General features: G+C 40.4%; 3 protein-coding genes and 3 pseudogenes across 3 annotated transcripts; 2 read left to right on the forward strand and 4 right to left on the reverse strand.

Annotated features, from left to right (window-relative positions):
- Positions 1–2,218: 2,218 nt before the first annotated feature.
- Positions 2,219–23,203, reverse strand: LOC121778940 (annotated as a pseudogene).
- A 15,327-nt stretch (positions 23,204–38,530) lies between these two features.
- Positions 38,531–43,342, forward strand: LOC121778941 (protein LPA3-like). Its single transcript, XM_042176322.1, has 13 exons — positions 38,531–38,618; positions 39,046–39,451; positions 39,892–39,922; positions 40,115–40,207; positions 40,318–40,380; positions 40,947–41,058; positions 41,681–41,766; positions 42,192–42,250; positions 42,348–42,450; positions 42,545–42,605; positions 42,690–42,772; positions 42,852–42,932; positions 43,005–43,342. The coding sequence occupies exons 1-13, from the start codon at positions 38,531–38,533 to the stop codon at positions 43,062–43,064; spliced, it is 1,326 nt and encodes a 441-aa protein (XP_042032256.1). The 3' UTR covers positions 43,065–43,342.
- Positions 43,343–44,643: 1,301 nt separating this feature from the next.
- On the reverse strand, positions 44,644–47,202 carry LOC121779424 (annotated as a pseudogene).
- Positions 47,203–49,039: 1,837 nt separating this feature from the next.
- LOC121780207 (chaperone protein dnaJ 8, chloroplastic-like) lies at positions 49,040–50,688 on the reverse strand. The gene is made up of 3 exons (XM_042177738.1): positions 50,293–50,688; positions 49,741–49,809; positions 49,040–49,421 (listed from the first exon to the last, which is right to left on the reverse strand). Exons 1-3 carry the CDS (start codon positions 50,500–50,502, stop codon positions 49,260–49,262), a joined length of 441 nt encoding a protein of 146 aa, XP_042033672.1. The 5' UTR covers positions 50,503–50,688; the 3' UTR covers positions 49,040–49,259.
- A 2,012-nt stretch (positions 50,689–52,700) lies between these two features.
- On the forward strand, positions 52,701–54,679 carry LOC121778942. Its single transcript, XM_042176323.1, has 4 exons — positions 52,701–52,772; positions 52,844–53,188; positions 53,486–53,587; positions 54,137–54,679. Exons 1-4 carry the CDS (start codon positions 52,701–52,703, stop codon positions 54,677–54,679), a joined length of 1,062 nt encoding a protein of 353 aa, XP_042032257.1.
- A 16,023-nt stretch (positions 54,680–70,702) lies between these two features.
- LOC121778944 lies at positions 70,703–71,582 on the reverse strand (annotated as a pseudogene).
- Between the last annotated feature and the right edge of the window lie 507 nt (positions 71,583–72,089).

Here is a 72,089-nt window from a genome sequence, read left to right on the forward strand (position 1 = left end):
TTTACAGTTTTGTCGCGCCGCCAAAAAATAGATGATGATAGTAGCTGGGCTTCAATTAATATTCTAGTGGGCCTTAAGCTTTAGTATTTATTTAGCTAGTATTTTCTATTGAATTTTAATACTATAAGAAAATAACTTCAAGATTAAATAATTAAACCCCACATGCCAAGCAGCCGATGAGAAAAAAAATTTCTAACAATTTTGCTCTCTTCTTTTCATTTATTTTTTTACTTCCCTATTTATTTTCAATTTTTAAGCAAGGTGGACACTTGTCGACGTACTATCAAATTTTAATTCTTAGAAGAGTATAAAGTTTGCACAAACTCAAATTTTAATCTCCTCACCTTAATATTTCATAGAAAAATTTCAAGTATAACACTATAATTAGTTTGCAAATTGCATACATTCTTCATCGATCTAATCATCAATTATACAAATTTTATAATTTAAGTTATTTTTTATTAAATTAAAGAAATAAAATCAAATTAAAAGATAAATAATTAAATTCCAACAAATAAATTAGTTTTGATTCTTAATGCACGATTGATAAAATAAGATAAATTAATCAAAATTGTGTTTAGTGAATATGTGAATATTTCTCTATACCCATGATCATTTACATTTGGATTTCAAATAAAATATTGGTTCTTCTAAATTTGATTGCATGCTTTTCCTTTTTAGTTCGGTTTGATTTAGGGTTTATGGTTTGATTTTTAAAATTTGAATAAAACAGTGAATTGAATTATATATTTATAAATTATATTATTAATATTATTTTAAATATATTAATAATATTATTTATTATATACTCCCTCCGCCACGAAAAATAGGGCTATTCTATTTTTATCTCTCATTTTAGAAAAATGATAATAAATTTATATTATTAATATTATTTTAAATATATTAATAATATTATTTATTATATACTCCCTCCGTCTACGAAAAATAGGACTATTCCATTTTTATCCCTCGTTTTGGAAAAATGATAATAAATTTATATTATTAATATTATTTTAAATATAGTAATAATATTGTTTATTATATACTCCCTCCGTCCATGACAAATAGGGCTATTCCATTTTTATCCCTCATTTTGGAAAAATGATAATAAATAGTTAAAGTGGAGAGAAAGAAAAGTAAGAGAGAGAATCATATAGACAATAGACTTCTCTATATTATTCTTTCTCCTACTTTTCTTTCTATCCGCTTTAACTATTTATTATTATTTTTTTAAAACGAGGGATAAAAATGGAATAGCCCTATTTTTCGTGGACGGAGGGAGTATGAAATTTCAGAGCTAATTTGTTTTTCTAGTTCCGTCCCTGTAGTTAATTATTCTTATAGTTTCATACATTAGATTATTGGATATCAATTCAAATATACTTACATTCAAATAGTTGAGAATAAGTACTTGTTTGATCGTGATCAAACAAAATTTTTAAAAAATCAATGTGTTAACATCTGCTTGGCGCAAGTGCTGATTTAGAAACTTTTTATTCCAAACTCCAAATCTGCAATAATCCAGTCAAATAAATGGTGAACATACTATTTTTAATTGTAAATTGTTAGAAAAAATTATGAAATTTAGTTCAATTTTTCCTAATTTTAAAAATCAGCTAAACAATGTGAAATTTGGATTTGTTTTGTAACTATGCTATGACATTTTTTGGTCAAACTGAATCAGTAGTGAAGATCATATTTTGATCTATGTGAGTTAACTTAGATGTTCTATTCATACAAAGAACAATGCTGTTTGTTTAAATTCGTCAACAATAATTATTCATATGCCACCAAAAAAATTTCATAGTGACATAAATTGCTTAACTAATTTAAACTTAACAAAATGATTTTTGATTGATTTTTAAAATTTTGGAACCTGGTAAAGTAAGACCAAACAACATGTTTTTTCTGGCAAATTTGCATCAGGTATGGTTTATGCTGGATCCTTAATTTGTTTAAACATCATCATTAGGTCAAATGGCACAAAAAATTATGAAATTTGGTTGAATTTTAGTCTATCCCAAGTGGAAATCAAACACTTAAAATAAGGCATCCGATATTATTAAAGTGGTATACAACTGCAGATCATCACTTAATTCACTTGACTTGTTTTAGCAGAATAAAAAGATTGATGTTCTGAAACTTGTTCATCTTTTATACTCCATTTACCTAATCAGTACTTAATCTTACAATCCTAACATTATCTATAGACATCCAATCAAAATATAACCGTAAAAAGTACACCAAGCCGTTCAGTTACCTGGAAATTCAAGAAAAACGCTTTATAATGCTAACCTAAACTGCTTCAAAAACAAAATTGCTAAACTAATACCCTATATCACCAAGTTCGACAGCAACATAGAAAGATTAAGAAAAAACAAGGAGAAAAAGGAAATAAGATATTTCTAGAGAACAACTAACAGTTTCAGATTGTTAAATTCTAATAGCTGCAGAACAAATTCATCTAGCTTAGTCTCAACTTGTTATGAAATATCCTTCACTTCTATCACGGTAAAACTTTGTCAAACTTACAGATTTGATGAAATCAGTGGTACTGAAACAATAGAAGCTATCACATAATAGCCTTTTAGACGAAAAACTTCTCTAACAGTATTTGTGATATGCGAAGAAACATGAAAGTAGACGCTAGCCAAAACATCAGGTTAGCTTCTTTTTCACCATGTATAATCCAAGATATTTATTTTTTAACTTTGCCAAATATTTGAATAGCATATAAGCAAACGGTAATACATTGAAGATTTACCTCACCAATAATCGCAACCATGAAACCCTTAGGGACATGAAGATTTACATTTTCCAGAACCAGATCAAATTCCTTCTCATCATAGCTTGACCATGTACAAGATGCCTCATCAACAGCAACAGCCACCTCTTTTGAAACAAATTTCTCATCACAGAAGGTAGGGGATGATTTATTCAGTCTGGTATCACTTTCTTTACAAGAGAGATACTTGTTCAATCGTCTAAGTGATATAGCTGCCTGTGAAAATCATAAATAACTCATATACTTTGACACATGAATGAATATAGTGTCGAAAAAGAAACTTACGTCCATCAGACCATTGATGACCCATGGGAACGAATTTAGAGGAGAGATCAAATTATTAAACAGAGCTAGGCAGGTGAAAACCTGAAAAGTTAACACAAGTGCAAGTAAGGAATTTAGAATTATCAACATATTTTCTTCACAAAGTGTTTAAATAGTTGCAATACCGTTGCAGCATCAAGCTGGTGACCCATCAGAGAGTAGAGTCCAAAAGTAAACAAAGAGAAAAGAGTGGGTGTCGTCGCCCAAACGAACACACACCATGCATCCAAATATTTCCTAGTCTAAGACATGAAATTCCATATCAGATGAAGAATAGGTAGCCTTTTTGAAGTCTGCATTATTACCAACAAATGTTGGACTTAAGAGGATCTTGTCTTCATCAACCAGCTCGCGAACAGAAGCTCCCAACCATACATTTTTAATGTCCGTATATATGTTAGTAACTCCGCCGTCTTTCTAATCCTGGAAAATGGGACATATCGTATTTTTGATATTCTATACATATATAACTCGTGCAACAGAGTCTCATAATGTCAGACCATCCACATGGTAGACTCAATAGCATTCCTTGACATCTCATGCTTGTAGTATACATACTATCATATCATTTTAGAAACTTATTGAGTTTAACCTTATTTGAGAATATATCTTGTTATGTTTGTCTTCCTAAGCTTTTGGAATTTCCTGAATAAAGACTGGATCTGATAATTCTAAGGAAAGCAGAAATATAAAAAATATTAAAGATCCTGAAGATGACGATTATGTATATGCATATGTTGTTCACGCATGTATCTGTGCAGGAGAGCACACACAAAAGCTTTGGGGGCCAATGCCCTCAGCCATTTCATGGCTTTTAAAACCTCTGAAGTCAACCAAGTACATGATGAAATAGAATTAGGATTTTTTGTCGTCATATGATGATGGAGCAACTATAGTAATTTCAGTATGAAAATAAGATAATCTTAAAATCTTTTGAAACATTAGTACAAAAAATTCTATGAATGACCAGTAGACTCTCAAATGGAAGGAATAGATACCTTTCATCCTTCTGCTCCATCATATTTTGTGTTGCATGTGCAATCAGATTTGCAATCCATTTGTTAACTGTATAATTAATTATCATTACCCAATTAAAAACATATCAATGTAAAACCTTGCAACTGAAGTTATATAACATCTCCTGTTTTTGTTTAAAAGGCAATTTAGAACATGTGATTTGTTAGATAGATATTATAGTAACTAAGTTTGTGTGTAAGTAGTTCAGAAAATATCATAAAAGAATCAGTAATGACATTATGTTTCTTGCAACAAATTTCAGTTCGAGGTTGAGTAGGTCACTGTTACGGACGTTCTCCGTAACGGGGCCGGATGGCTAACTTCTCGGAGAGATAAGGTGATCAAACCTTCGACGTGCTCGAAGGAAAGCTCACGAATTGCTGATTTTCGGACGTTCTCCGATGAACAACAATTTGGAAACGAAATATGATATTCTTGTTACTCAAGACAAGTTGTGGAAAATAATATATTCATTGAATTATTGATTGATTAAAATGATAACAAGCTCTCCTATTTATAATACTAGAATCTACTACCCTAACTTAATGAACAAGAAACAAATATCTAAACAAATATGGGAAAGATATGGTGAATAAGGGAAAACTAAATAATTAGAAGATCCTAAGAGATATGATAAATATGATCGTATCAACTCCCCCACGGTTGAAATCCACCTTGTCCTCAAGGTGGGGACCACGAAGCAAAAATGAGAGTTGAAATCAGAAGCTTCGGCGAGGTATCTCCTCCTGGATCAAACACATACCGAATAGTTGGACATGTCACGTCACCTTCTCCATAAAAATTCATCAAGGTAGGATCAACACAGTCGTCAAAATTCAGCGCTAAAACGTGAAGCTTGTTAACATGTCCACGAACTCCCAAACACGCCGTGTAATTTCGCGGTGGGACCATCCGTGCATCGATGGCAAGCAATGTCGGTCGCTGAAACATTCTTGCAACATCACTATCATGCAACTCTCCCTTTTCACGCAAACAATTCTCAACAACATCTTGGGATGTCACTCGAACAACGACAGCCTTCTTCACTTCCTCAATTGAATCAACCTCCTCTACATCGTCTAATAATGCCTCTTCCTCCGTCTCTTTACTCATATCGGGGCTGCACGGTGGGTCAATTTCATCAAAAGATGGAACTTGTTGGTCTTCGAGTCTGCCATCTCCGTGATCTTCCTTCTCGGCGGAACCACGAGCAATTTCCACGACAAACTCGCGGCAATTGATCGAACCCCTGCTGATTTGGTGGACGTTCTTGAACTTGTTCGGCGCCTTGAGCTTGTCTCTCGGCCTCAAGGATCTCTTCGACACAATCAATTCTTCACTTCGGTCATTCACGCATTGCGTCGTGCTGCTCGGCTGCGTCGTGCTGCTCGGCTCCGGAAGCTCTGCGTCGAGCTGCTCGGCTGTTGTCGCCTCCAGCTCGGCACGCTGCTCGGCTGTTGTCGCCTCCAGCTCGGCATGCTGCTCGGTTGTTGTCGCCTCCAGCTCGGCATGCTGCTCTGCTGTTGCGTCTGGTGTCGGGGGTCTCGTATCAACCTCCAGCTCGGCATGCTGCTCGGCTGTTGTCGCCTCCAGCTCGGCATGCTGCTCGGTTGTTGTCGCCTCCAGCTCGGCATGCTGCTCTGCTGTTGCGTCTGGTGTCGGGGGTCTCGTATCAACCTCCAGCTCGGCATGCTGCTCGGTTGTTGTCGCCTCTCAATGAAAGCACCAGTTGTTACGGACGTTCTCCGTAACGGGGCCGGATGGCTAACTTCTCGGAGAGATAAGGTGATCAAACCTTCGACGTGCTCGAAGGAAAGCTCACGAATTGCTGATTTTCGGACGTTCTCCGATGAACAACAATTTGGAAACGAAATATGATATTCTTGTTACTCAAGACAAGTTGTGGAAAATAATATATTCATTGAATTATTGATTGATTAAAATGATAACAAGCTCTCCTATTTATAATACTAGAATCTACTACCCTAACTTAATGAACAAGAAACAAATATCTAAACAAATATGGGAAAGATATGGTGAATAAGGGAAAACTAAATAATTAGAAGATCCTAAGAGATATGATAAATATGATCGTATCAGTCACCAAATCTTACATACACATGGGAGACATCCCCTTGTTGAAATCATGGTTCATCAAAAATCATTTGGAGGAACACATGGGTGCATTAATACCTTGTCCACTTCACTACAAAGACATTTGAAACGAGGTGGAAGTTGCCTCAGTGTAGGAGTACGGATGTCTCAAAGCAGTTTTTACAAGCCTTACCAAGATAAAGCAGAACAAGTTGGATCTTTTTAAGTCAAATGGCAGTATGCTTGGTGTTTAGAAATGATTTTGTGGAACGGCTAGATAAGTTCGTGGTAGATGGAACCCAACATCTACCTCATATTGAAGAATTCTCTGCTGAAGTGAAAAAGGAGGAAATCAAGGACAAAATTATACTTGATCCCATAGGTTTGATCCTTGTAAAATCACTCATGAAGAAAACAGCAAGGCAGGTTTTCTTGACTAACTTTGGCTTGATTATTGTCCAAGGAAAATGCTAAAAAAAATAACACTAGAAAATTTCTAAGACTAAACCCAAAACTGTCATAGCAACAACAAAAAATCAAAGGCGACAACATATATCAAAAGGACATCTGTGTCTGCCAATATAATGCTCAAATAAGCCGAACAAAAGCAAGGTGAAGGTAGCATCAACCTCAGCAAAGAGCAGCTTGACTGCATAATGATGCGTAGAATGGTAAAACTTTAAATTAAAGTTCATGTTGCTTGCATGAAATTTCACGCTAACATATTTAGGAATGGCTTAATGTGAATGCATGACAATCAAACCTTACATACCTGGTATGAGCAAAATAGTTATAGCTATCCCAGAAACAAAGGCAAACTTCACTTGTATGTATAATAGGTACAGAGCGATTCCTATTTGCAAAGGCAAGCTGTCACAATTACACAAGAAAAAAGATTCGTGAATTTATTAGTATACGATGGATTGCTTGTCATAATCTTAAGCATATTTGTCCCATCATATGTTCCTAAGCTGATGGTAGAAAGATTGTTTTAAGAGGTTTTTTATGTCAAATTTTATAGTGCCAGTAGATGTGATATCACTAGAACTGCCAAACAACTAGTTTAAATGTTCTTTTATGAAAGAAGTTTCCATTCACTGTAATAATGAAATGAAACTGACACCAACGTATTCGATCTAGTACAGACAAATCACTTGATTCCAGCAATTTAAAAATGTTAAGAATTATAACCTCCACATATCATGAACACTGTTGCTCAGGTTTACAATTCGATCTGCATCCACCGACATGAATGTCTGAATTTCTCCTTCAGAAAATTTAGATCTCTCTGCTAAGCTAACATGAAGACACTGTGAAGGAGAGAGAGAGAGAGATTCCGTAAAATGTACAGCATGATCTCGTGTTTGAATCATATAGTTACAGAAGACTGCACATTATATGACAATAAAAATGGGTCCAAACTGCAGAAGGAGCAAATTTAACATACGATACAACTGACGACTGTACAAGGAAAGAAATCTCATGCATGCACACACCATCACACGAACGCTATGAATTACACTCTTAGTGCAGCTACTCTACGAAAAATACCTTCCGATAGATAATTGTCACAATACCAGATCTCAACTTCAGTCTGAGTTGTGCAAGACAAAATGAATATTGTGTGTCAAGAAATGATCTGCATCATTGAGGTATAATACTAAGAAATTCTTTACTCAAACAAAATGAATTAACATAAAATCACATACGAATCAATCAATCAAGTAATGGGGCACAATCGTGTAGAAGACAAGCACATGCACGTGTGCATGGTCCGCTGTCTAATACAAAGCCAGTGAATTGATAGTGATACATAAAAGGAAATAAAACGGAGAGGAGAAAGGATGTGGGCTGACATTTTGAATACACCAAGCTTGAGTTTAAACTCCTGACCAGTTAGACTACACCATCAAGATAATTCGATGTCATTTTATACACAAAATGTATATTTATCTGTGTGATGCTGTTTCATTGAAAAACGAGAAAATTTCCCAGTTATTGTTTTGACTTCATGTTTGCTCTCACTGACAACTCAATTAGAAATCATGGCTGTTGCCTATTTTCAACCAATCGTATCCTAGAAAAATCTGAATGGGACAAGTTACATTAGTATGTATTCCACTCGTAATAGAATATCCATGAATGACAGAGCCCTTCTTCTCTTTTTTCCTTTCATTTGTGTGGGTAGAGTTGATTTTAAAATCAACCAAAATTGTAAACGCCCTGGCCATAAGTTCTTCTAATGCTTTCTAATCGAAGAGGTTATGAAAGCAAAGAACATGCAAACAAATTGCCACAATCTCTTTCATCATATTAACCATCAATATTTTGACTTATGGTAGAAAACTACAATGGGCTTCAAAGTGAAAGACTGACAAATACAAATAGAAGTGTGAGGAATTTTGGTGTAGGAGGTAGAGAAGAATATACTTCATGGACATGCTTGAGAAGGAAAATTACTTTACAATCGATACCAAACCCAAGGATATTGCAAGAACATAACCATCAACATTTCTGGCACCTGTCAAATGAAACATAAATCTGTCAATATTTTGCACCTCATCAATCAAATCATTAGCAGTTCAAATGGATGAGAATCTTTAGAACTTTAGTTCCTAATTGATATAAACCTCTACAATATACTAAACTTTTATGCTCACAACTTGAGTTGCCTAATACTCTAAGAGTATCAGATAACATTTTACTTCATGAAAATTGTCTGTCTTTCTGGTTTACCCTACACGCATACCTTTCTGGAGAAAACGAATTAGCATATTAAGCAGTAGAGGTCCTGCAAAACCCAGACAGTCATTAAGCACCTGCAAGAAAGGTTGTAAGCAAGTTAATATGAATTTTAACAGTGATATTGTAATTCTGTATGTGCCTTCCCATTCCAATCTAAAAGGAATCAGTTGAGACCCAAAACTGAAGGAGTTTGCTGAACTGCCATTTTAATCCTCCATGGAGTAGTTCACTAGAACTGGATTTCATCAAATATGATCAAGTCAATCATTATAAGTAAATTATTCATTTCTCACCAATATTTATCGTTCTCACCCGATCATTTTCCTATATATACATACGTCAAGTATGTTGATACACCTCCAATAATCTATGAAGCTGAAGCAACCTTAGCAGAAATAGATAACAAGCAATAGATTCTACACTTTAAAGGCTAGTAGGAGCTACTAGACCAATCTCATTAAGCATTTAATAAGAAATTGGTTGGGATAGCTCGATTTGTTTAGCTCGTGACAATCACCACAGCAAACTAGTGTGCTTTATTTTCTCATATATAATGTTGATCATTGTTAATATAGTATATGAATTCTATCCCACATCGGTTATGTAACATAGCCTAGCTTAGTTTCTTGTACTATATATATGTGGCCTATGTTTACTAATGAGATATACAACTACTTTCTTCACTATGTCTCTATATTTTACTGTTCTACAATCATCATTCAATGTATGAAAAATCATCCCTTATTTGAAACATCTTTATCTAATTAGATGTATTTAATTTAAATTTTGTAATAATCACGACTGGAAGCACAACTCACAAACCTGTTGCAATACACCTATGCAGAAATACGGCCACCCATATGCTGAGCATATCGCCTTGAATAATGAAAGGTGTCTATGATTTTTTCTAAATTGAGCATCCCACATGTTGTATCACAGGATCAATTATTTTGAATGTTAGCAGATGCCAAGCTTTACATACAATTCCCTTCAATAATTCAAAACAGGTGTCAACTTATCTATATGTAAAAGTGAAGAAATGAAACAGTGAATAGGATGAACCGAAATAGTTTCATTATATTGACCCATATCACAAACCAACACATGTTAAGCCTTGTTAAACTCTCGGAAAAGATAAATGTGGAAATTGACAACAGCTCACTAAAGTTTTATACTCAACTAGATAAAGGTTTAACCAATAAGATAAAACTAATAACGAAGTTACCAATGCATGCATTGTGCACTTACCACATCCGTAAGAGGACCATCTTGGTAGGGGAGGAGCGGGTCGACCACTGAGCTACACAATTGCAGATAACTTTAGAAAGACAAATAAAAGAAACAAATGCCAAGTTACAAATTCTGTGATGTTTGGCTATTTTGACAAGTAGATTAAAGTAGAATAAATCCCAAAACTGCAATATGAAAAAATAAACCGAATAAGGAAAAAATTCAGAACGACTGCAAGAAAAATAAATGTAGTTTGCGTTACCTCTTTCTATAGGATTAATTAATGTTGCAAATGCGATATCGGGAATATCCCCAAAGAATTCCCTAAACCATCTTATAACCTGTGAGAAATGATAATGTGAACACAAGTAAGCACTGAATTGAGGACTAAAAAGACAAGACTCAAATCCGCTACTTTTACTCAAAACCTTAGTTTCCATATGCATCTTATTTTTACCAACCTCGTACATGTGAGATTAGCCATACAATGCATAATAGCTTGCATTTTATCAATTTTTATCCATTTCAAAAAACATAGGAAAGCAAGCAAAAAGGCAGACAACAATGAACTGATGGAAGAAAGGTGATGTTTATGAAAAGACCAACTTTTACTGATTACTATTTCAATCGCTCAAGCTGCCTTAACCTTTGCATCTGTACTCATATTTTAAAAAAAATTGGGATGCACAATATGTATATTTCTATATTTCCATATATTCTTAGGAGAGATCACCTGAAGTGAAGTAAAAACTATCTGTAGTCGTGGCATCAACAAGAGGAGTTTTATAATCCACCAAACACACAGGACTCCATGGCATAAGAAATCCATCCGAGTGTCATATCTTGACACAACCATAACAGCCATCTGAAAGTAAAACTTGAGAATTTCAAATATCACTGTAAAAACAAGAAGAAAGTTATGTTTTCCTAAAACCTGCAGGCTTACCCAAACCAAGAACTCTGAGCATGCATACAGCCATTCATGATACAGAACGGTTCGCGCACTCATGCTTGCCCACAAAAGCATAACCACATCAAACAATGCAAAACACAAACCCAAAGCAGCCAGAACAGGGAATGCATTGTATGCTGAAAGATGCACCTGAGCTCATTCATGAAGAATTAGAGTGATGAACAACAACTAATAACAGAAATACAGATTAATTATTTTCAAGAAAAAGTTGAATTTTCTTTTCTGAGACAGTACATCCAAGAAATGCATTCAACATAAAATCTTCTAGTTCTGAAAATCACTCAACAAAATATCGTTCAAGGAAGCAGTCAAAATGTTTTAAACCTTAAGCGATTCATAATTAGACCCCAAATCACCAAAACCTCGTGGAACATATATCGAGAATGACTGACCTCTACCTATGTCTCATCAGAATAACATGTTCTTAACAAGAACAGTTAAAAAATAAGTAGAACAAAAAAAATATATAAACTCCCAAGCAAGCATGGTTGATGGCGTACCCTCCCCAATTGCCTCCCACGCCTATTGATGATCCAAAGAACAAGAATCATAACCACAGTAAGCATGTTAGCTCCAAAGCCAAGTACTGTGAATAATGTTGGTTATAGATTGAATGTGATACAAAAATACACTAACCGGGCGTAATACAACCCAATGAAGAATGGAGAAATAAAACGGAAATAAACTGAATTGAAATTAAAGAATTTGAAACAATAAACCGTAAAGATGTAAGCCGAGTCGATGAGACCTCTTTCCGCAAGACGAGATATTCCCCGGTAGTGCTCTCGGTTTGGCGTTTCGTCCCCAAAGATAAAACGGCTTCGTCTCTAAAGTAGCAGCACCGCTAGAAGCAGAGCTCCGGCAAACGAGAGTAAGGCGGGGGCAGAGCTTCGACGGGAAGATTATGGAAAGAGGGAGAGAGCGTGTATGCAAGAATGCTTGTGTATGTTCTTGTGTAGAATGCAATGGATGCATGCCTATTTATAGGCCAAGTCCACCCGCAGGGGCATTGATGGAGTCAACAGCCATTATGTGTGTCATGATGGCTTGACTGTAACCGCCGGGGGTTATTCACTGGTGCACTAGCCATTGGGAGCTAAAGAGACACGACGCACCTGGACATGCTACACGACGGGATACACCATGGACCGTCGGGGTCCATCGGGGACCTTTTGTCTCCCGTTATGCGTCGAGATCCAGCGGGGTCCTTTTATCTCCCGTTATGTGTCGGGGTTCAGCGGGGACATGACGTGGACCAGGACCACCATGAGTCGGGGTCCGTCGGGGATAGCGTGGAGTTTGAGGTGGTCTAAAAAGAACAAACGGGACTTGAACCACGTTCAACGACCAGCTCTAAAGAGCAGCCCAAAGGCCACCCAAAGACCAATTGCCAAGATCCAAGGCACAAGCCACAAGGCACCCGGTGCACGGGGCACGGTGCGCTGCTCGCGGGCGGGCGGCGCCGTGCGCGCGTGTAGGCCCTGTCACCCATCTTATTCCATGATAATTATTACACATAATAATTCATCTTATTAAATACTTCATCAAAGAAGTTTATCATCCCCGAGATTAACACTCAGTTAATTAATCCCTTATTTTTTCTCATAGCTCATTTCTAGATTTATTGCGACCAACTTTAATATATTATTTCTCACTCACCGGGAATCGGATTTGAGAAAATAAATATACTACGGTCATCTACTCGGAACGTAGATCGACACTATTGTATTTAATCTCACAAAATTAAATGTCTTATAACATTTATTATTAGTCAAAGTCGTTTGACCAAGCACGATTCCAACAATCCCCCACATGAGTGGAAATTGCCAAATGCATATGTATGCAGACACAAGCTCAACCCTCAAGATGTATGTAAGCATAAGGATAGATAGTTTTTGGCTTTGAACCATCCATAGTCAACACCATCGGATACACAGGCGGACTAGTAGCACGATGCTTTGAACTATTCCTCCACGGCGTGCACCGAGACAATGATGTTAACACTTAAACACCTCAACCTCATCCGTTCTCATGTTTTGTGTCCATGTCAGGCCTTGGACACCACTTTGGATTCATAAGTGTATTGTTTGAAGCGGCTCCACTTCACACTTACATAGGTGATTCCTCGTTAAGTATCTTGCCATACTTAGTCTCCTTGAGAACTTCATCTCAACGAGATCCTTTAGGGATCATTAAAAGTCATAGACTTAACCTCACCACTAGGCAAGTTTTTCAACACTCTATTGCTCTCTAGGGAATAGATATAGATGAGTGCTTCACACGAACTCTCATAGCTTAGTTTTTCCATTGAACCAAGTTCTTGGGATCTCCAGTCATCATGGTTGGGTTACCACTACGACAATTCCTTAGTTTGTGGATTTTAAACCCATTCCCTCTAACAATTTATTCATTTGATCACGTTTTAACCATATGGTTAGCGGATCCGCTAGATTACCCAATGACTTCACATAGTCAAATGTAATCACCTCCATTGTGATCAAATGTCTCATGGTATTATGTCGTCGACGAGTATGTAGAGACTTACCATTGTAAAAGCCATTATTTGCTCTTCCTATAGCAGCGTAGCTATCACAATAAATCAACACTGGAGGCACCGGCTTAGACCACCATAGAATATCATCAAGGAATTTCTTAAGACACTCGACTTCCTCACTAGCTTTATCTAAAGCTATGAATTCCGATTCCATGGTTGATCGGGCTATACATGTCTGTTTCATGGATTTCCACGAGACAGTACCCCCCAATATTAAAGGCATATCCACTTGTTCAAAGTGAGTCTTTGTTATCGGATATCTAGTTCGCATCACAGTACCCTTCAAGTACCGGGGAGTATATCGAGAATTATAGCCCATGATTTTGAGTATATTTCAAGTACCTCAAAAATCTTACAAGAGCTTTCCAATGCTTCTTGCTTGAATTGCTCGTGTAACGACTCAACTTGTTCACTACGCAAACAATGTCAAGTCTAGTGCAATTAGTCAAATACATAATGCATCCAATGACATGTGCATAATCGTCTTGAGCTCTATAGGTGTCTCAGCCGACATGCCATCATAGGTGTTGAATCTCTTTAGTACTTTCTCAACATAATTAGATTGTGTCAAGATGATTCATTTGAATTAGAATTTTTCATTCCAAAAATCACATCGGCTAGACCCATATCCTTTATGTCAAAGTTTCTCTTTATCATGGTTTTCGTATAGTTAATCACTTTGGTGTTACTACCCATGATTAACATATCATCAACGTAGAGACACACTATATCGTATCCATTATCAGTGTTCTTAATGTAGACAGATTTGTCACATTCGTTGATTTTAAATTCATTTGATAACGTCACACTATCAAATTTCAAGCAACGACGCTCGTTTCAATTCATAGAAGGACTTAACCAGTTTGCAAACCTTTCTCTCTTGCCAGGTACTACAAAACCTTCAGGTTGTTCCATATAGATTTCATCTTAAGTCACCATTTATACTTATCAACTGTTCCAACGACCTTAAACTTGCTTTAAATGACTCATTTGCATCCTAAAGGTTTAGCACCTTCAGGTAGATCAACCAACACCTAAGTGTGGTTTAGCAAAATTGAATCAATTTCGCTTTGAACAGTTTCTCTTTATTTCAGCCCGTCTGGGCCAGCAAAGACTACTTTTATCGATGTTAGTTCTTCATCCAACATAAAAGCAATATAGTAAGAACCAACTGTTTTTGGTGCACTGACCCTACTACCACATCTTAGTATTGTATCGTTTGGATCGGGTTTTGTTCGCTAGTGCGATTTTGGCTCTTCATCCGCCGATTCAGAACTAGTGGTTTCATCCTCAATTCTCATCTCAGAATTAGATGCAACATTTTCCTTATCTTTGCGAGGAAATATATTTTTCAAGAAATACTACATTTCTTAACTCGATTGTTATTCCTACGGTCGCAGTCGGTATTTCAGACTTGTAGACAACAAATCGATAAGCACTCCTATTAAGTGCATACCCAATAAAGATGCAATCAACCGTGTTATGACCGATTGTAGCTTCTTTCGGCAGAGGAACCATCACCTTTGTCAAACACCCCCACAGTTTGAGGTATTTGTAGGATGACTTCCTTCTCTTCCACAATTCATAAGGAGTAACATCCTTACTTTTGAGTGAGATTTTGTTTAGGATGTAGTTGGCTGTCAAAACAGTTTCCCCCCACATGTTCTGGGGCATCCCTGAACTAATCAGTAATGCATTTATCATCTCTTTAAGAGTTCAGTTTCTTGCGTTCTGTAGCACCAATAGATTGTGGTGAATATGGTGCAAGCGTTTGAAGAATTATACCACTTGTGTTGCATAATTCCTCAAACGGGGCTACGTATTCGCCTCCTCTATCACTTTGAATCATTTTGATTTACAATCCAAGTTGATTCCCGACTTCGTTCTTATAATTTTTGAACACTTCAATTGCTTCATCTTTACTTCTTAAAAAATAAAGATAGCAACATCTTGTGCAATCATCTATGAACGTGATAAAGTATTTTATACCACTTCTAGTTTGCATGAATTTTAAATCACATACATCAATGTGAATTTTCAAGGGGTTTCATGTTTCGTTCAATAGAATGAAACGATAATCTAGTCATTTTCGCCTCAAGACAAGTCTCACGTTTGTTTTGGGTATTGACTTCTTTTATCTTTAGTAAATCCAAGTTTACTAAACTTTTATAGCATTATGATTCACATGTCCTAATCTATAATGCCACAAATAGGAGAAAGTATTTGCATTTTCATTATTAGCCAATGGCTTTCCAACGCGGCGAATAGCCGATACACTTAGTTTAAAAAGAACCATCGGTTACATAACATTTTCCGATGGGTTTTCCAAACTTATACACAAAGAACTTATCAGACTCAAATACAAGTTTAAACCCATATTTACAAGTATTGATCCAGAAACTATGTTCTTGCGTATGTCCGTGTCACGACCACATCTCCCTAGTCAAAGAAAGTGTAGCTATATCGCTACTAAATCTTACTGAAACTGTCTCAACTCATCATAAGATGCTTAATTCAAAGGAAACATTGTCTAAAATGTGTTGAGGGTACAAATCATACTGAATCAGAGTAGTTATGGGACAATTGTCTTTGCTAAAAACAAGTTCTAAATTTTGCGCAACGGAAGAGTACCAAGACAAATGTAATATGTATGAAGACATACTACATCAGCTATCTTCTTACTTATTCATTCTTCTGTCCCAACACCTCCTCGGCTTTGACAACGATCAACCTGCACATTAAGAAAAATAATATGCAGGGCTGAGTACTTGATGCACCCAGTGGGTTCATGCCGAAAACATTTTTTCTTTTAGTTGTCAGCCAACTTGAGTAAACACGGGGTTTTTCTGAAATAAGTCCCGGTCACTAAAACTGTTGATTCTTTCTGAAAATAGACTGCAGTCATTTAAACTTCTGATGATATACCATATCTAATCTGGTGAGCCGGGAATGTGGCCACATTCCAACGGTCACTGGACCGGCCAACGCTGGCGCTAGCTCACGGTCCCTATGTGTACACTAGTCCGAGTAGGGTTTTCGACCCTACTGGGACCCAAATTCGATTTAACTGGTTGGCATAGCCAACAGATAGACAATCATAAATCAAAACTGGGCATGACAACTCATTCAAAATATTCACATTTTCACATAAACATATTTCTGAAAGAAAAGAAGTCCACCTCGATTGCTTACACTCTTGGAAACGGTGCTTTCCTGTCCTGAGATTACGCGTCGAGCGACGACGTTCCTTTATAAAATATACTTAAATTAGGCTTTAAGTAATTATTCATCTTGCATGTATGCATGTCTAAGCTTGTGCTTTACTTTTTTATTTTAACTCCTTCTTTCTAAAAATTAGAAATCTAAATTCTTTAATTAAATTGCGGTTTACTTTATTCGGAAATCTGGCATAACTGTGCGAGTATACTAAATTTTCAGATTATCATAAGTATTTTAAAATACTTTCTGTGACTAATAAAGTCTGCTTTAATTATTTATCGAATACTATCTCAACAAGGCTTAAAAATTCTTTCCTTCCGTGTGTCGGCCTCTCCTCCTTTCTCCCAAATCCAATTACCTCCCCTCTTCTCTCTCTCTTCCCTCGGCGCCGATCGCCGCTCACCGGGTCACCGGAGCGCCGCCGCTCCAGCTCTCCTCGCCTTCCGTTGCCGGCGTCTCCTCCCGGCTGATGTTTTGCCGTTGCCATCTCCTGCAGCGAGCGGCTCCAAAGCGAGGATGGGAACAACGGCGTCCTCTCCGTCGCTGCTCGCAATTTCCCGTGCGTCAATCTCTATTTCCCGGCGCAAATTGTTCACTTTCGAGGGGGAAGGAGCCCTCGTACCGATTCCCCTTCATCCACGGTGCAAACCGCCGCTGTCTCTCATTCTCTCACGGTGGCTTAGCGTCATCGCCGTTCCAGCCTCGTCACTGCTGAGGTCTCGACGCGTCCGTCGTGGTGAAACCGTCGCTGCTGTCCAGCGATCGGCCGCGATTTCCAGCTTTCGTTGGGGCTTACTCGTCTTTGGGTTTCACCCCAGGGATCGGCCTCAAGCTAAGTCTTCGAACCCTTCGTTATCTAGTTCGTTTAATTAGGTGAATTTGGAGTGAAAATGTTGGCTATTGGGTTCCCTATGATTTCAACGCTACTAGCTTGTATAACTAAGCACATTGTCACTTGAGTATTCTGCTGTGAACACTACTTAGGGTATCCACTATAAGGCGGACACGCCCAATAGCCCCGCCCCAGTTTTTGTCCATAGCCCCAGTTTTGTTGTCCACAGCCCCAAAATTCTATTTCCGCCGCTATAGTGGACACCTCCAATAGCCCACAAATTTTGTAATTAAAATAATCGCAGTGTAAATAAATAGAAAACGAGGTAATTAAGGCCGAATAATCGTTGTATTGCAAACCGGTAAAATTATACAACGAATAATTAAAATAAAATACAACTAAAAACTCTGCCACCGTCTACTCGGTGTCGGAGTCGGCTTCCTCGTCTTCTTCTTCTTTTTCTTCTTCTTCTATTTCTCCTCCTCCTCCTCCTCCTCTCTCGCTGCTGCCGGCCGCGGTTTCCCGAGGAGTATTATCAACCAACCCCAGTCGACTCTCAATCCAAGTGATGAGCCGCTTGTAGACGTTCCTGACGTACGGGTCAGTTTCCCCTGTGTATTTGCTGCCATAGCCCGATTCCTGAGAGTCAGGTGATTCGTCGTCGCCTCGGTGCATTTTTAGAGAGTGGTTGTGTAGATAGTGAGTGGATGGATTTTGTGAAAATGGTGAAAAATAGGTGGTGGGGAGTGGTATTTATAGAGGTAAATAAAAAAAATACTCCCTCCGTCCCGGGCTACTCGCCACTTTCCTTTTCGGCACGGAGATTAAGGAATGAGTGTATAGGAAAGTCAAAAATGACGGCTGTAGGTGAAAATTTTTACTAAAAATGGAAAGAGTGCAAGTAACTTGGGACGCCCAAAAAAGAAATAAGTGCGAGTAGTGCGGGACGGATGGAGTAAAAAAAAATTTCGAAATTGAATCCGCCGCGCCGGTTGTCCGCCCCCTATGGGCGCCGCGCCTATTGGCGCCGCTAATTCTCCCCAGCCGCGGGCTCGCCCCAACCCCGCCTATCCCGCGTCCGCCACCCCTATTGCCCCCAAATGTTGTCCGCCCGCCCTCCGGACAACTTTCCCACTATAGCTGCCCGCCCTCCGCCCAACCCGCGGCTATAGCCGCGGGCTCCCCATAGTGGACACTCTTATGCTCTAGTGATCTTTACATGCTGTGATTTCTAGTGTGAGATGTGAAAAGGCTTAATTTCCTCTTATCTTAAGCATGTTACGTGTTGGCTAGAGGCCTATTATGCTGTGCTTAAGTTCTTATCGATGAACATGTGAAAAATGCTCTATTGCTATGAGAGGGGGTCATTTACTCACTGAAATTGCTTTGGTGTTTCTGTCTCTGACTCGGCTCAAACTTCTGCTCTCCTTAGCTTCGATCTTCCTTCACCTCACGACTTGCTATAAGGCTGAGCAATTTTGTGGTGGTGGAAAGAAATGGAATCGAGGGAGTGGCATTTATAGAAGCTTTGTAACTGGAAGCTGCAACAACTTGTTGACTGGAAAAGAGGTCTTAAGGCTGCCCTATGTTAGCTGCCCTCTCTGCAGCTTTGCAGAGTGTACTCTGAATTTTTGGCTTCTTTCCCAACCGATTCTGGTGGTCTTTGGGTGTACTTGTGGGCTTGCTGTGATTGCTGCGCTCTGCAGCATTTTAACTACCTTTGGCTTCATGTGTGGTCCAGTACTTGGTGAATTTATGAGCTGTTGTCTATTGTTACAGGTGCACACAGGAGAGAGCATTTTATGGCTGATTCCTTAACCATGGCAGGTCTGAGTGGAGGTGGTACAAGCTGCTAACTACAACCTTGCAGTGTGCAGTTGTTGGAGAGGAGTTTGCTGGCTGATCTTGCCCTTCTCGGCCCAGCTCCGTCTCACCTTTCCGAAAGGTAAGGTTCCTCTTCCCTTTTTCTAATGCATGGTATTAGTTGTCTTTTATTCATGCATTCTAAAACCCTGTTTTGTGCGGTTCTGGCAGGAGCTGTGGCTGGCCACCGAGGCTGCCCTTCCTCGTGGTCTCGCCCTCTCCGGCTCGTCTGCAAATTCTGGGCCGAGACGCCCTATTGATGAAGACCGACAAAGTCTCCTCAGAACTCTCGGTTGTACTAGCATAGTTCGACTAAAATTCTCTTCTTTTCTTTATCTCTACAAGTATGTAGAAATTCATATATAGTTGGTGTCTATTAAATTTTTGAGCATTTGTAATTTATTAGCTTTGAAATTTCTGAAATTTGTATTTATACTCTTATTCAAGCAATAAAAATACTCCTTCGTTCTTTATTTAAAATTCTAGTATTAAATTTTGAAATTCTCGAGAATCTAAGTCTCGGCTATTACAGTCCGGGACATGTAGCATTTTCTTAGAGTGATTGTCACGTCGGACGTCATCTTGAGGACCACATCTCCAATGTTGACACATTTGGACGAGGCTTGGTTCCCCATGTTGAGCTTCCTCCCCTCAACAGTCTTGTAAGTGTAGAACTTACTTCTATCAGCACAAACGTGGGCAGTGACGCCCGTGTCGATATACCAACCATCTTTGTTCTCGACGTGGTTGACTTCTTCAGTTACCACGGCGGCTATGTTGCCTTTGGTATGTTTGATAAATTTGGCTCCACTAAGCTTCTTGGTTGGTGGCTTCATCTTTCTCCCGACATCTGATCGGGTGCCAAATGTCTCCTGACATCTCTCATGGAATGGGCGGGGTCAAATGTCTCCCGATATTTTTTCAAGACACGAACGGGTGTCAAACGTCTCCCGATATTTTCTAAGGGACCGACGTGTGCCTTATGTCTCCCGACATTTGCTAAGGCACGAACGGGAGCCAAATGTCTCCATATGTCTCCCGACGAACGGGAGAACGACGGGTGCAAAATTTGCTCCTGACATTTCCCACGGCACAGATGTGTGTCATACGTCTCCCGACATATTCTAAGGCACTAACGGGAGTGAAATATCTCCCGACGTTTCCCATGCCACGGACGGGAGTCGAATGTCCGTCATGTCTCCCGACGAACGGGAAACTTCCCTTGGGACCAATGTGTGCCAACTGTCTTCGAACATTTTCTAAGGCACGGACGGGAGCAAAATGTCTCCCATGTCTCCCGACGAACGGGAGACGTCGCTTGAGACCAATGGGACACGCCCAACGACCCTATCCATGGGAACGACGGGAGACGTCCTGTAGGACTGACCGACCATTCACATTCACGAGGTCTCTCCCCCACATTGGAGTCAGTCGTGTTGATCCCAAAGGCATAAACTCTCGTGTTGGACCTGACCACTCAATCCGTTAGAGGATTCTACGGAGCCACTAAAAATTGAACCCCCAGTTCTCGTGTTGGCCCCTAAGGTCCCAACACACGTGTTGATCCCGAATACCTCAACACTTAATCCATTAGAGGATCTCAAGGAACCACTAATAGTGAAACCGTCAATTTACGTGTTGGCCCCGAAGGCCCCAACACTCGTGTTGATCCCAAAGGACTCAACACAAGCTCCATGAAGGATCTCGCGGAACCACAAAAAGTGGAACCGTTATTCTTCGTGTTGGTCCCGAAGGCCCCAACACCCGTGTTGACCTCGAAAGGTCCAACATTCGATCCTATCAAGGATCCCATGGAACCATTTAATGTGGAATCATCGGTGCCACCAAAGGTGGATGCACCAGTCAAACCAAACGGGTTAGTAATTGCTCATGACGTTATGGGTAGTCATAGGTAATGATGTGGACTCGACGGGAGTCGTGGTCATGGCGGGGACCCGACGGGGAGCCAGCGGGGAACAGTGAGCACGTCGGTGTTGGAGTCGGGAAAAGCGGCAACAGGGAACACAACGACAGGATCCATCTCCACGCTAAGGTACTAGTTTCAAAAGTTTTAGATTCAATTTAAACTCCAAACTCCTTGTTCAATTACAAGTATATCTCGTCTTGCGATTGTTGGTTATAGATTGACTGTGATACAAAGATACACTAACCGGGCGTAATACAACCCAATGAAGAATGGAGAAATTAAACGGAAATAAACTGAATTGAAATTACAAATAAGAATTTGAAACAATAAACCGTAAAGATGTAAGCCGAGTCGAGGAGTCTTCTTTCCGCAAGACGAGATACGCCCCGGTAGTGCTCTCGGTTTGGCGTGTCGTCCTCAAAGATAAAACGGCTTTGTCTTTGAAGTAGCCACACCGCTAGCAGTAGAGATCCGGCGAACGAGAGTAAGGCAGGGGCAGAGCTTCGACGGGAAGATTATGCAAAGAGGGAGAGAGCGTGTATGCAAGAATGTTTGTGTATGTTCTTGTGTAGAATGCATTGCATGCCTATTTATAGGTCAAGTCCACCCGCAGGGGCATTGATGGAGTCAACAGCCATTATGTGTGCCATGATGGCTTGACTATAACTGCCGGGGGTTATTGACTGGTGCACTAGCCATTGGGAGCTGAAGAGACACGACGCACCTGGACATGCTACACGACGGGATACACCATGGACCGTCGGGGTCCATCGGGGACCTTTTGTCTCCCGTTATGCGTCGGGGTCCAGCGGGGACCTTTTGTTTCCCATTATGTGTCGGGGTCCAGCGGGGACATGACGTGGACCAGGACCACCATGAGTCGGGGTCCGTCAGGGATAGCGTGGAGTTTGAGGTGGTCTAAAAAAAACAAGCGGGGCTTGAACCGCGTTCAACGACCAGCTCTAAAGAGCAGCCCAAAGGCCACCCAAAGACCAATTGCCAAGATCCAAGGCACAAGCCACAAGGCACCCAAAGAGCCGCGCGCGTGTGCGTGCGTGTGGGCCCTGTCACCCATCTTATTCCACGATAATTATTACACATAATAATTCATCTTATTAAATACTTCATCAAAGAAGTTTTATCATCCCCGGTGTGGGATAATTAACACTTAGTTAATTAATCCCTTAGTTTTTCTCATAGCTCATTTCTAGCTTTATTGTGACCAACTATAATATATTATTTCTCACTCACCGGGAAGCGGATTTGAGAAAATGAATATACTACGGTCATCTACTCGGAACGTAGATCGACGCTATTGCATTTAATCTCACAAAATTAAATGTCTTGTAATATTTATTATTAGTCAAAGTTGTTTGACCAAGCACGATTCCAACAAATAATATTAAGGGGAAACAAATAGCAAGAAGAATTTCTTAATTTTTTAAAATTTTGGTTTCATTTTAAGTTGATGAAAGATTAATGAAATCAGAAACATATAATTGAAGGTTATAAATTGTCGAAACACTCTGAAACTGCATTGCGATTCCACACCTGTACAACAAAACACAATTGAATTTATCGTTCGAGATTTCTCATTATTACTTAGCATTTTCTCCACATTCTGAAGACACAGCCGCCATCTCTGTTTTCTCTACGTTTTGATGCCAAACAAAATGAAAAATAAGATTAAAAAAATTCTCGATGAAACATTAGTCAAACATATTTGTTGCATTTGAGAAAAAACAGTGTGTAAAATCGACGAATGTTTGTGGCGAACACGAAGATGAGAAGTCTGGCATTGAAGTGAAGCCTGAAGAAATTAGTTGAAAGGCGGCATTTACTGTGTGTTTATATGCATGTTGTCTTCACTCTAAAAGGTGGCACAACACACTCGGAATCAGATCATGTGTTTTGCCATTTATATTTTCAATCTATACATATAAAAGTTGAGTTTGGGGACCTTTTGAATAAAAATTTTATGCAAAGGAGGTAAATGCAATTTAGAAAAACTATTACATCTTTCACTTAAACTCATTAAATTGCGGTAAGCACAATTTTTAAGGTATCTAATCAAATCCATGACTAGAAATTATGTAACCGATGTAAATATATACTATTTGAATGTAGGTGGCAGTTTCAAAATATCCCCCACGAGCACTCAACAAATTTAATGTGATTTATACTAATGATAAGTTTCGGAATATAAATTGAAATGCACCATTTCAATACAAAGAAGCATTTCAGGGTTTAATGTAATCGCATAGTATAAATATATATTTAAATGTGGGTTGCAGTTACAAAACGTACTCACAATTACTCAACAAATTTAATGTGATAAGTTTTGGAATATAAATTGCAATGAACCCCTTCAATGAAAAGAGAGATTTCGGCGTTTATATATTGGTTTTTCATACTGAAATCCGAGCTAGAAACAAACATTGCAAAAACTAGGATAGTTACCGTCTCCACGCTGCAATTCTCTTGCAACGATGATGTTCGTACAAACGTTAAAACAGGTGAATCCTCTTATTTTCCTGCATTTTATAATTATTTTTGTTCCTCTGTATTCCATGGTTTAGGGAATAGTTGAGAGTTGAGATTTTAGAGAAATTTTAATATGTGCACATGAATTAGTAAGATTTGTTTAGTGTTGTACTTGATGTTATGAATCTTATGATTGGGGGAGGGGGTTTCAGATGCTTTTCTGAAGCATTTTTATGGCGAAGAGCGAATAGTAAACTACAAGAGACACAATAAAATTTGGAAGGTTTTATTATTCATTTTAATGTTATTGATTATTTAGATAAATGTATTTTTGTGTCTATGCTGTAAGGTAAAACTTGAAAGGTTTTGTAAATGTTGTTAACTTTTAGTTTATGTCTATAAATACATGCTTTTTTATTACTGCTTCCTTGATTCAACTCCAACAGCCGACGACGAGAGTTCCCCTTAAACGGTGTATGGAGACGGTGGAGCTATAGTCCTATGAGAGAGAGTGAAAAGCAAAGAGCCAAAGATCCAAGTCGGAGATTATGGACAAAGAGTCGTGTGGTAGAATATGAAAGAAAAAGATCACTTTTAAATCCTATTTTTAGGCTTATTCTATGCCGAAGTGCATGATATTAGTTTATATTTTAACTTTTTATTAATGTTAGTTTGTGTTATTTTTGAGTTTATTTCCGTCTTATCTATAATAGTTCTTTTTTTATAAATAAAGAAATCATAGCTAATGTTTTTTACATTCGTCTCAAACTTCGGCATTTTCATATTGGTCATGCAAAAAAACACCCAAAGTCAAGGAAATGTCAAAAGGAAGCAAAGAAGACAGAACATAAAATATCACATTGTTTTTGCGTACATGCACAAATTATCCATTTGGAGATGAAGGAGGAAAATAATGAAACAAGGCTGGGGTTGAATTAGTGGTAGATTGAGGGAGATAGGCAGTGGGTTGTAAATATATGACATCAAATTAATTTTCCACTCTATTTTGATTATCAAATTATTGGCGATTTAATTTTTTGTAAGTTTTTAACGTTACATTACATGGTGGATCGAGTTAATGGTCATCACTCATAGTTAATTAGTAATAAATAATATATATGACATCTGGTAGTTTACATTTTACTATAAATATATGACTTCTGGTAGTTTACAATCCACGTGTTCTTACCTTTTTTTTCAATATATGTCTCACTAGTGCAATCTTAAATTATTGCAACGTACACTTACTCCCGCAGTTATAACTCAACGGTTAATTCATATTCACAGAATTAAAATACTTTTTTTTTTATTTTAAGTCTGATATTTAAATATCAAGATAGTTTATTAAAATGTCAACACAAATATGTGTTGAAATTTTAATATGATCGTATTGACATTTTTAAAAAAAATTAGCATTTAAACGCACTCATATGTGGCTCATTTGTTGGTCATGATAAGTATATTTTAAAGTTAAGGGTTTAGGATTTAGGTTTCGAGGTTTGGGTTTTTAGTGTATAGGATCACTATATTGTAATGAAATGAAGCTCGATAATTTATAATTTCTACTGAAGTTAAGGGTTTAGGATTTAGGTTTCGAGTTTTAGGTTTTTAGTGATTACTTTATTTTTATAAATTTTGATTAATATTAAGTAAATTTAACATGTGTGCATCCCACATGTATTAAATAGTATATTTAAATTGTTTTATTTGTTTGTGATTTTTTAATCATTTGATAATATAGTTATATCTGATTTTAATTAATTCAAAATATGAATTTACTATAGTGAAATTAAATCTATCTGTGCATCGCACGGGGTGACACTAGTTTTATTTAATCTTTGAGTGCGACTGTCGCTTAATTAGTGCTTATTTAGTCATTTTCTCAAAAATCTCTTAATTTACGAATTTTCTACTCAATCAATTAATTCAGGTAAATATTTTAACAATTGAGTTTTGTAAGTGTTGGATTTGGAATTTGTTTTTCTTTCCTTTATTTTGTTTGAGAAGTGGATTTGTGATTGCTTTTTCTGTAACTTTTTTTTGGATATGCAATAGCCTGACATTCAAACTAAAGCAATTAAATTGTCGTGGATAGTGGATTATGGTGAAATATGCTTTTCTATGGATAGTGGATTATGGGGAAATATTAAGGAGAATGAACGAAAATAGATGATATGTGTACGACATTCATGTGGGTCTTTTTTGTTTAGAAATACTGTATATTCATAAGTGATAAGTGAACTATATGGGTAACACAAATATTCACTTTTATACTTTCATAACACAATCTTCTGAACTGTAACTTTCACTCACTTTTATAATTTCATAACACAATCTTCTGAACTATAACCTTCACTTTTATAATCTCATGTAGGATACTTAATCCGTCCACCATTTTAAAAGTTATTTTGACTCGGCATGAGTTTTAAAAAATTGTTTGATTTCGTGAAGAAAAGCAAAGGAAAAAAGTGAGCGGAATCTAGGACCCATTTAAAGTATTAGTTTTATATTGAATTGTGAGTGTAAAAAGTTGGTGAAATATGGGGTCCGCATACTAAAAATGAAATAAAGCAAATGGTTCTATAAATCGTGGACAAACCAAAATGACAAGATGGTTCTTTAAATGGTGGATGGTGGGAGTATGTTGGAATCTAAAGTCCAGTCAAAACACTTTGACCGAGTTGAACAAATGACGAAACATTTTGTGAAAGTGTGTCCATGCAAACTACTGATTTGATCGAGTGGTGGAGCCTCTGCAGCTCAAAGAAGAGATCAAGAAATGAAGCTCGGCTTTGAGCTAGCTCGGCTAGAAAGGAGTTCGGCTAGAAAGGAGTTCGGTAAGCTCGGCTAGAAAGGAGTTCGGTAAGCTCGGCTTACCGAGCTGGAACTAGCCTGGAACTAGCCGAGAAGAAGAAGGCAGAAGAAGGAAGCTCGGCTTTGAGCTGGAACTAGCCGAGAAGGAAGAGTTCGGTTTTGAGCCGAGTAGCGGTTATAACTAACTTTGGGAAATAGAGTTAGTTGGATTTTATTTCTTGATTGCATCTTGTATAAATAGCTCGATAGAGCTCAGTAGTGAAGTAGCAGAATTACACCATATACACACACACCCAGAGAGATTAATTCTCAAGATAGCGAGCGGTTGTGAGCGGTAGAGTGTGAGTGTGAGTTCATTGTAATTGTAAAGAGTTCATCAATAAGATTCCGGTCATCTTCTCCGTGGACGTAGGTGGTTTATCACCGAACCACGTTATATCGTTTGCGTGCTTTATTTTCTCGATTACGTGTGTGAGATCAGCGGCATCGCAACCCAACAGGTGGCGCCGTCTGTGGGAATTTCCCAAAGGAGTTCTTGATTGCTTTCTGGGATAGTTAGGGTCCAAGAATTCCGGTACTTGAGCTGATCTTGGCGATTGCCCACCGTCTGTTTGAGAAATGTCTACAGCTAAGTTTGAGGTGGAGAAGTTCACCGGGAAAAATGACTTTGGGCTGTGGAGGTTGAAGATAAAGGCCATCTTGATGCAGCAGGGCCTATGGAATATCTTGAAGAATGAGGTCGATGCCGAGAAAGAAGCGGAGGTCGATGAAAAAGAGAAAGGAAAGCTTCAGGATATGCAGTATAGAGCCTACAGCACCCTAATCTTGAATTTGTCAGATAGGGTTCTGAGGGAAGTCTCCAAAGAGGAGACAGCTGCGGGAGTATGGACAAAACTTGAGTCATTGTACATGACCAAGTCCACTACAAATCGTTTACACCTGAAGCAGAAGCTCCTTGCATTCAGATTCTCAGATGCGAGAGGAATTACATAGCAACTTGAAGAATTTGGTAAGTGTGTAGATGATTTGGAAAATATCGATGAAATGATCAAGGATGAAGATAAAGCCTTGATGCTGCTGAATTCGCTTCCTAAGAGTTTTGAACACTTCAAGGATGCGGTGTTACTTGGAAGAGAGTCCAAGGTTACATATGAAGAAATTCATTCTGCTCTGAAAATGAAGGAATCGCAGAAGAATGATTATTCCACTTCTACTAGACAAAATGATCCAGTGGCTGAGAGTCTTTTCTTGAAGAAGGGTCAGAACAAGAAAGTTTTCAACAAGAAGAAACAAAACAAAGATAAGGCTGAGGGAGAGAGGGAGACTAGAAGCTGCTACTATTGCAGAAAGCCGGGTCACTTGAAGAAGGCATGTTTTGCTTGGAAAAGGAAGCAAGAACAAGCGATCAATGCAGGTTCAAATACTGCAGATCTTGCTCAGGAAGTGGAGGCCAATGAGGCCTTGAATATACTCTCAGGGGCAAGAATTGAAGAATGTTGGATCATGGACTCGGGTTGCTCCTTTCATATATGCTCCCACAGATCCTGGTTTCAAAAGTTGACAGCACACATAGGATCAGTAATGTTGGGGAATGATCAGACATGTGATGTTAGAGGGATTGGAGAAATCAAGCTGAAGGTGAGTGATGGTAGTGTAAAAACTCTCACAGAAGTGAGGTTCATACCTCAGATCAAGAGAAACTTGATTTCTTTAGGGCTGCTGGAGTCCAAGGGCTACAGGTTTGAGTCCAGTAACGGAGTGCTCAGGGTGACAAAGGGTCCCAGAATAGTCATGGAGGCCAAAAGAAAGAATAGCCTGTATTACTTGGTGGGTGAAACCGTGATCAATGCAGCAAATGTTACTCAGTCAGAGAGCCTGGATCTGTGGCATGCTAGACTTGGGCATGTGGGGGAAAAAGGCATCAAGGAGCTTGCTAAGCTGGGTGTAATGAGGCTGGGGACATCAGAGAGGCTCAACAAATGTGAGTCTTGTATTCTTGGAAAGGCAAAAAGGCTACCATTCTCTGGTGGAAAGCACACTACAACAGCTCCCTTTGTATATGCTCACAGTGACTTATGGGGGCCTTCTCCAGCAGAATCCATAGGTGGAGGTAAGTATTTCATATCTATTATAGATGACTATTCAAGAAAGGTATGGGTTTACATCCTCAAAGAGAAGTCTCAAGCATTTGAGAGGTTTAGAGAATGGCATACTAGATATGAAAATGAGAGAGGGTCAGTGCTGAAGTACTTAAGAACTGATAATGGGATGGAGTTCTTATCTACTGAGTTTGATAGCTTCTGTAAAATGAAAGGGATAAGAAGGCATAGGACCGTGCCAAGGAACCCTCAACAGAACGGGCTGGCAGAGAGGATGAACAGGACGTTGCTAGAAAGAGTGAGATGCATGTTGTTCTACTCTGGAATGCCAAAGAAATTTTGGGCAGAGGCTGTTTCTACTGCAGCTGATCTGATTAACAAATGCCCCTCTTCATCAATTTCTAATGAGACTCCTGATCAGAGATGGTATGGAACTCTGGGAGACTACTCAGGCTTGAAGATTTTTGGGTGTGCGGCTTATGCACATATCAAGCAGAATAAGTTGGAACCAAGAGCAAGAAAATGTGTGATGTTGGGATACCAAGATGGAGTGAAGGGGTATAGGTTATGGAATATGGATGAAGGGGGTCAGAATATCATTGTGAGTAGAGATGTAGTGTTCGATGAAGGAGAAATGCCATTCAAGAAAAGTAGAGCACCCCCTGGTGGTGACAGTAGCTCTAGCATACAAGAGTTTGAGTTTGATGAGAAATCTGCTTGGTCTGATGCTGATGAGGATGTTGAAATCTCTGAACACCAAGAAGAAGGTGGAGCTTCCAATTCTCAGTCAGATGAAAACACAAGAGGTGGAGATCCATCAAATCAAGGAAACAGAAGAAATCCAAGGAGGAATGCAGGCTTGCCCAGCAGGTTTTCAGATTATGATATGAGCTTCTTTGCTCTTTGTGTAGCAGAGGTGCTCATGTTCTCAGAGCCTTCAACCTATGAAGAAGCCATAAATTGCAAGGAAAGTCAGAAGTGGATCAGAGCCATGGAAGAAGAAATAGAGTCCTTGTTGAGAAATGGGACTTGGATTTTGGTGAATGACCCAGGGACTCAGAAACTCATAAGTTGCAAGTGGCTATTTAAGAAGAAGGTTGAAGTTGGGGAAGTTGAAAGCATACGTTTTAAGGCAAGGTTGGTAGCTAGAGGATTCACACAAGTAGAAGGTATTGACTACACTGAGGTGTTCTCTCCAGTGGTAAAACACACCTCCATTCGGATCTTATTGGCCTTGACAGCTCATTTTGATTGGGAGCTGCATCAACTCGATGTAAAAACAGCTTTTTTACATGGGGATCTAGAGGAGACGATCTATATGATGCAGCCTAAGGGTTTTGAAAGGCCTGGAGAAGAAAAGAAGGTTTGCTTACTTAAGAAAAGCCTATACGGGCTCAAGCAGAGCAGTAGGCAGTGGAACAAGAAGTTCCATGAGCAAATGGAGCTGATGGAGTTTGAGAGATCCAGCTTTGATAGCTGTGTATATGTCAAGAGAAGTGGAGATTTGATAATAGCCTACCTGTTACTGTATGTAGATGATATTCTACTAGCTGGATCAAGCTTGAGTGAATTGCAGATTGTAAAAGATGAGCTTAAACAAAAGTTTGAGATGAAGGATCTTGGGGAGGCAAAACGAATCCTAGGCATGGACATTGTCAGAAATAGGAAGAAGAAGGAACTGAGGCTTGTGCAAGCTGAGTACATCAAGAAAGTGATAAGAAAATATCAGGTGACAAATGCAAAGGCAGTCTCTACTCCATTAGCAGGCCATTTTAAGTTGAGCAAAGAACAGGCGCCTAAAACCGATGAAATCAGAAGGGAAATGAGTGCGATACCATATGCGAATATAGTGGGAAGCATAATGTACTTGATGATATGTACAAGGCCGGATGTGGCTCATGCTATAAGCGTGGCTAGCAGGTACATGGCTGATCCGGGTAGAGAACACTGGATGGCTCTGAAATGGATCTTGAAATATTTGGGAGGATCTGTTATGATTGGTTTGAGATTTGGTGGAAAAGCATGGTCTGAGAAAGATGAGATTCTTGTAGGCTACTGTGATTCTGATTATGCGGCCAACTTGGATAATAGGAAGTCCCAAAGCGGCTACATATTCACTTTGTTTGGTACAGCCATTAGTTGGAAGTCGAATCTACAACCGGTGGTCGCATTGTCCACAACTGAGGCAGAATATATTGCACTAACAGAGGCCGCAAAGGAGGGAAAATGGCTACAAGGAATCTTACAAGATCTGGGGATAGAGCTGGGAGCAGTAATGATTAATTGTGACAGCAATTCAGCCATATGCTTAGCCAAGCACCAAATGTTCCATGAGAGATCTAAACATATCGATGTAAGGAGGCACTTCATCAGAGACGAAATTCAGAGTGGGAAGATCAATGTGGTGAAGGTTCCCACTGAAGAAAATGCCTCAGACATGTTAACCAAGTCACTGCAAACTTTGAAGTTCAAGCATTGCTTGAAGTTGGTGGAAATTGTGGAATGTTGAAGTATGGAACAGGATTGAGAAGGGAATCTAGATATTGATGGAGTTTTGCAAGGACAAGGTGGAGATTTGTGAAAGTGTGTCCATGCAAACTACTGATTTGATCGAGTGGTGGAGCCTCTGCAGCTCAAAGAAGAGATCAAGAAATGAAGCTCGGCTTTGAGCTAGCTCGGCTAGAAAGGAGTTCGGCTAGAAAGGAGTTCGGTAAGCTCGGCTAGAAAGGAGTTCGGTAAGCTCGGCTTACCGAGCTGGAACTAGCCTGGAACTAGCCGAGAAGAAGAAGGCAGAAGAAGGAAGCTCGGCTTTGAGCTGGAACTAGCCGAGAAGGAAGAGTTCGGTTTTGAGCCGAGTAGCGGTTATAACTAACTTTGGGAAATAGAGTTAGTTGGATTTTATTTCTTGATTGCATCTTGTATAAATAGCTCGATAGAGCTCAGTAGTGAAGTAGCAGAATTACACCATATACACACACACCCAGAGAGATTAATTCTCAAGATAGCGAGCGGTTGTGAGCGGTAGAGTGTGAGTGTGAGTTCATTGTAATTGTAAAGAGTTCATCAATAAGATTCCGGTCATCTTCTCCGTGGACGTAGGTGGTTTATCACCGAACCACGTTATATCGTTTGCGTGCTTTATTTTCTCGATTACGTGTGTGAGATCAGCGGCATCGCAACCCAACACATTTAATTTGTAAAATTAAAAAATACTCCGATGAGAGTTAAACATGAGTATAAAAGGGATTTACGTTTGAAGTAGATGATAATGGTGATAAGTGAAAAATAATGAAGTAAAGTTGGTCACAAAATGAAGTTGTGATAATAATATAATTATCCCACATTTATTTTAGAGCCTTCATTAAACTTGTATTTAAGAGACTTATATGTAATTATTATTGTGCACAAATATGATTCGTAGCCGTCTGCCTTGTCAAAACCAAGGTTGTGCTGCTTGCATTGACTAAAAAATTTTTAATGTAGTAGTAGACTACGCCTATAAATAGGGTTGTCACACCATGCATTCCAAATACAAAAAATTTTCTCCCGCATTTAGCATACACTCTCTCTCTCATCAATAATCCCTTGAATGTTTTCGAACCCCTTTTGGCCCACTAGTAGATCCACCTCGAATGGATCAGTTGGTTCCATGTGATCCTTAAATGGATAAAGTCACTATCAAAACTTTTCTTTAGGGACAAAAAATTGAGGTGCGATCATGTGTGTTTTAAGGTTTTAAAGATATGATTATGGATTTCAATTTTATAATTATTTGGAATAAAAACAACGATCAGTGCAAATTATTTAGTGAGGATGACGTAACAGGGTGAGTTGGACTCTAAAAATTTAAAAATTTCATGGAAGGCCACGTCACCGATTTCTAACCACCCAATTTTCCCAACCGTTATCTTTTCCCTCACCATTTCCGCACACACTCACACAAACACTGCATCCATCAGCTTCGATGGCCGTTCACGCGGCCGCCGTGATCTCCGCTGCTACGAAAATCGCCTTCTCTTCAGCCGAAATCTCTCATCAGCAGATCGCCTTTCTATCTCACTCCTCTTATTCTTCTCCTCTCAAATTCACCGCAGCAAATGCCCAATGCGACAAGAGGAGGTTCATGTTACGGACGTACTCCGCAACGACTCCGTGATCTTCCTTCTCGACGGAACAACGAACAATTCCAACGACAACCTCGCGGAATTGATCGAGAAATTTGCTGAGTAGTGGACGTATTCCACACGACAGCAAAGAAGAGAAACGATTTGCTTGTTTCGCAAGATAGGTTTTAGGGAAAATATTTCATTCATAAAAAATAATGTGTGAAGAAATACCCTATTTTATACTAAGGACCCTAGGGCGGTTCGACGTATCCTAAAGCATCCGGGAAAGAACCGCAAAGAAAACCCGAACGGGGCTTATAACTCAGGCCCGACTCAATAGCAATTAAATTACTGTTCAACAATAACTAAAACATAAAAGGAAAGAAAATCAAAAGGAAATAAATCACACACGGCTAATTCTTGAACTTGCTTGGAGGTCTGAGCTTGTCTCTCGGCCTCAAGGATCTCTTCGTCGTCGACAACTCTTCACCACGGCCACTCTCCCCCTGCATCGGCTCCCGAGGTACCGTCTCCTGCTGTTCGGCTGCTGTCGGTTCTGGTTCGGCGAGCTGGTCTGTTGGGGTGCTCGGTACTACCGAGCTGGTCTGTTCGGCCGCTGGTCTGTTCGGATGCTCGGTACTACCGAGCTGGTCTGTTCGGCTGCTCGGTATCGGGGGCCCCGTATCAACCCCCCCTCCGTTAAGAGTTGCCTTGTCCACAAGGCGAACCTCCGGGAACTGCCTTCCAATCGTCTCGACCGGCTCCCACGTAGGAGTAGAAGCATCATCTTCCCACTGCACCAAGCCTTGTCTCTCCGGTCGACCGTCGCGCCAACTGACGCGCTCCTCCAATACTGCCACGGGGCGGACTACCGGTCTATCTCCCACAAACTCCGGAGGCAATTTCACCCCGTCCACATCCCCGTCGCCCGCCACAAATTCGCGCAACAGACTCACGTGAAACACATTGTGGACTCGACTTCCTTCCGGGAGACGCAATTTGTAAGCCACCGGGCCCACTCTCTCCAAAATCTCGAACGGCCCGTAGAATCGTGGAGCTAGTTTTGCTGATAACGGCTTCGCCACCGAGTGTTGGCGGTACGGCTGCAGCTTCAACCAGACTACATCGCCCACTTCAAACTCCACGTGCCTGCGGTGTCGGTTTGCTACATCCGCCATACGCTGTTGGGCTCGCAAGAGGTTTTGCCGCAAAGTGACCAGCAGCTCTCCGCGCTGTCTGATAATATCCGCCACATTGGGCGGCGTTTTCGCCGACGGCGGGGACGCCACCAGTGCGGGTGGCTCTCGCCCATACAAGGCCTTATAAGGTGACATGCCCAACGCGGAGTGATGGAAACAGTTTAGAGCTAGCTCCGCCCACGGCAAAAAATTCGTCCACTTCGAGGGCTTATCGGAAGCAAACGCTCGCAGATATTGTTCCAAACCCCGATTACGGACCTCGGTCTGCCCGTCCGACTGTGGATGGTAAGCGGTTGAAAAACAAAGTTTGGTGCCGCTTAGGCGCATCATTTCCTCCCATGTTGCGTTGAGGAACACCGAATCTCTATCTGAAACCAACGTCTTAGGGAACCCGTGGTGTCGGACCACCGTATTCACAAATAGCTGCGCTACTCGAGAGGCGTCAAACTTGGTTGGTAGGGGGGCAAAGTGAGCGTACTTTGAAAGCCTATCCACCACCACCATAATGGCTGTATACCCGCGGGATTGGGGCAGCCCGGTGATGAAATCCATCGACACATCCTCCCATACCTGTGACGGAACCGGCAGCGGCTGTAACAACCCCGCCGGCTTACGCGTCGAGTATTTCGTGGCTTGACACACCACACATTTATTCACAAACGACACCACATCTTTGCGCATATTTGGCCAATAAAAACCCGCCGCCAAAAGACGGAACGTTCTTTCGTGTCCCGGATGACCTGCCATCTGCGAACAGTGGTGTTCCTGTAGCAGCTCACGCTTCGCTTTGGACTCCGTGCTCACCAACACCCTGCGATGGTAATATATAAGTCCATCGGCCCATGACAAGTGCGCGGGTGCGTCGCCCGACCTGATCTTGGCCGCAAGCTCCACCAGTTCGGCTAGGGAGGCGGTTTCCTCGCGCAGAACCCGCAGTATATCGGGCACAGGCCTGGAGATGGCTGCGAGGAGCTGGACCTCGGTCGCAGCAGCGCCCCTTGCGACTTGGACAGTGTCCCCTTCGGGCTCGTCGGGATGCGGTCCGTGCGTGTCGTGTTGCCGAGACAAAGCATCGGCTGCCTTGTTCGTGCTGCCCTTCTTGTATTCGATCACAAATTTGTATCCCATCAACTTCCTCACATAAAGTTGTTGGTCCGGAGTCTGGACCACTTGTTGTAACAACTCTTTTAAGCTCCTCTGATCCGTTCTGATAATGAACTCACGCCCCAATAGATACTGTCGCCACTTCTGCACGGCCTCCACAATAGCATACAATTCTTTATGATACGTAGATGCCACTCTCCGGCGAGGTCCAAGTTTCTTACTAAAAAACGCAATGGGGTGATTCTGCTGCATGAGGACCGCGCCAATTCCTACCTCGCAAGCGTCTGTCTCCACGCAGAATTTCAAGGTGAAATTCGGGAGTCGTAGGACCGGTGCCGAGGTCATTGCCTGTTTTAGAGCCACGAACGCGTTCTCGGCCTCGGGGCACCATCGAAAAGCTTCCTTTTTAAGCAAATCCGTCAGGGGCGCCGCGATCATCGCGTAGTGAGCGACGAACCGGCGGTAGTAGCCTGTCAAACCTAAGAAGCCCCGCAGTTGTCTAACTGTTCTCGGCGTAGGCCACTCCGTCATCGCCTGTATTTTGGCCGGGTCGGCCTTGAGTTGACCGTCGTCAATGATGTGCCCCAAATACTCCACCGACATACTACAAAATGAACACTTCGAGAGTTTGACGAAGAAGTTTTGTGCCTGGAGTAGCTGAAGAACGGCTTCCAAATGGCGGCTATGTAGCTCAAGGGTCGTACTGTAAATCAATATGTCATCGAAGAAGACGATAACACATTGTCGGAGAAGCGGCTGGAAAATCGCATTCATCGCCGCTTGAAAGGTGGACGGTGCGTTTGTCAACCCGAAAGGCATCACGAGGAACTCGAAATGGCCGTCGTGAGTCCTGAACGCGGTCTTGAAGATGTCGTCCTCGCTCATTCGAATTTGATGATACCCCGAGCGAAGGTCCAACTTTGTAAAATACTTCGCACTGCCCAACTCATCAAAGAGTTCCTCCGCCGTTGGTATGGGGAAATGATCCGGAACGGTCGCTGTATTGAGAGCCCGGTAATCAATGCAAAACCGAAAAGTGCCATCTTTTTTACGGATCAACAATACCGGGGATGAGAAAGGACTGTGGCTGTGGCGAATAATACCTTGCTCCAACATATCACGTACCTGCCTTTCGATTTCCGTTTTCTGGAAGTAAGGGTACCTGTATGGTCTCACATTAATCGGCCTCGTACCCGGCAGAAGATGGATCCGATGATCGAACGGGCGCGGCGGAGGCATACCACGGGGCTGTTCGAACACAACCCTATGCGTCTTCAATACAGCGAGTATTTCGCTCGGTAAACCCGGTGGGAAGTCCTCCAGGCTGCTTCCTTCCCCTGCCTCGGATCCCCCCTCGATCGGCACAATCTCGTAAAACTCGTGGTCCGTTGGCTGGGCCGTTAATGTGTAGAACGAGTGAAGGGAAATCTGTTTCAGTCCCGGCGTCAAACCTTGCAAGAACACTGGCCGCTCCCCGTGAGTAAATTCCAACGTCTTCTTGACAAAATCTGCCGACACCTTTCCTAGCGACTCCAACCAATGCATTCCCAAAATCACATCCGGTCCATGGTGAGCGAGAATGTGGAGGTCCACCATAAATACATAGCCCTGCAGAGTCAGCTTGGTGCCCCGCGATATGTGGGTGCAGAGCAGGGATGCTCCGTTACCTACCAACACCCGGAATGGTCTGATGGGTGTTAGCTCCAACTGTAGTAACTCCGCGATGCGCGGCTGGAGGAAATCCAATGTTGCTCCCGTGTCGATCAACACTCGCACGGTGGTCTCGCCCAACGTGCCCTGCACAATAAAGGGTTTCGAGCTCCCCCGGCCATCCAAGGCGTGAAGGTGCGATAAATCAGCCGTAATCAGTTCGTCCCCTGGGTCTTGGTCTGCCGAGGCATCCTCCTGTGGACTGTCAGCTTCGTCATCCATATAGCAAAGAAGCTTGACCTTACAGACGTGGCCCGCGACCCATTTTTCGGGGCAATGGTAACAAAGCCCACGGCGGGCTCGCTCTGATTTCTCGGCGTTAGACACCCTGATTGGGTATGTTCGTGATTTGTCTGCGTCTCGGCCCTGCGGCTCTTGCAGCTGAGGCCCGGACGCTGGTGTCGAGACAGGGGCTGCGGTGGCCCTTTGGTCCCTCCCCGACCACTGGCGTCGTGGATATGACGACGGTTGTTGTGGCCGCTCGTCCTGTATTGCGGCTAAGCGTAGCGCTAGTGCCATTGCCTCCGCCAAAGAGGTCGGGTTCTGCAATTCGATCTTCTCTTGCAAGGGTTGCTTTAGCCCTTGGATAAAAATAGGAATCAAGGCCTCCTCTGATAAATCGGTCACCCGATTGAGGTACCGTTCGAATGTTGCGTGGTATTCTGCTACGGTGGATGTCTGGACCAGTTTGGCTATTAGACCGGTGTAGTTTCTGAAGCTTTGGGGGTCAAATCGATGTCTCACGTCGTCCAAGAACTCCGGCCACGTGACAAAACCATTAGTCTCCCTGTAATTAAATATCCATTCCGAAGCGGGGGGATCAAAAAGCATCACTACATAATGCAAACGCTCCGTCTCCGGAATCCGTTTATGATCAAAATAATATTGTACGCGGGAGATCCAATTTGGCGCATCCGCCCCGTTAAAATGGGGGGCGTCCATCTTCATACCCGAAGAATAATCGGCCCCCTGACGGTTGAAACGTTCTCGGCGCTGAGGAGGATCCCAGCAAGAAACCCCGCGATCCTCGTACGTATCCTCGTCCCAATCGTCGCGCCGCTGAGGCGGGTCCCAATTGTCCCGACGGCGACCCGTTCTATACTCCGTCACATCACGCCGCTGTGCAAAACGGCCTCCCCCACCCCGATCTCCGCGACCTCCTCGATACGGGCGTCCCCGACCCCGATCCTGGTGGCGGTATGGGCGGTCAATATCCTCTCGTACTGGCCGACCGTGGCCTCGATACTCCTCCCATTCACGGTCGGCGTCATCCCAAACTGGGGTGTGATCAGCCGCCTGTGGATTCGGTCGTCGCTCCAACGTTTCGACCCGATGGTCCATCTTATCAAAGCGCGCATTTAACTGCGCGAACCCTAGCGTGATCGGGTCCGTTGATTTGGACGTACCCCCGATCTCGCCTACCTCCCGCTGTCGCGCCGGCTCTAGATATAATGCCGACGACGTCTCGGCCACGGGGTAATCCGAAGCCATCTGATTTCTGTGCTGTTATTGATGATGAGTTACGGGATGAAAGCACCAGTTGTTACGGACGTACTCCGCAACGACTCCGTGATCTTCCTTCTCGACGGAACAAGGAACAATTCCAACGACAACCTCGCGGAATTGATCGAGAAATTTGCTGAGTAGTGGACGTATTCCACACGACAGCAAAGAAGAGAAACGATTTGCTTGTTTCGCAAGATAGGTTTTAGGGAAAATATTTCATTCATAAAAAATAATGTGTGAAGAAATACCCTATTTTATACTAAGGACCCTAGGGCGGTTCGACGTATCCTAAAGCATCCGGGAAAGAACCGCAAAGAAAACCCGAACGGGGCTTATAACTCAGGCCCGACTCAATAGCAATTAAATTACTGTTCAACAATAACTAAAACATAAAAGGAAAGAAAATCAAAAGGAAATAAATCACACACGGCTAATTCTTGAACTTGCTTGGAGGTCTGAGCTTGTCTCTCGGCCTCAAGGATCTCTTCGTCGTCGACAACTCTTCACCACGGCCACTCTCCCCCTGCATCGGCTCCCGAGGTACCGTCTCCTGCTGTTCGGCTGCTGTCGGTTCTGGTTCGGCGAGCTGGTCTGTTGGGGTGCTCGGTACCACCGAGCTGGTCTGTTCGGCCGCTGGTCTGTTCGGATGCTCGGTACTACCGAGCTGGTCTGTTCGGCTGCTCGGTATCGGGGGCCCCGTATCAGTTCATCACCGCAAAAGCCATTAAATCTGAATCTGGAGTCAACCCCAAGGTCGGAGTTTCCGTCTACAAGCCTAGATCGTATCAAGTCCTCGTCTCAGATGCCGCCAATTCTCTATTCAGTGCCCTGCAAGATGGAAAAACACGTATGGAGATCGATTTCCCGTGCGTAACGCTCCCTGAACTGAGCATTTCTCTTGCTTGATTGTTATAATTTGTGTTGAAAATTGGATTCCTCATCTTGTTTATCATGCTTAGGAAGTTTTTTGATTGATGTGTGAGTTACTTTATGATGTTCATTATTCATTTGGTTCCTAAATTATGACTCAAAATCATATACAAGTTCATTATATTTAGTGAATGATAAATTCAGTTGTCTCAGTGTCCTTTGTTTGGAATTTTGGATGCAAATGTTTATCTTCATCGTAGCCATTAACGTTTCTAGCTCACTAGCAATGTTCTAAAGGGTTTAATAACATTTTTAGCCCTAATTCCCCAAATTTAGATAATAGGTTTCACTTTAAAGGCTACTTTAAAGATTTTTCTGATTTGTTTTACTGCGACCTAACATTTCTGGATTTATGCTTCTCTGGCGGCATCCTCAGTCCATTGCCTACCAACGTATCTTCTTATAAGGTATCTTCCTCACACACACTGTGATATCTGAAGGAAATGGAACCTCAATAGATTCTGCCCTCTATCACCACTACTATTTTCATTTCTATCACGCTCACAATTTGTCTTATAAGAAGATCATACTGTTTACTTTACTGTTTTGGCATGTGAATAAATTGTTGCTTGATTTTCTGAAATTCTTGTACTGTGAAGGGTTCATCTGACGATTTCAGTGATGCCAACATTCAACTTGCATTAGCTGTTATCAAGAATCTGCAAGAGAAGCAAGAAACAAGAGCATGCGTTGTAAAAAACGCTTCATAATGTTTTATCCTATTACTATTTACTTGGTAGCCTATGGCATTTGGGTTGCCATTCCACGGAAGGAATTCTGAATTATATATTTGCATTTTTAGGTATTTCCTGATAAACCAGAAAAGCGCAGGGCATCAGAGCTTTTTAAAGCAGCTCTTGACTCGGTAAGTGTATAACCATTTGTGAAAATTTCCTTTTGCAAGTATTCTGATATCTACTTCCAATGAGGTATAGATTTGATGTATGTGTGAATATTTAAATAAAGGTGCCATTGAATATAGAGTATGCAACAATGTATCTTGAGAAGTGCATGAAGTTCTTCAAAAATATGCTTCTTTATATTTAATGACGTGTGAACTTTTTTATGTACTATGTTGTTTGGAAATTGGTTCATTTTAGCTGTTTATATTCTGGGTGTATGTAATACAGTTTCTTATTTCCTTTCTTGCTAAGCAATAACGGAGAGTCATCTTGGTCTGTTCAGATAATATTCTTGCAATTTTCTGCTATTATTTGGAAGGTAAAATGTAGATACAAGTGGAAGTATAATTCCAGCTAAAGTCCATTGCCTGGTGAATTCTGTCATTCAATATTAAATGTAACTAAATCTATTTAGTTAACTTTTTGAACATGGCCATTTGTCGAACAACAAACTGAGAAATCAATGTCTAAGTTCTCTCAAGCTTTCCATTTTGTTTCTCTGTTCATTTATTGGTCTCTTTCCTTTCAGATTGATGGTGTAACTATTGGGTCCTTGGATGATATACCTAGTGGCCCCGTCACCTCATTTTTTAAATCCATACGAGACACTTTGGATTTCGACTTCGTTGATGAAAATGAAGGTTGGTTGTTAAACTTAAGCACTAGAATTGTTCTTCTGAGATCTTTACAGACATACCAGATATTAAGACTACTTTTGGGAGATATATAGACTTCCTCTGGTACTCCTCGACTCTGGATATAGTGCTCACCTTATATAGCAACTAGAATAAATAGAAATAAATTTGCATATCACAATCGGTAGAGACCACACTGTTCAGACAAAGATGATACCTTCTGAGTAAAATGTTTGCATCAGGGGTATATTTTTGGGTCTTCTAGAACCAATCACAGGACATTGGTGGATGTGATCAGCAAACCACAATTTCTGTATGTTAATAAATTCAGGCTTAGGTTTACTGGATAGAAAGTATCAAGTATGTGTAGGTAGTGGATATATAGTGACCTTCTCAACACCGGACATATTTTTCTCTGTATATGTTTTTGTGTCATGCTCTTCTATGTTATTTATTACCTAATTGTTATATTTTTCTTGTTTTAAAGTGAGGGTATTCCCTTAAGTACACAAAGTGTCCGATTCAGTCATTTTAGGAGGCACGGATATCATGTGCTTCATACATGTAAGCATATATATCACCATGATAGTTTAGACTTGACCATATTCCACACTCATTCCTTCTGCAGATCGTTGGCAACCCGGCAAACCTCCATCACTTTATATGTTCATCAATTGTAGCACTCGTGACTTGTCCGATGTAGAGAAATACGTGGTGGGATATCCATTTCCCTCTCAATGATCAAACTACAATTGCGAGTAGTATGCTTGAAAATATAATCTAACTTTGTGAGTGTTCAGAAACGTATATGGATAATTCTAGTTAAATTCTTTTCTTGATTCTCCACCTTTCATGGTGTAAGCCTTCATCCAGCTAATTAATCCTGGCTTCCATGATGATATATATTCTACTCAAACTTTGTACACTTGTGTTTAGCAAATGAATAGCAGTTATGAGATAACTTTGTATGCTCCGATTATAGCTCTTACCATTTTCAGAAACGTACTGACCTTTATATTAGTAGGGAACTTGAGATCAGCTATTAGTAGAAATATTCATCTCTCATTCAGTTTTTGACATTCAGAAGTTATTAAGTACAGAATATTTTAGTTCCAAGAGCTAATTACAGAAAAATGCAGGAAAAGTTCTCCTCTTCAACCCCAACTGTTCTCTTTAACCTGGAACTGGACACGTTACGGTGTGTGAGACTGACTTTACATAGGACTGGAGTAATATATTTCGATGTCTTGTTCTCTTTAACCTCTCATCCTCTAAAATCATTAGCGTCTGTACAGTGCTGATCTGGGAATTGTAGGATTTCCTAGCAGAGACTTGCACTTTCGGTTTCTTTCTCAATTCATCCCCGTTTTCTACATACGAATTAGAGAGTATTCAAAGGTACTTTCCAGATTGTCATGATCATACGAATGTGTTTTGCTGCTGCTTCAATTTATTGGTGGAATGATATAAGTATTGTTCTCAACTGTGAAAGACAGTTGCAGTGGCACCTTATTTGGTGAACTACAGTGGAGCATTGTTCCGTCAGTATCCAGGTGATCATAAAATCCTTCTTCCATTATGAAGAGAAGAAATGAATGTCAGTTGTTGCTAACCATTTTAGGCATTGTCTGATTCAGGGCCATGGCAAGTGATGTTGAAGCAAGGGGACAACTCGTACGCTTGCGTAGCAGAAAGTAGTAGCCGTTTCACTCTCAGTGAAGTAAGCTAAAACAGTTCTATCAAACTTATACACATAACATGAAACATCACCAACTATGGTTTCTGTGTATATATGGTAGACCAAGGAAGAACTTCTGAGAGTGCTCGGACTCAAGGAGGAAGAAGGAAGCTCGCTCGAGTTCCTCCGGAGAGGCTACAAGGTCTTCCTTTGATTCTTTTACACCCTAATTCAGTATCTATTGACTCACAATTGAAACACTTGAAACTTTCAGACTGCAACTTGGTGGGAAGAAGATGTAGAGACAGAACTATCATCTGAATGGCGTAGTTGAATATTCTGCAGACAAATGATTGGAGACGAAACAACGAAAAGTAATGATATCATATTATACATGAAAGAATAAAATGGCAAGGAGACCTTCAGCAAGAAACGATGAGATTGATATCACCTTTCTCCCAACTTCATTTCTTTTGGACTCGTGTGTATACACCACATATATGTGTATAATTTATAATCTTCTATTGGAATGTAGTAAGGGACAACTTTTTTTGCAAAACTAGATTTGCATTTTGTTTCTTATATATTTAGCAATCCCTCCGTTTCAAGGAAGATGACCCCTTTGTGTGTTAAGTGGAGAAAATAAAGTGAACAAAGTAGAGGTAAAGAGTTTCTATTTTTAGTAATGAGTTGTCTTTGGTCGAGACAAACTTAAAAGAAAAGTAAGTTGGTATGTCTTTATGTACGGAGGAGGTACTAAAGCTATAAGCATAAGTGCATTTCATCTTTGCATTTAATTGCCAATATCTACTTTTTTTCTCTAAATAGTTAAATATTTGACTCTTTTCTCTTTTCTCTTTTCATTTAATACTTCCACGCTCTTTCTCTCTTCAATTAACCACAATAACCAATAACTTTTAAAATCACGTGCCGACTAAGAAATGTATCATCTTAGCCGGGACGGAGGGAGTATCTATTTTTTGATCTACATGATTTCTCTCGTGTGCCATTATATGTCACTATTATTTTTGGCACGTTCGCCAATACTTTCACACTTACTTTTTGTTATACTACTTTTAATAATGAACTAAATATTCTACTAGCTCTTTTTATTCATATTTTATTACTCTCTCGTCTCCCTATAAACGAGTCACTTCTTTTAGACACAAAATTTAAAGAATTAATATTTAAAAAATTAAAAATCGAGAGAGAGAGTTAAGTATGAAAAAGGGAACAGTAAATAAAATAAATAAGAGAAGGTCTTTTAACTTAAAAGGGAAATAACTAACTTTTAAGGAAGACATAAATAAGACCTTCTCCAATTATACACTAAAAATGAGTTTTGGTGTAGAAATGTTCTCCAACCATATATCAAACTCAAATCCATTTTTGGTGTTTTTTGTAAAATAACACCAAACATCGTGTTATTGCAAAAATTTAGTGAGACAAAAACTCAAAAAAGGTGTAAATTTTGAATTTGGTGTAAATGGTTGAAGTGAAACTACTTTTTGGTGTGATATATACTCAAAAATGGGTTTGAGATTGGTATAAATGATTAGAGATGACCTAACAATTCACACATAAATAACTAGAATTGAGAAGAGGGGTTTAAGGCTTTAAGCAGATAAACAAACGCAGTAGCAGCAGAAGCCAGCAAAAAATATAATGAACTTTGATGCGAAGAAATCAGGAAATGGAGGCGGGGAATTTAGGTCGAAATTCGAATATTATTTGCACAGTGGTGAGAAGAAGCATGTTTTTGCTGGCATCGCCATCTTTGGAGTAATTTTTGGTGTCCCTTGGTATCTCATGACTCGCGGTGAGCTTTACATCTTTTTTAGTTTTCTATTTTCGTGTTTTTTTCTGGTTAGTTTTGCCGGTGTTGATTTTGTGTTAATCTATGCTTATGCTTCTGCAGATTTTGAACTTTAACCTTTTATCGCATTATTGTTCTTGTATATGCTTACAATTCTTCTGTGATTTTTGTTTTAATTCCGATACGTTTTCTGTGTCACTTTCTGAGCTCCTGACACTTTCATGTCTGCTTCTTGATATGCTAAGGCATTTGTCAAGATTCCTGCCGCTATCAGGAGGTGATGAAACAGGTGCAGAGAGAGATAATCCACCATCATTTGATCTATATCCTACCAAAGATTGATCACCATAAAATGAAGATTCCATGCGCCTTTTCTTCTCAGTGAGATACATTTCGGCCATGTCTCCGTCATCAACCTTCATAAAATGAAGGTTGTTCAATCTCTTCCCTGACCTAGATGATAATAATACAACTATATAAAGGGAGCAGAAATAAGAGAGAGAAATTAAAGTAAAAGACCTAGTTGGATAAGAGCTGATATAAACTAGCTAATACCTTTTGAACTCTCCGAGTCAATGCGACAAGCCTGCTTTTTAGTCTACGAGCTCGTTCCAAGTTCAGTGTGCTGATTTTTGAAGTAAGTTCATCAACAGCGGATATGCTTCAATCTCCAATTCTGCTGCCTATCAAATTTGGATATTTTCGAAATGCACATTCAATAATATTATAGAAAGTGTATTAATGGAAAGAATATTAGGATTCATGACTGTTATAGAGCTCTCCTTCTCAAAGGTGCTCTTTCCTTATTTTTTATCAAGCCTTGTTGAGCTTCACATTCAGACTGGTTTCTTAACAGCTAAATTTTGTTGTTGTGTTAATAAGAAATATACTACAATTAATCCTTTATAATATGTACATCCAAAATTCTTGCCCAAAATAGTCAAAAGTCAGGGCTACTTGTTTGCATGATTAGTATCAAGATCATAACAACTTTGATAAGAAAGAAATACTAGATGACTAGAAGATAAAAGAATCAGCTACTGCAATGATATCCAGTTCTAAAGTTTACCTTACATTAAAGACGAATGATGTGAAACAGCAAAGAATATCCTTTTACATATCACAGTCATGTAACTACAAAAATTAATGTTCTAAATTTCATGTGCTGTTTTACTTTTTAGCTCTAAAAATAAATCAGGTTTCTTATCAATTAAGAAAGAAAATAAGCGATAAACAAAGAAAATTCAGGCAGTTACGAGCATTCTCTAAACAGTACCTGAGAATCCAAAAATGTACAGGCTGCCTCCAATGCAACTTCAAGGGCTCTGAACTCAAAAGGCAGGTAATCTGGAGATATGTTCCCGAACATATTGTCAAAATTTCTGCCTCCTCTCCTTCTGCCTGAATCTGGACCCTCAGACTGCCAAACTTCACCTACTTCAGCAGCTTGTAACTGTCTCTGCAATTCCACTACATACTGCAGGACATAGCTATCAAGGGAATTTAAGAACAAAACCTCGTCTGCAGTAATGATGCATCGGATCTGTTCAAGATTTACTACAATCGCCTTCTCTCTGCCAAGGATAGTAGATGAATAGACAAATAACGGGTCTAGTAATCTAAGATCACGTGCAGGAAGATCACGTCGACGCATCATACTGAACTTATCAACCTCAATCACTTGGGAATTCCCTGTTACATCAACACGTATCCATGATCGAAGGCCCTGCCCACGCTTTTTCAGGCCTGATACATCAACTCCCTGAAATGGGATACGGCCAGAGGCAGATGGCGGTATGAATTGTCTCTCAAATTTATAGCCGATGCAGGTTTCGGTGGAAGCAGACTTTGTTTGAGGTCTGCCATCACTGAACAGATTCCAAAACTGCAGAGGAAAACATAAACCCCCAAAATTAACTTTTTAAATCCAATCTTTCTCCAAAGACAGAAATAAACACATTTATGTTTTCCATTGCATGTTTCATTCTAGTATATCACATAAACGATTTTTATAGTCACCTCAAACAATAAACAATGGCATTTACCCCAGCAATTAATAACCATATAAACCCATTTATTGTACATGGATAATTTAATGCAATCAACAACAGGTTATCAAGCTAAGAGCAGTGCCAACAAAATTGAATCAGAGCCACATATCAATCGAAAACTATAAAATTCTCCATCTTCCTCGTATCATCACGTCAACAGACCAAAACCAGGAAGTGAAACAGAATTAATAGAAACTCGATTCATGAATAACCTGTAAACAATATACTAATTGCCTCCAACGGAAGGTAATTTACAAGCATCCGCAATATTGATGCAAAATGATAGAGCAGTCAAATAATCGAAGAAAAATTAGGGTTTGTCTACTAAGTGCATGAATCCGTCGACAAAATCCGAATCCAGAATCACAAAATCAAGAGAAACATTCACAAACATAATTGCAAGGAAAGCGCGGTTTGCAGTGGGTATTAGCTGAATCGTGAGGCGAATCAAGGATTGGTGGCGGCGGGAAGGATGGATTATAGTGGAGAAGAAGAAACGATCAAATGATCAGTTACTGATTACTAGGAACTCTTGATGAGTTCATGTTTTCTGTTTCTAATTTTGATTTTTATTACTAGTATTTTCTAATTTAGTCTCGAGCAATTAAAATACAACACTACTCCAAAATGATAATCAAGTGAATGCATAATTATGTTCCCTACTTCCCGTGTTATGGGCTCCACACTCAACCCATTAGTTCGATTTGTGTGAACTTTTCCCTACCTCTTACATTCATATTCTTATTTTGACTCGGCACAAGTTTTAACAAATTATTTAATTTTATGAAAAAATTTTGAGAAATAAATTAATAGAATATGAATCATATTTTTATATATTAGTTTTATAATTAAATGTAACCGTAAGGTGAATGTTGATGTCTATTTACTTAGAATAGAAAAAGATAATTGACACTTTAAATTGTGGATACCTCAAATGACAAAATGAGATATTAGTATTTCACAAACGGAAGGAGAGGGAGGGAATAGTAAGGAAAAGCGAAAAGATGTTATTTTGTTATTTATTTCTTTTTTAATTAGAAGAGGGTTAGAACCGGAGATCAAAATGAAAAACCATCTCATTTTATTCTAATTCAAAAAATTGCATCTTAATATTCCCCCGTCCCATAAAAATATGAACATTTCCATTTATGGACAGTTGTTCCCAACTCATTACTCATATATATCAATTTATTTACAACTTATACCATTATAGTCCACCATTACACCTCATATATTAGGGCTGGCAAATCGTGCGGATTGGGTCGTTATCGGGTCAACCTGATAATGACCCAACCCAATAAGGCTTAACCTGAACCCGACCTGTTAAGGAAACTATAAATCCGAACACGAACCCGACCTGCTACCTTCAAATCCGAACACGACCCGCACCCGACACGAACCCGTTATCGACACGATATAATATGGGTTGACACGACACGATAACAACCCGAACCTGATATTACACGATTAAAACCTAATATTACACGATTAAACCTTAATTTTTAACCTAATTTACACAATTAAAATTCGTTTTATACTATTTAAACCTAATTTATAAGAAATAAAAAAAATAAAGTAATATATATATTTTTAAATAATAATAAAAATAATAATATTATTTCTTAATGGGTTACCCGTATCCGACCCGCATCCGACCCGAACCCAACCCGAAATTATCGGGTTCTTAATGGGTCAACCCGATAAGGACACGGATCCAATAAGACTTGACCCCAACCCAATAATTTCGTGCGGATTCGTGTCAGATTATCGTGTCGTGTCGAAAATTGCCAGCCCTATCATATACCACTATCCACTAACGCTACTTTAATTACTCTTCTCCTACTTTCTCTTACTTTATCAATTCTATATTAATTTTCGTATCATTTCAATTACCCATATTTTTACTCTTCTCCTACTTTCTCTTACTTTATCAATTCTACATTAATTTTTCGTATCATTTCAATTACCCATATTTTTATGAAACAGAGGAAGTAATATTTTTAAACAAAAATTCACCAAAGTTGTGATGACTTCTTATTCACAGGGTTTGTATATGCTGATTGGAGAGACTCTAAAATCATCGGCCAACCTCGAGTTACTGTTTTATTTCTGGCTGAGTTACTGTTTTATTTCTGGCTCAGTTGTAGTTTCATGGTGTTCGAAGAAGCAAGATATTGTAGCTTTGTCAAGTAGTGAAGTAGAATATTTTGCAATAACCATGGATACATAAGAATGCATTATTTGGTTAAACAGATTGATTGGTGATGGAGAACTAAACAAAGTCACACTATCATGTGCAGACCAAGTGTGACGATCAAAGGGGTATAAAACTTGCTTCAAATCTAGTTTTTCATGCTCGAATGAAGATATTAAAGTCTATTATCCCTTCATTGGTGAGAAAGTTTTGAATCAAAAAGTCTAAGTTCGAGTCGGATCCCAAAATATATCAACACTTGATTTATTTTCCTTTTCTCAAAGGGCAAGAAGATTTACTTATTACAATTGAGGGATGCCATTTCCCCTTCCCCATAAAAAGAACTATGTACATGGGCTACAACATAGAAAGATTAATTACTCTGTACAAACAAAAAACCTCATCTTCCATTCACAACATGAAAATGGTTGTGAAAGTGTGGGCTTTATGGATGAAAACATAGACAAATCAAATATAAGGATTAATATGTGAGGTGTAATCACGAATCCCAGCTCCTTCCCATCCCATCCATTCCTCCCAAAGCTCCCAATCTTGTTCTTCACCAACCTGCTCCTCCTCATCATAATACTCCACCCCACTTGATTCTCCTCTCACATTACTCATCACAATCTACAAAAATCATCACAAATTTATGTCAACCACACACCCAAATCATTCAACAGAACAAAAATCAATTATTTTAGAAGAAACGTGTCATGAAAGAACACCATTTCAAGAAAACATAAACATTGATTGAGAGTGACTCATCAGCTAACTTGGTCCCAGACAAGTAATAATGTATGACAAAGACACAAACTTTAGGGGTATTTACAAATGTTGGCACCAATTCATGAATACAACTCTCACAAAATAAATCAACACAGCCAAATGGAACTGTCAATACAGCTAAACTGATGCACAAAGTGTGTTTGTGTGTGTTGTTGCTTACATTGTATGCTTCGTTAATTTGGTGAAATTGAACGCCACAATTGCTTCCTCTGCAAACATCTGGATGATACTGCAATATACCAAAATCAAAACATCATTAAACATAACATACTACAATTTCTAAAAGGTATTTAGACTGTGAATTCATAGCTATGCACAATCAATTGAAAATACTGTCAAGCATAGATGCAAATAAATTTAGGGAAAAGTGAACTAAACTAGTAGGAAGGTAAAAAGGACTGTAGAAATTCATATTTTGAGCTATGTTTTTCATTATTTTGGGTGGAATTGAAAACTAATCATGTGTTTGGTGGAATAATCAGCAATCTTCTAATCTCCAAACCAGATTAGTCGAATAAAAACAGCAAAAAACAAAATTTAAAACACTCAATTGTAGTTGAATTAAAAATCAGCAATATTCCAACCATAACTGAAAATGCAAGATAACAGCAATGCCTAAACACACTCCAGTTTCAGACGCCCAATAATGAAAATTCCTGGAATTAGACTTTTCTATGCAATGGAAGAAGTTGACAAAATTCTGAGAAATTACCTTAAGAGCAAGCTGCCTAAAGGCTTTCTTAATCTCAGATTCAGATGAACCAGGGCGAATTCGAAGTGTCTGGTACGGATCAGCCACGGTAGAAGACACACACGAAATCCTAAATCCCTTACCATCACCATTTTTATTCCTCAAGCTTCTTCGCGACGAGATATCCTTGAATTGAGCCCAGGAAGACCCACAACCCACAGCAGCAGCCATTCTTTCAAATTAAATTAAAGAAATTCCAAGCAATTTTATGCCGGGTTCTATAAATTTCAATAGGGGACGAAATTAGAGAGAATGAAGATGGAAAGCGATAGCTTGATTAAAAAATAAGGCTCGGAAATGAATTATTTGATTGGAATTTGGAAGAGGATAGAAAATTTCAAAATAGAATGGTTTGATCAGTTTCAATGATTTGCATATATATAGAGAGATGAGTGAGGGAGGAAGCTGACGTGTGAGCTACAGCGGTCCTTATCCAAAAGGAGTGACCTTTTGCGGTGTGGACAGCATTGACGATCTTATCCATTCCGAGTCAGATTTAAATACGGAGTCTGTTTTTGATTTTGGATTTTGGATTTTGGATTTTGGATTTTGGCGACTGCTTCTCTCATCAAATTCCGAACTATTCTTCCACAAAAATCTAAATCTTTTTATGAAAATGTTTTTGTTCAAAAATGTCGGAATAGTATACGGATAAGGAGAATGCGCTATAGCATATACCATTCCAACGTTTTCTAAATTTTTATGATGTAAAAATTACTCCATAAGTTTTCATAGGTACTTTTTTCCAATGTTGATTTTATAATTATTAACTTTTTGAATGGTGCAAATGTCATACACTAAAATTTCCGCCATAAATTTTGTCTATTAAGAATGTGGACATTAATTCCAGAGCATCCATATTATTAGTTTCAATCTTTCCAACCTAATGAAATGTAGAGTATTACTTGCACGTAGTTTTTTTGTATTCCAAGTGGAAAATTTATTCTGAAAACTTTAGAGTATTACTTGCACGTAGTTTTTTTTTATTCCAAGTGGAAAATTTATTCTGAAAACTTTAGTGTGAGAAATTTGCATAATCCGAAAAATTGGTAATTTTAAAAATCACTTTTAAAAATTATGAGAAATATTATATTTTTTGAAAATTCATTGTTTTTCTGATCAAATTTTCCTTCTTTTTAAGGTATGGCGCTGATTTTATTTTAATAATTGGATCACATTATTCGATTCAACATATATCGATGCTTGATCTCAGTGGCGGACGCAGGTGGAGGAGGTGAGGGACTTAAGCCCCTCCCAAACCATTTTTTTAAAATAAATTTCTATTGCAAATTTTTTTAAAAATTTTCGAACCTATAGTCAGTCATCGCCAAGTTAATAGCTTTGATGTCTAAATTATTAGAGGTTTAATGGAAAGGAGGGGCTGAAAATTAAAATTACAAATAAAAACTTCCCAACAATGGAGTTGAGAAGAGGAAGACGATGAATAGTAAGAGCCATTAAACTTAAATGAATAAAATAATAAAACCAGAAAAGTACTGCCCCATTCCCTATTTAAACGGCACAACTTACAAATAACTTAAATGAATAAAATAATAAAAGTAGAAAAAGTACTGCCCTATTCCCTATTTGACGGCAGGTGTTAGGTTTCATGGCAGATATATTAATTAAAAAATTAAAAGGATTTGTCTTTATCTAGCCCTACCCCATTCACAGTTTTCCAAACGGTGGAACAAAAAAAAATGAAACTTCTCCCACAAATTCCAAAAGAGAATTACTTGTCTTCTTCACAACTTTAATTGGTAGAGTAAGGTCAGTTTTTTCTTTTCTTTTGTCATAGTTTACACAATCACAATGTATTAGATACTTTAGATTCATAACTTTTATTTACATAATATTTTGTGATTTATTGAACTAATTTGCTAAATTGCTAATACAGAAGATGGAACGTTACTTTAAAAAAATGCAAAGTGGTGGTTCTTCATCTTCTTCAAGTGCTAGAATTGTTGAATCAGTAGAAAATCAGTCTGCAATAGAAGTTGAATTGGATTGGAATGATATTGATGCTGATCCAGGAAAACGAAAGTTAATAGAGGCTTTTGATGTTGCTATTCGGGATATAGTACGGAGAGAGTATTTGGTTAAAGGTCCTTGCCAACCAATTGGGAATACATATCCGTAAAAGAAATATGGTATTCAAGAAAGAAGTTTTCAAGATGTTTGGTTTACAAAAAATCCATGGTTAGAGTATAGTGAATTCAGTCTTTTGCTTTGGTGCTATCTTTTCAAGCAATCAGATAAAGGATGTCGATATGCAGAAGATGTTTTTACAAAAACATGCTTTAGCAATTGGAAAAATGCACTAGAAAAATTCAATCAACATGTTGGGTCTGCAAATAGTTGTCACAATAATGCTCGAATTCAGTTTGAAGCTTTTCAAGATCAAAGGCACATTGTGGCAAATGTATTTCGAGCAAATACTCGTAAGGCGGAAGTTGCATATCGTGTTCGGTTGACTGCTTCATTGGATGTGACTCGTTTTCTTTTAAAACAGGGTTTTCCTTTTCGTGGACACGATGAATCAAGTAGTTCTTCAAATCTAGGTAATTTTCTTGAGTTGCTTCAATGGCTTGGTCAACATAATGTCGATGTTTCCAAAGTGTTGGGTACAAATGCTCCTGCTAATAATCAGATGACTTCTCCACGAATTCAAAATGAATTAGCAAATGCTTGTGCTTCAGAAGTCACACTTGCCATAGTCAAAGATATTGGGGATAGAGTTTTCACTATCTTGTTTGATGAGGCTCGGGATGTTTCATTGAAGGAACAAATGAGTGTTGTTTTAAGATACGTGAATAGTGAAGGATATGTGATTGAGCGATTTCTTGGGATTGTACATGTAACTGACACTTGTTCTCGTTCTTTGAAAAATGCTATTCATGCTTTATTATCGAATCATAATTTATCTCTATCCAGAGTGAGAGGTCAATGATACGATGGAGCTTCAAATATGCGAGGTGAGTTCAATGGATTGAAATCTCTAATATTGCAAGAAAATCCTTATGCCATGAACATCCATTGTTTCTCTCACCAACTCCAATTAATAATTGTTGCTATTACTAAGGGTGTTAGAGTTGTGAATGATTCTTTTAACTATATCTCTATGATTGTGAATATGGTTGGGGCATCTTGTAAGAGAAAGGATCAACTTAGGAAGTTGCAACATGAAAGATTAGTTGCACAACTTAATGATGAAGAAGTGACTAGTGGAAGAGGTCAAAATCAAGAAACTACTTTGGTAAGACCAAGAGACACTCGTTGGGGCTCACATTACTCTACATTGCTTCGTTTATGCTCTATGTGGCCTGTGGTTGAGAAACTGTTGGAAATTGTTAGAGATGATGTCACTATCCTTGATAATAGAAGTACTACTGAAGGCCTTATCGAAAGGATGGATAATTATGAGTTTGTTTTTACTTTGCACTTGATGAAACACTTACTAGGAACTACAAATGAATTGTCTCATGCCCTACAACAGAAAGATCAAAACATTATACAGGCTATATCATTGATCCAAAGTGTGAAACATCAATTGCAAAGTTTTAGGGAGGATGGATGGGAAGCCATGTTAGACCAAACAAATAGATTTTGTGAGTTGCACAATATTTCACAAGTTAATATGGAGGACATCATACCACGCCCTGGTCGAAAAAAACATGGAGCAGAGTTGATCACAAACTTACATCATTATCGGGTAGATATTTTTTATCAGATAATCTAATATTGTTATTCATATTTTTATCGATATATTTACTTGTCATTAACTTATTATGGCTGCAATGTTAAGGTGGTTGATTTAATTATACAAGAGATGAATAATCGGTTTTCTGAAGCTAACACCGACTTGCTAAAATGCATAGCATGTCTTGATCCAAGAAATTCTTTCTCTGAATTCAATGAGCATCAAGTCATTCATATTGCTACTTTATATCCCGAGAACTTCTCTGCGAGCGAATGTTTACATCTTTCACGACAAGTTAGTAATTTTATTGCTAATGTGCGGTGTGATCCTCAATTTGTTGTGCTTAGTGATTTGGGAAGTTTTGCTATGAAAATGGTCAAAACTAAGAAGCATTTAGTTTTTCCTTTGGTCTATCGGATTATTGAGTTGGCCTTGGTTTTATCTGTTGCTACTGCTTCTGTTGAGAGAGCATTTTCTGCAATGAAGACTATCAAGACTGATTTACGAAATCGAATGGGAGACGAGTGGATGAATGACAATCTAGTTGTGTACATTGAGAAGGATATTTTTTCAACGATTGATAACGAGCCGATCCTGCAGCGTTTTCAATCGATGAAAACACGTAGAATTCAGTTGCCGCCGCTTTAGCAAACTGTATTATTCTTTTTGTCAAACTTGTTTTGGATTAATTTTATGTATTAGATATTTATTTATTTTTAGAATTTTTATTATTGTTTTTTATTATATATATATATATATATATAAAATATGTGTGTGTCCCCTGCCAAGATCTTTTAGTAAAGCCCCAACCAAAATTTATTCCTGCGTCCGCCACTGCTTGATATCGATTTATACATTAAAAAAATAGATTAACGACGTACTTGATTTGGAAAAGTCGACCAGAGAAAGAATTTATAATACTTTATTTAAAGGGATTTGATCCGATCATCTGCTGACAAGAGAAAGAAAGAGAAAATGATGAGAATGGTTCCACAAATATAAATTAACCTAATTTTAATAGACGGAATGAAATTAAAAGGGATATTGGTCCCTAAAATCATGATCTTTTGTCAAAATTTGGTATTTTCCACAAACTTTAAAATTGGTCTAGAATATTATAAACTTTGCAATTAATTTGGTATTTTCCACGGCATGTCTATCACCATATTTGACTAACTTGCCAAGCTTTTTTTTTTATCATATTTGACACAATTAAATCAATGTGTTTTTCTACGTGACTTTTTATCCAACTTGTTATGAACTTAAAAAGTGGTTTAAAACACCATAAAACATATTACGGTTGCCCACATAAAATAAGTTTTTGATGAAAAAAATATTATTTGGGTCAGTTTGGGAAATACCAAACAAAGTGCAAAGTTTATTATATTCTAGACCAATTTTAAAGTTCTTGGGAAATATCAAATTTTAACCAAAGTTCATAATTTTAGGGACAAATATCTCAATTTAAAAAGGGCTATTTTTCATGTTGAAATACTAGTTTTGTAATTGAATATAAGTAAAATAAGTGAATTTTGATAAGATTTTTAAAATAATGATATCATTAATCACAACAAACGCAAAATTTCCGACTTTTGGAATGTGCAAACACAATTTCTTTTCTCAAATTGCTTCAAGGTCATTAGCTTATTGTACTACTCTATCCGCCTCAAGATATTTGAGACATTTCTTTTGGACATAAAATTTAAGAAATTGATTTGTTAAAAGTTAAAGTGACGAGAGAAAAGTAAAACAGGATAAAATAAGAGAGATGGAGAGAGAGAGTAAAATAAGAGAGAGATGAAGTTTTTATCAGAAAATGAAATAATTCAACTACCTTGGGACAAACAAAAAAGGAATACGACTCAACTATCTCGCTACCGATTGAGTACTAATTAGTGGATTAATGGATTTCTATTTTTATGAGATTATGCAGGATGAATTAGTTAATAGACTTAAGTTTTTAATTAATTTTAAGTAATTATGGCTCGTAACTAATGGTCGGGTATTTGTCATTATATTTAGAAAGTCATTATTTATAATAATATATTTTTAATAGAATGCGATGAATTAATGGCCTATATTTACTTAATTATTAATGGAGTGTAATTATTGGCTTGGTTAACCTAATGTATTGTATAATAGTGAATAGTTTAAATAGGTCGGTGAATTATAAAATGGATGATCTAATAATAATGCTATATTAATTAGCTTTATTAATTATCGAGCTAATGGATCTTATGATTTTTTTAAATATAAATCAAAATGAATTTGTGTTTAGTGTAATTGATACTGGGATTTAGAATAGTGTCTGAAATACGCTGAATTTAATAAACGGGGTATTCATTTTTGATTAAATTGCGTCAACATGATAAATGTAGTGAAATTTCAAATAGGATTGACTTTTCAAAGTAATAAGCATATGAAATTCACACGAACTATAGTTATTACGGCTACAAAAAAGATAGGTGTAGCCGTGTAGTGGTATTTAGTTAAAGAAATTGACGTGACATTTGACCTGCAAGTGGAGTATGATTGATGAATTTTATAGGTTAACGTGTCACATAGGTGTAGATGGATAGATTAACACTTGGCTATCATGCATTCTTAGTTAATTTTATGCATTGTTGATAATGTTGGTTTACGGGGATTACAAGAGATAAAAGTCGGACGTAATACAATCCAAAAGAAGGAATACAAAAGAGGAAATTGAACTAGAATGAGATTACAAATGCAAAAACGAAACAGTAACCGTGAATAATGTTTAAGCCGAGTCGAGGAGGCCTCTTTCCGCAAGACGAGATATGCCCCGGTAGTGCTCTTCGGTTTGACGTGTCGTCCCCAAAGGTAAAACGGCTACGTCTCTTTTGATGCAGCACCGCAATCAGCAGAGCTCCGACGAACTGGATAGAAGAGAGGGCAGAGCTTCGACAGAAGGACAATGCAGAGAGAGGGAGAGAGCTTATGCAGAGAATGCTTGTATGTGTGTCCTAATGCAGTGGTATGGCTAGCCTATTTATAGGCCAAGCCACCATGCAGGGTCAACCAAGCCATGAAGGCTCATCATGGCAGATTCGTAACCGACGGCGGTTACAAGCGTGTGGCAGGAGTGTGGCATTCGCGTGTGGAGCGTGTGGATTTCTCACGTGGCAGCCGTGACTGTGCCTCGCTTGACGACGTGTCAAGCCACTTGGATTGCTGACTCGGCGGTGGTCTAAAAAGAATAGTTTGGGCCAAGCACCAAGCCCAAAGACCAATTGCCAAGATCCAAGTCCAAGATCGAGATCGGGATCGGGATCGGGGCCCGAGGCCCGCGGCCCGCGACCACGGGCACGGGCTCGGGCTCGGGCGGGCGGCGGCGGCGGCGCGCGCGTGTGCGCGCGTGTGGTCTCTTTCACCCATCTTGGTCCACTATAATTATTAAGTAACATAAAGTCACTTAATTTATACACATGAAAAGATGTGTTAATCCTCCAATGTGGGATAATTAACACTAGTTAATTATTCCCTAAGCTCCAACTCCAAGCTTTAATTAAAAGCTAATTATGCCCAACTTTAATCCACTATTTCTCACTCACCGGAAATCGGATTTGAGAAAGTGAATATACTACATTTATCTACGTAAAATGTAGATCGACGATATGTCATTTAATTTCACAAAATTAAATGTCTCGTCACATTTATTATTTGGTCAAAATCCATTGACCGGACATATTTTAATCCATGATTTTTTACAATCCCCCACATGAGTGGAAATAGCCGAATGCATATGCATGCAGACACAAGCTCAACCCTCACGAGGTATATAAGCATAAGGATAGGTAGTCGTTGGCTTTGAACCCTCCATAGTCGACACCATCGGATACACAGGCGGCTTAGTAGCGCGATGCTTTGAACTAATCCCCCACGGCGTGCACCGAGACAATGGTGTTAACGCTTAAACACCTCAACCTCATCCGTTCTCACGTTTTGTGTCCATTGCAGTCTTGGACACCACTTTGGATTCATAAGTGCGTTTTATGAAGCGACCACACTTCGCACTTATATAGGTGACTCTTACTCAAGTACCTTGCCATACTTGGTCTCTTTGAGAACTCCATCTCTTTGAGATTCTTAAGAACCATTAGAAGTCATAGACTTGGCCTTTACCACTAGGCAAGTTCTCCAACACTCTATTGCTCTCTAGGGAATAGATATAGTTGAGTGTTTCTCATGAACTCTCATAGCTTAGTTGTCCCTTTGAACCAAGTTCTTGGGATCTCCAATCATCATGGTTGGGTTACCACTATGATAATTCTTTAGTTTGTGGATTTCAAACCCATTCCCTCTAGCAACTTATTCATTTGATCACGGTTTAACCCTTTGGTTAGCGGATCCGCTAGATTATCTATTGACTTCACATAGTCAATTGTAATCACGCCAGTTGTGATCAAATGTCTCACGGTGTTATGTCGTCGACGTATATGTCGAGACTTACCGTTATAGAAACCAGTGTTTGCCCTTCCAATAGCCGCTTGGCTATCGCAGTGGATTAGCACTGGTGGCACTGGCTTAGACCAACATGGAATATCTTCATGGAAGTTCTTAAGCCACTCGGCTTCCTCACCCGCCTTATCTAAGGCAATGAACTCCGATTCCATTGTTGATCGGGCTATACATGTCTGTTTTGTGGATTTCCACGATACATCACCATCCCCAATAGTAAAGACGTATCCACTTGTTGAAAGTGAGTCTCTATTATCGGATATCCAATTGGCATCACAGTACCCTTCAAGTACCGGGGGGTATCTCGAGAAGTGTAGCCCAAGATTTTGAGTATGTTTTAAATATCTCAAAACCCTCACAAGAGCTCTCCAATGCTCTTTGCTTGGATTGCTCGTGTAACGACTCAACTTGTTCACGGCACAAGCAATGTCGGGTCGAGTGCAATTAGTTAAATACATAATGCACCCGATGACCCGTGCATACTCTTCTTCTGCAACGGGCTCGCCTTTGTTTTTGCTCAAGTGAACGTCGAGTTCAATTGGAGTCTTAACCGGCGCGCCATCATAGGCTTTGAATTTATTCAATATCTTCTCAACATAATGTGATTGTGTTAAGATGATTCCATCATTCGTCCTTAGAATCTTCATTCCAAGAATTACATCGGCTAGACCCATGTCTTTCATGTTAAAGTTTCTCTTTAACATGGCCTTTGTATCGTTAATTACTTGAGTGCTGCTACCCAAGATTAACATATCATCAACGTATAGACACACTATAACATGACCGTTATTAGTGCTCTTGATGTAGACACATTTGTCGCACTCGTTGATTTTAAACCCGTTTGATAACATTACATTATCAAACTTCAAGTGCCATTGCAATGGCGCCTGTTTTAATCCATATAAGTACTTTACGAGCTTGCATACCTTTTTCTCTTGTCCAGGTACTACAAACCCTTCGGGTTGCTCCATATAGATTTTATCTTCTAGTTCACCATTTAGAAACGCGGTCTTTACATCCATTTGATGAATCTCAAGATTGTGCAATGCAGCAATAGCGAGAAGCACTCGTATAGATGTAATCCTTGTTACAGGTGAATAGGTATCGAAGAAGTCATGTCATTCCTTTTGTTTAAAACCCTTTACTACTAGTCGGGCTTTAAATTTATCCACTGTTCCATCGGCCTTAAATTTCCTTTTAAGTACCCATTTGCAACCTAGAGGTTTCGCACCTTCAGGTAGATCTACCAACACCCAAGTGTGGTTTAGCAAAATTGAATCAATTTCGCTTTGAACAGCTTCTCTCCAATGCAGCCCGTCTGGGCCAGAAAAGGCTACTTTTATCGATGTTGGTTCTTCATCCAACATGAAAGCAATGTAGTCAGGACCAAATGTTTTTGGTGTTCTGACTCTATTACCACGTCTTAGTACTGTATCTTTTGGATCGGGCCTTGCACGCTTGCGCGATTCAGGTTCCTCATCCGCTGATTTAGAACTAGTGGTTTCACCCTCCACTGGTTTAGAACTAGTGGCTTCTTCCTCAATTCTTGTCTCAGAATTGGTTACGACTTTTTCTTTGTCTTTGCAAGGAAAATTATTTTTGAGAAATACGACATTTCTTGACTCAATTGTTGTCCCTACTGTTATAGTCGATATTTCAGACTTGTGAACAACAAATCGATATGCACTACTGTTAAGTGCATATCCAATGAAGATGCAATCAACCGTTTTAGGTCCGATTGTAACTTCTTTGGGCGGAGGAACCATCACCTTTGCCAAACACCCACACACTTTGAGGTATTTGTAGGATGACTTCCTTCCCTTCCACAACTCATAAGGAGTAACATCTTTTCCTTTGAGAGGGATTTTATTCAAGATATAGTTGGCTGTCAAAACAGCTTCCCCCCACATGTTATGTGGTAATCCTGAAGTTAGAAGCAGTGCATTCATCATCTCTTTTAGAGTTCGATTTTTGCGTTCTGCAACACCATTAGATTGTGGTGAATATGGAGCAGTTGTTTGATGAATTATACCACTTGCGTTGCATAACTCCTCAAACGGGGCTACATATTCGCCTCCTCTATCGCTTCGAATCATTTTGATTTTACAACCAAGTTGATTCTCAACCTCGTTCTTATAATTTTTGAACGCTTCTATTGCTTCATCTTTACTTCTTAAAAGATAGATGTAGCAATACCTTGTGCAATCATCTATGAAAGTGATAAAGTACTTTTTACCACCTCTAGTTTGCACCATCTTTAAATCACATACATCCGTGTGAATTAATTCAAGGGGTTTTGTGCTTCGTTCAACCGAATGAAACGACAACTTAGTCATTTTTGCTTCAACACAAATTTCACATTTATCTTGATTATCTACTTCATTAGCCTTTAGTAAATCTAAATTCACTAATCTTTTAATGGCTTTTGAATTTACATGTCCTAATCTACAATGCCACAAATTTGAAGACTCGGTCAAATAAGAGGAAGTAGATGCTTTATTTTTATTAGCCAATGGCTTTGGAACACGCAGTGTTGCTACACTAAGCTTGAAAAGTCTGTCGGTTACATAACCTTTTCCGAGGGACTTCCCAAACTTATACAATGCAAACCTATCGGATTCAAATACAAGTTTAAAACCCTTATTCACTAGTACTGATCCTGAAACTAGGTTCTTCTGGATGTCCGGAACGTGCAGCGCATCCTTCAAGGTGATTGAGACGCCATACGTCATCTTGAGGATTACATCACCAATTCCGAGGACTTCAGACGAGGTTTGATTCCCCATGTTTATCTTTCTCCCTTCAACGTTGTTGTAGGTGGAGAACATACTTCTATCTGCGCAAACATGTGCAGTAGCGCCGGTATCAATATACCAGCCACCCTTGTTGTTGTTAACAAGGTTGACCTCTTCAGTGACCACAGCAATGAGGTCGTTTTCATCCCAGTCCTTGAACTCCTTCTCAACGACGTGGGCAGCCGGCTTCTTCTTATTGCTGCGGCAGTCTTTTGCAAAGTGGCCTTGTTTGCCACATTTGTAGCAGTCGCCTTCAAACTTCTTTGAAGGCTGCTTTCCCTTCCCTTTGTCACTTGGACGGTTTGGGCGAGGGCGTTTGTTGGAGGGACCGCCCCGCTCCAATAGATTGGCTTTGGCTTCATTTGGGGTGAATCCCTTAGCCTTTTGATCGCTCTTGCGCACATCTGCCTCAATGCGCAACTTCACGATCAAGTCTTCAAGGGTCATCTGCTTTCGCTTGTGCTTGAGATAACTCTTGAAGTCCTTCCAACTTGGAGGGAGCTTGTTAATGATCGTGCACCTTAGGAATTTATCGGGCAAGGTCATCCCTTCAGCCACTAAGGAGTGGATGATCATTTGGAGCTCTTGGACTTGCTCCATGATGGGTCGAGAGTCGACCATCTTGTAGTCCATAAACTTGGACGCTACAACCTGTTCAGTCCCTGCAGCATTATCTATGTTATATTTCTTTTCTAGGCTTTCCAACATTTGTTTAGATGTGGTTACATTGGAGTATACATTGTACAAACTATCATCTAAAGCACTTAGAATGAAATTTTTACAAAGGTAATCTCCTTTCCTCCAAGCTTCATAAACTGCCATGACTTCGAGCCTAGTCTCTTGGTCGCTTGGTGCGGGCGGCTCGTTTTCAGTGAGAAAGTTGGCGACGCCCAATGTTGTCAAGTAGAACAACATCTTTTGATACCACCTCTTGAAGTCTGATCCTCCAAACTTGGGTGGTTTCTCGGCAGGTGGCATCATTCTTGGTGCCAAAGGTGCCGCAGTTGGTCATTGGAAGGAACCAATCCCGTTGCCCCCGAAGGAGCCAACAACATGGTTGGGCACAGGGCCCCCACCATTCAAGTTAGGCATAGAGCCCGCCATGAACGTACTATCCCCGAAGGGACTAGCACTCGCATGAGGCCCGAAGGCCCCAACACTCGATCCATTAAAGGATCCGAAGGAACCACTAAAAGTGGAACCAACCGATCCACTCGAGGTGGATCCACCAGTGAGCCCAAGGGGGTTAACGAACTCCCAAGGGGTTGTTGATGAAGAGGGATAGCGCCCGGGAGTGGGCATCATTGTCGGAATTGATGACGTATTGACCGGTCCAGTGGTCGCCATGGTGGAAGGAATGGCGGCGGTGGTGGCGGCAGCAGTGGTGTTAGATTCCGTCGACATCTCCAGCAAAGGTGATTTAAGTTTCGAAATTATTAAGTTCAATTTAAATGTCTCGTTACATTTATTATTTGGTCAAAATCCATTGACCGGGCATATTTTAATCCATGATTTTTTACAGATAAAGCGCTAAGCTTCTCTATAAGAGCATCCACAATAGCGCCTAGCGCACCGCCTAGCCGAGCGCCGGCGCTAGGCGATCTATTGCAGCCGCCTAGCGGATTTCGCGAAAAAAACCACCTAGCACTCGGCGGTTCCGCGGCGCTAGGCGGTACGCTAGGCAATCCGCTAGGCGCTATTGCAGCGTCCGGATCGCCTAGCGCACCGCCTAGCGCGAATTTTTAATTTTTTTTTATTTCCGAAACACTATATATACGCGACTTGCCTGTCATTTTCATTCGCACCACTTGTATTAACGAGTACTCTCTCTATCTAAATTTCTGTACAAGATCAACAACGGTAAATGGATATCAACAACGAGCCTACTTCAGGGAGTAGCGGATCTCAAACTCCCCCGATCCCCGTGGGAGGTGGATGGAGTCAGATGCCCCCATACTACAACATGTACCCGTGGCAGCAGATGATGCCCGGGATACCAGCGGGGGGGAGTCCACCGGGGGCGTTTCCGGCGATGTCGGGGTGGGCACTCAGTGTCCAGATGCCGGGGTGGGCAGGGGACGCCGGCGACACAGGGGATGCCGGGGGACGTCTATCGCCCCAGTTTTGATTTTTCGACTGGTTCGTCGCACACATCGACGCCAACGGAGGCTGCGCCTCCGGCCCAGTTTGACACTTTCTCCTTCGATGACTTGGGGTTAGATCTTTCCGGTGTTCCGGATGCTCCCGTTCAAACGGGGGGCGCAGGGCGGGGTCGGGGTGCCCCAAAAAAGAAAGGCAAGGGGAAAAGGGTCGGCGAGTCCTCGCAGCCGGGTGAGGACGACAACTCGGTACGGAGGAGGTGGACGGACGCGAAGAACGTCACGCTGTCCAAGGCGTGGGTGAGTATTTGCGACGATCCTCTCGTTTCGAACAACCAGAGGATCGTCAACTTGTGGGGCAAGATAGCAGCAGCCTACCAGAGGTTTTGCCCCGAGGGGAGGCCACGCAATGGGGAGGATTGCCGGAAGGGGTGGGACCGAATCAGGGTTGCGGTCTCCCGATTTTCGGGCTTGTACACCAACGCCCTCCGCATGATGAGCAGTGGGCAAACGGAGGACGACTGCAGGAGGATAGCAGAGAAAGCCTTCCCCCTGAAGGGGGTGTACAAGGACTTCACCTACTGGAACTGCTATCTTGTGTTGAACGACTCCGAGAAGTTCCGAGTAGGTATCGACTCTGGCTGGCCGAAGAAGCAACGGTTGAACTATTCCGGTGATTTTAGCGGCAGTACTCGCTAAGACGGCCCAGGAGGTCCCGACCCCTCGTTCGTTTGCTCGCCGTACTCGCCCGGTTGGGCATAGGCGGGCTCAACGGGAGGCGAGGGGGGTCGCCGGGGGTTCACAGGAGGTCCAGTCGGCATCCCCCTTTGGCCAATCCACAACGGATCTCAAATTCTTCGCGCGTCAACAAACGCGCGCTCAGATGGTCAAGACGATGGCCGAATGGCGGGCGGCGGTGGACCCCGTGGAGAAGAGTTTGCTTCAAACATTGCTCCTGAGCATGCATGAGGATTTGGAGGCGGCACGGAGGGAAGCCGATGGGAGTAGAGGCGGCAGCGACGGAGGCGGAGGTGATGGTGGCGACAGCGATGGAGGAGACGACGACGGCGACGAGGAGTGAATTATTGTACTTTTTTAAAAATTATTGTAATTTTTTTTTAATTATTGTACTTTTTAAAATTTTAATAGTATTATTAATGTTTCCCGTATATGTCTCGTAAATTAAATTTCGTATATTGTGTGATTGTTAATTATTTCATTTTGTATATATTTGTTAATAGTGATGTGGATATTATGTGGCTAGGCTATGGCTGAGCTATTGCTGGGCTATTTGCTTGTTTTGATGATGTGGCTGGAGGATTTTTAGTGCTGATGATGTGACAGTGGCTAGGCTATGGCTGGGCTATTGCTGGGCTATTCCTATTGTGGATGGCCTAAGTAGGAAGTAAGATAAATAAATACAAAACCTTCACATCAAATTCAATTTTTTTTCATTATAAAATCAAAACCGTCATACCAATTTTTTTTTCATTTTTTCTTAGAGCATTCACGACGGTTGTTGTGCTCTTCTGTAAGAGCAGCCACCGTCCTCGTTGTTGCGCTTTTGCCGTCGGCACGGACATACCCTTGCCGAAGAGCACCACCATGCCAACGGTATGAGCAAGAGCAACAAACGTGGCATGCTCTGGTTGACCGTTGGTTAATCAATTTTAAAAAAAAATTCAAAAAAATCTGAAAAATTTAGATTTAATAAAAAAAAATATTTTCCCACTTCTCAATAAAATATATCCATTTTTTCCACACTTATAATTTATTTTTTCATTAATTTTATCCAAATATTCACACTTTCATCTATAAATACTCTCATTTCAACACAAAAAATCATACTATACCAAACAACTCTCTCAATCTCAATTTTTAGGATTTTAATTATGTACTATTTTTTTTTTATTTTTTAGTAATTTGTAATAGTATTTCGGGTATTTTGAATGCATTTTAATACTCCCTCCGTCCCAAGATAAGCGATACATTTTTTAGCTCTCGTTTTGAAAAAATGATATAAAATAGTTAGAGTGGAAAGGGAGTAAAGTAAGTGAGAATTACGTAGAGGAGAGTCTTCTCTACATAATTCTTACTCTTACTTTACTTTTTCTCCATTTTAACTATTTTATATTATCTTTTCAAAACGGGTGCGAAAAAGCACCGAGCCGCTTATCTTGGGACGGAGGAAGTATGTGGAAATGTTTTTAGTAATAGAAATATTTAAATTGAATAATAAAATGGTTAGACCCTTGAATGGTGTAAGAGCATGCTCTTGCGGAAGAGCATGAATGTGGGTACGATTAAGTAAAGTGAATATCATGTCTTCGTGAATTCTTTGGAGAATAAAAACCGCAAGTTATTTATTTAGTAGAACTTATGCTTATGATATATTTTTTATACAATAATTTATTGCGTTATTGGCATGCTTTTCGTAGCAGGCGAGGCCGGCCGTAAACATCAACCGGGTCACAACGCGTCCAACTCACGTCGCACGTGGAAAAACCGGGAGAACCGATCACAGACAGGATTCACGCCCAACCAGTCGTCCACCCAATCGGCCTCAGGCTCGGTATAGACCTCGGGTCAGTCGCACCAGCGAGTCCCTGGGATTCGGGTCTCACAAGCGGAGAAGTCAGAACGTTCCAGACTTGGCCTCTGCTGGCACTGCCCGGAGAAGTGGGTGATTGGACATGTGTGCAAGCAGCGCATACTCTACTATGCCGATGATGAGGACGATTTCGAGAAGAACTGTGTAGAGGAGTACAAAAACGAGGAACCCATAGTGGCAGATGTCTCTCATATACACGCTATGGACGGGAGACGCAGATCTTGCCCTCTAAAGGTTGTGGGTTTAATACAAAATCAGGAAGTAAGCATCCTCATAGATACCGGCAGCGACTGACATTTTATGCATCCAAACATCGCCGAATATTTGCACTTACCGTTAGCAGATATTCGACCCTTTCGGGTATATGTGGGGAACGGAGAGGCTTTATTATGCACACACGTGTCCAAGCGAACAAAGATAGAGGTGCAGGGATCGGTTTTCATGGTAGACTTACACATTCTGCCGGTACACGGTCCGGATATAATCTTGGGGATGGATTGGCTTGAGTCTTTGGGGAAGGTTACGGTGGATTTCGCAGGCAAAACACTGGAATTCAAACATGGAGACAAATCGGTCACCCTTAAGGGGATCTTACCCCTCCACGACGGATTAACCTGAAGTCATTGACGTCACTGATCCCGCACAATGAAACCCTGGAATGTTATGAGATTATGTTGCTGGAGCCAGAGTCGACACAATCAACGGTGGCCGACAAGGAAAAGTTTCCCTCGAACCTGCCGCCGTCCGTGCTATCGGTTTTGGAGACCTTTCGGCCGATCTTCAGTCTACCCACCGGAATGCCCCCGAATCAGGCATACGACCACATAGTCTACCTTATTCGGACAAACCCAGTGAACGTTCGACCTTACTGCTACCCTTATTTTCAAAAGAATGAGATCGAGCGGCAGGTAAAGGATATGTTGGACCAGGGCATTATTCAACGGAGCAATAGCCCGTTTTCGTCACCAGTACTCCTCATCCGCAAGAAGAACGGTACTTTCCGTTTCTGCATTGATTATCGAGCTTTGAACAATGTCACTGTACCAGACCATTTTCCGATTCCAACGGCGGATGAGCTCTTTGATGAGTTAGGCAAGGCTCGTGTTTTCACCAAGCTGGACCTGCGCTCGGAATATCTCCAAATCCGAATGAATGCGGAGGATGTCTTTAAAACTGCCTTCAGAACCCACGATGGCCCTTTGACTTTCTAGTAATGTCGTTTGGCTTAACGAATGCGCCATCGACCTTCCAAGCGACAATGAACTCCATTTTTCAGCCTATGCTCAGGAAATTTGTCATAGTATTCTTCGATGACATTTTGGTTTACAGTCCGTCCGAGAAAGTCCACGGACAGCACTTGACCGCGGTTTTAACGGTTCTGCAGGAGAACAGTTTCTTCGTAAAGTTACCCAAGTGCTCTTTTTGTAGTTCGATGGTGGAGTACCTGGGCCACTTAATCAGTGACAAGTTATTGAAGGCTGACCCAGCTAAAATCGAATCGATGACCACGTGGCCCAAGCCAAAAAATGTGAAGCAACTGAGGGGTTTTCTTGGGTTGACAGGTTACTATAGGCGATTTATTGCACAGTATGCCTTGATCGTAGCCCCGTTGACGGACTTTCTTAAAAAAGACGTTTTCGAATGGTCCGCTGTAGCAGAGGCGAGTTTCGAAAATTTAAAAAAGGCCATGACCAGCGCACCGGTCCTCCGCCTTCCAGATTTTGATAGCCCTTTTTGCGTGGAAACTGACGCCTCTGACTTGGGCATTGTCGCGGTGCTGCTATTGCAGGGTAGCCACCCGATTGGGTTCTTCAGTAAGAAGTTGGGGCCTCGCCGCAGAGTCGCTTCTACCTATCACAAGGAACTATACGCAATCGTGGAGGCTGTACAGAAATGGCGACAATATTTGTTGGGTCGCAAGTTCATCATTATGAGTGACCAGAAGAGTTTGAAAGAGTTGCTCCAACAAGTGGTACAAACACCGGACCAACAATTATATGTGCGGAAGCTCATGGGTTATAAATTTGTGATTGAGTACAAGATGGGTAGCACAAATAGGGCGGCCGATGCTCTTTCTCGTTGCGAAGAGCCAGAGATAGCCGCCAGAATCTGCAAGCAACGCTGCCGAGTCGGATTCTGATGCTGACGCAGCTCACGATTGTGCGCTTCTAACAGCCGCTGCACACCCCATTCCTCAGTTGTTGGACTTGCTGTGTAGTGAAAATATTTCGTTACCCGAAATGAGAGAAATCGTGCGGGATATTAGGGAAGACCGAGCACCGCCCCATTTATATTGGTGGAGGGGCTGGTATATTATGGGCGTCGAATTTTCATAGGGTCGCGTTCGTCAGCCTGAACGCCGATATTAACGGAATACCACAGCAGGTCACCCGGGGTTTGAACGGACTCTCCGACGGGTATCCGCGGGGTTTTACTGGAGGAATATGAAGAAAGAGGTAATAAAATTTGTTGAGGCTTGTGTCGTATGCCAGACAACGAAATATTCTACACAGAAACCTATCGGTCTGCTGCAGCCGCTGCCGATTCCCACTCAAGTATGGGAGGATGTTTCGATGGATTTCATAACGGGACTACCACAGTCACGCGGTTACACAACGATCATGGTAGTGGTGGATCGTTTATCCAAGTATGCACATTTCGCGCCTTTGCCAACCCGCTTTGATGCTTTGAAGGTAGCCCATTTGTTCGTCTACACCGTCGTCCGTCATCACGGTTTCCCTAAGACTCTGGTCCCCGATCAGGACTCGGTATTCTTGAACCAAGTTTGGGAGGATCTGATGCGTCTCAGCGGCACGAAGTTGAAATTTTCGACTGCATATCACTCACAGTCTGATGGTCAAACGGAGGTCCGAAATAGGGGTTTGGAGCAATATTTGCGTGCGTTTACGGCTGATTGCCCGTCGAAATGGGAAAATTTCCTTCCTTGGGCAGAGTTGGCCCTAAATTGCTTTCACCACGCCGGGTTAGGCATGTCCCGTTTCAAGGCACTCTATGGCCGAGAGCCGCAGAGCCTGGTTTTTGCGCCACCATCTGCGACAACACCACCTTGCGCCGCTGAATTGATTCGCCAGAGAAGCGAGCTGCTCGTAGAACTGCGCCGGAATTTGGAGCGCACACAACAACGAATGTGCGAGTCAACAACTAAACATCGTCGCCATGTGGAGTTCAAAAAAGGCGACATGGTCCTATTGAAGTTGCAACCTTATAGGCAACACTCCGTAGCTCGGCCGCAATCAGCGAAGTTGGCACGTCGTTATTATGGGCCATTTGAGATAGTGGAGCGTATAGGCCCGGTGCCCTACCGACTGCGTCTTCCGAAGGGGAGTAGGATCCATAATGTATTCCATGTGACTCTCTTACGGAAGTTTGTGGCAGGCGAGGACGCGGACAACGGAGTAGCGCTGCCGTCGAAGTTTTTTGGTGATAGGCCGGTTGTATACCCAGTGCGAGTGTTGGATAGGAGGGTGTTATGGCACGACAATCAGCCGCAAGACCAAGTGCTGGTGTGTTGGTCGGACAGTACCGAGTCGCCAACATGGGAGCCTTTAGAGGTGATTCGTAGTCGGTTCCCGAATGTGCTCCTTGAGGACAAGGAGGTCGCTATCGAAGGGGGGGTTGATACGGTCCCACAAGTGACAGCTACTCAACTTGCCAAGGCGGTGGAAGCGACGCCGGAGACAAGAACGCTAAGTCTAGAGCAGCGCGTTCAAGAGCCATCAATTGCGACGACGAAGCCTAAGAGGAACGTTCGTCCGCCATAGAAGTTGGGCGACTTTGTTCCCAAATAAAACATTGTTTAAATTTCCTTTTTTATTGCTTTATTATTTTTGGATATTAGTATTTTGTTATTTATTTTTTGCATTAAGTGTCGAGCGTAATTATAAGCTCCGTTTTTGGTTTTCTTTGTTGATTCTTTCCCCGAGATGAATTAGGAGGTCGAATCAACCTTAGGGTCCTTAGTCTATAAATAAGGCTTTTGTTCATACTTTAAAATTATGAATGAAAATATTATTTGCCCAACATCTTGTTGATTATCTTACAAACCCTAGTTCTCATGCTGCCCGACGGGACGAACCCGCGCACAGCCTGAAACTATTTCTCCGCCGACCCTAAGACAGGGCACCGGAACTTTCTTGGCTACCGAGCATCGCCGCCGGCCTCCGTTGAGGGGAAATCCCTTAACAGGTTGAGCCTCAACAGGAGTCATTACTTTATGTCGATGGTGCTGCTTTGGGCGTTGAGGGATCAGTCGCCTTCGGGGATGCAGATGTGGGAGGTCCCCATCGGAGAGGTGTGGCATGTCTGCACGAGCGACTCGATTGTACGGACGGCTTGGATCGCATCAAAAGCTACCTTAGTGGCGTCAGCACTGCCACATTCTCATCTCCCTCCGAATATCTCTTGTGATTGTTAGTTGGTTGCAATTTCAACGTAGTGCCTCATTAAATGTAACAAGACTAACATAGTGAGCTTCTATTAGGAAAAAAATGATAACATAAATGGTGAATCTATGTTTACATTAGGCAACAAAATTATTTTGGTTCTCTCCTTGCTACAGTAAATACATATCAATAAAATTATGTGGACTATAAATTGAACATATACAGTTAAGGAAAATAAACTCTATGATCATCTACTACAAATCTAATTAACTCAAAACCCTTCAAGCTAGAGGTGCATTTTGTTGAGATAGAAATTGTGCATCACCACTCTCTGTCTCAGATCTATGGCTCCATTCCTCTGTTGATGAGTCACTAGTATACTCATCATCATCATCATCATAAACCAGAGCAAAAGATTCAATCTGATCAAAAGGGACCGATTCATCAACTACGGAATCATGATCATCAACATCATCCAAACCTTGAAGGAAGGGATGAATCAGCAGCATGTCACAAGTAAATCTGAAGTTAGAATTCCTAACAAAGCAGCCCTTGAGAAATTCCCTAGCATCCTTTGACACTCCATTGCAATTTCAATCACCTCACGCCCTTCTCCTATCTTTCTCAGAATCTCAAGCTCCTCTTCCTTCCCCTTCAATGGTGATTTCCCGGTCAGCATCTCGTGCACAATACAACCAACGGCCCAAACATCAGACGGAGCCTCCTGCACGTGATCCGTGACCGCCTCGGGAGACAAGTACATCAGAGTCCCTTCCCAACAACAAACCCCCAATTTCCTTTTCTTGCTAATGCTAACCCTCCTCGCCAGCCCTAAATCCCCAATTTTGGCCCTAATTCCTAAACCCTTGCCCCTGATTGGAATCAGAAGAATGTTATCAGGCTTCAAGTAGTAATGCACAAATCCAAGCTTGATTCCAATTCACCCAATCCATTCCCGCCGGATTCTTTAATCCTGTGGGCTAAGGTTCCTCCGGAGCCATGCTCGAGTATCAAATTGAGGGCCATGGTGCCGCTGCTTCCGATTGTAATCTCATCGCCATAGCACTGAATTATGCAAGCATTCCTCCGCAGATTGGAGTAAACTTCCCTCTCCTTCTGAAGCGAAGCAGAGGAGGAAACCTCCGCAGATTTGACGGCCATCACCGGCTGTTGCATGCATGATTATGGAAGTGTGTTAAACGCATGCATGCAACCTTGGGAGCTAGCATATTAAATAAAAGCCGAGCTGGCAGTGATGTGGCAATAATGACAAGGCAATCACGTGTAAAAGGGGGCACTACGTGGATAATTGCTGACGTGGAAGAGGAGGCGAGCTAAGATGCATAGTATAAGTAGTAGAGGTCATTCTTTTCGTGTGTGGTTGTTGATATTGTTGAATTGTGTGATTGTGAACTTAGATCGTGGATCTAGAGTTCCTCTTCGTTCATTCCTTCAAATTGTATAAACATTCGATCGTTGTTTGTTAATTCAAATAGTTCATTGTTCATTCATTGTGTTGTGATCGCGTTATATCGTTGAACTTCGGTGGATTTGGTGTTACGATCTAAGATAGGTAAGTTGTGGGGAAAAGTTGTAACAATTGGTATTCAGAGCAATCGATCTCCAGACGTTAGAACTCTGACTCGAGGTGCAGAAATGGAGAAGAAA

The sequence above is a fragment of the Salvia splendens genome, chromosome 19 (assembly GCF_004379255.2).
Source record: "Salvia splendens isolate huo1 chromosome 19, SspV2, whole genome shotgun sequence".
NCBI lineage: Eukaryota > Viridiplantae > Streptophyta > Magnoliopsida > Lamiales > Lamiaceae > Salvia > Salvia splendens.

Bases quoted from the DNA above. Each gene is read 5' to 3' on its own strand.
- LOC121778941 (XM_042176322.1), top strand. From the start codon at position 38,531: ATGCCGACGACGTCTCGGCCACGGGGTAATCCGAAGCCATCTGATTTC. The intron at 39,923-40,114 runs GTATCTTCCTCA...TGTACTGTGAAG, and splicing joins CCAACGTATCTTCTTATAAG to GGTTCATCTGACGATTTCAG. The intron at 42,773-42,851 runs GTAAGCTAAAAC...TATATATGGTAG, and splicing joins GCCGTTTCACTCTCAGTGAA to ACCAAGGAAGAACTTCTGAG.
- LOC121780207 (XM_042177738.1), bottom strand. From the start codon at position 50,502: ATGGCTGCTGCTGTGGGTTGTGGGTCTTCCTGGGCTCAATTCAAGGAT. The intron at 49,810-50,292 runs GTAATTTCTCAG...GGTATATTGCAG, and splicing joins TTAGGCAGCTTGCTCTTAAG to TATCATCCAGATGTTTGCAG. The intron at 49,422-49,740 runs GTAAGCAACAAC...TGATTTTTGTAG, and splicing joins AAATTAACGAAGCATACAAT to ATTGTGATGAGTAATGTGAG.
- LOC121778942 (XM_042176323.1), top strand. From the start codon at position 52,701: ATGCTCGAATTCAGTTTGAAGCTTTTCAAGATCAAAGGCACATTGTGG. The intron at 52,773-52,843 runs GTAAGGCGGAAG...CTTTTAAAACAG, and splicing joins TGTATTTCGAGCAAATACTC to GGTTTTCCTTTTCGTGGACA. The intron at 53,588-54,136 runs GTAAGACCAAGA...TGCAATGTTAAG, and splicing joins AAAATCAAGAAACTACTTTG to GTGGTTGATTTAATTATACA.